The 60000-nt window shown below is 44.0% G+C and overlaps 5 protein-coding genes and 2 pseudogenes across 7 annotated transcripts in view; all 7 read right to left on the bottom strand.

Annotated features, from left to right (window-relative positions):
* Window positions 1–2663: 2663 nt before the first annotated feature.
* On the bottom strand, window positions 2664–6289 carry LOC137796372 (nuclear factor 7, ovary-like). 2 transcript variants are annotated; one of them, XM_068594272.1, is made up of 2 exons: window positions 6206–6289; window positions 2664–4390 (listed from the first exon to the last, which is right to left on the bottom strand). In XM_068594272.1, exon 2 carries the CDS (start codon window positions 4373–4375, stop codon window positions 2936–2938), a length of 1440 nt encoding a protein of 479 aa, XP_068450373.1. In that variant the 5' UTR covers window positions 4376–4390; window positions 6206–6289; the 3' UTR covers window positions 2664–2935. The 2 variants fall into 2 exon arrangements, with proteins under 2 accessions (XP_068450373.1, XP_068450374.1); XM_068594273.1 differs by lacking the exon at window positions 6206–6289 and adding an exon at window positions 6169–6188.
* A 774-nt stretch (window positions 6290–7063) lies between these two features.
* LOC137796120 (E3 ubiquitin-protein ligase TRIM39-like) lies at window positions 7064–10240 on the bottom strand (annotated as a pseudogene).
* Window positions 10241–10845: 605 nt separating this feature from the next.
* On the bottom strand, window positions 10846–14670 carry LOC137796320 (E3 ubiquitin-protein ligase TRIM39-like). Its single transcript, XM_068594192.1, has 2 exons — window positions 14587–14670; window positions 10846–12771 (listed from the first exon to the last, which is right to left on the bottom strand). Exon 2 carries the CDS (start codon window positions 12754–12756, stop codon window positions 11392–11394), a length of 1365 nt encoding a protein of 454 aa, XP_068450293.1. The 5' UTR covers window positions 12757–12771; window positions 14587–14670; the 3' UTR covers window positions 10846–11391.
* A 947-nt stretch (window positions 14671–15617) lies between these two features.
* LOC137796346 (nuclear factor 7, brain-like) lies at window positions 15618–17086 on the bottom strand. The gene has a single exon (XM_068594235.1). It carries the CDS (start codon window positions 17084–17086, stop codon window positions 15722–15724), a length of 1365 nt encoding a protein of 454 aa, XP_068450336.1. The 3' UTR covers window positions 15618–15721.
* A 3188-nt stretch (window positions 17087–20274) lies between these two features.
* On the bottom strand, window positions 20275–49439 carry mtss1 (MTSS I-BAR domain containing 1). Of its 2 annotated transcripts, XM_068594059.1 has the most exons (15): window positions 48547–49439; window positions 38072–38133; window positions 35771–35844; window positions 32486–32570; window positions 32164–32255; window positions 32020–32094; window positions 28747–28904; window positions 28521–28628; window positions 28010–28107; window positions 27641–27719; window positions 27274–27465; window positions 25094–25189; window positions 24577–24727; window positions 24412–24438; window positions 20275–23962 (listed from the first exon to the last, which is right to left on the bottom strand). In XM_068594059.1, exons 1-15 carry the CDS (start codon window positions 48616–48618, stop codon window positions 22830–22832), a joined length of 2502 nt encoding a protein of 833 aa, XP_068450160.1. In that variant the 5' UTR covers window positions 48619–49439; the 3' UTR covers window positions 20275–22829. The 2 variants fall into 2 exon arrangements, with proteins under 2 accessions (XP_068450160.1, XP_068450161.1); XM_068594060.1 differs by lacking the exon at window positions 27274–27465.
* A 6923-nt stretch (window positions 49440–56362) lies between these two features.
* On the bottom strand, window positions 56363–57857 carry LOC137796596 (high mobility group protein B2 pseudogene; annotated as a pseudogene).
* A 1265-nt stretch (window positions 57858–59122) lies between these two features.
* osgn1 (oxidative stress induced growth inhibitor 1) overlaps window positions 59123–60000 on the bottom strand; it is an 11296-nt gene continuing 10418 nt past the window's right edge. The window contains exon 8 of the mRNA XM_068595198.1: window positions 59123–60000. This exon is cut by the window's right edge and continues 2443 nt beyond it. The gene's annotated coding sequence lies outside the window, so the exon portion shown is untranslated.

Genomic DNA, 60000 nt, shown 5'->3' with positions numbered 1-60000 from the left:
ATGGAGGATGACCTTAGGCATGGAGGCTGACCCTTAGCATGGAGGATAACCCTTAGCATGGAGGATAACCCTTAGCATGGAGGATGACCTTAAGCATGGAGGCTGACCCTTAGCATGGAGGCTGACCCTTAGCATGGGGGCTAACCCTTCGGATAGAGGATAACCCTTAGCATGGAGGATGACCTTAAGCATGGAGGCTAACCCTTATCATGGAGGCGATATGCAGAAATTAAATAACAACAACGTGGAGGATCTATTTGATCGTGTGGTCGAGGCGAGAGCCGATAAACGGAGGCGAGTTTCAGGCTGCCGCACTGCCGCGCCGCCGTAAACAAAGGGCCTGAACGTACGTTTCAAAAGACGCCGTAACGAGAAGCTCCGCTTCATCCCGCCGCTTGTTTAGCTTCAGATTAGCACGCAGCACACAGTGTTTGATCTGCGTGTTATCAGCTCACCTTTCAGGTGACCCGCTGCTGCTGAGTTTGTTCCTGCTGCTGCTGCCGGTCAGGAGTCACCGTGACTCTCAGGCGCGCTAACGTTCGTTAGCTGACATGTTTGTTTGTTTTTTTGTCTTGTTTGAAGAAGTGTACCGAGCGCTCACGTTTTCTCGGTTTGAAGTCACCGACAGGCAAGAGGGTCACCTGCTGCTCGGTGTGAGCGCGTGTGTGTGTGTGTGCGTGTGTGTGTGTGTGTGTGTGTGTGTGTGCGTGTAACTTCAGGTCATCCGATACAAACGGTCATTTAAAAATGTCTAAAATCCAGCTGAAATCACACCAAAAAATGAATTTTCTCGGTCCAAATTCAAATAGAAGTACTTTTAAATGTACGATTTTATATTTAATAGTATTACTTCTTGAAGAATAAGGAAGCCGGTGGTGGCCAACACAATATACACACTATACACAAATTAAAGATGTTGTTGATCGATGTTTAAAAGTGATTTTGGCAGAAAGGGAGGGTTTTCTTGTGGTAACTAGACGCTCAAAATTGCTTTAAAATTGTTTCCTCTCACCAGTTTCTGTGCTCAGATCAATAAATAAAAGACTATTTGTATGTTTTTGTTAGCAGTCAATCACAGCAGCCACAGCAGAGGAACACAGGATAACATCAGCATCACTTTTTTTAAATCATTTTTTTAAACAACTTTCATGTTTAAAAGTCAAATGTTTTTGAAAAACCTCTCACACACCGATTCTTACAGAAGGTCAAGATGTGTGCAGGTCTGCAGCCAGAAATGATCTCAGCATTGAATCATCACGATGTTGCACACACACACACACACACACACACACACACACACACACACACACACACACACACACACACACACACACACACACACATAATCCTTAAAGTGACTCATCAGTCTGAGGTAAGCGGACCAGAATAGCACGGTGACTCTCGCTACCTGTGTTACTGTAAAGCACCTGCAGCAGCGACCAATCGGATAACAGCCTCGTGGTGACATCACATATGATGATATAGATAAAAAAACACACACACACGTTTTATATCATGAGATGAAACATACATGATTTTATTCATATAGAATATATACACCACTTTTAATGTTTTAGGATCACTTTAGGATCTCTGCTCCTGATGTGTGACGCAGAGATGAACCTCATTAAAATAATAAAAACAAGACCAAACCACTCGCAGTGAGAGTAAAAGCAGAAGCGACATCAGTTACTTAATCACCAGCATCAAAAAAACACACAACAAAATAAATAATAAAACAATTTAAGAAAATCCATTTCAGTTCTTCTATTTGATATTTGATTCATTGTCATAAAGAATATTTATTTCTCCACCAAAAAAGTCCGGACAGGCTTCCAACAGGCTGAGGGGGGAAAAGGTAGAGGAATGAGCAGCGAACAAACAGTACGATCCGACCAGGGGGCGAGAGCCAAACAGGGTTCGAACACAAGAGGGAAGTCACAGTAGGAAACACTCAGGGGCCACAGGGGCAGGAAGTAAAAGGAACACATCGGACACACAAGACAAGGACTTCAAAATAAAACGGGGAACAAGACAAACCCCCTGACCCGACTGGGGCTGGCAGCGACAGAGAGGCGGGAGGCGGGACCGGGGCCCGGCGGGAGCAATTCAGAAAGTTCCCCCATTTGCTTATTGAGAGAAAGGTTGTGCCCCGATTTAACATGGAGTCCAATGGAGCAGTTGGCTGGACTTCATGTTGCTTTCAGGCTTGCTGGCAAAAAAGTAAAAGTGTGTTGGATTCCACGACGCATCTGTACCACAAACACAATATTTCCTACGTTTTGTCCAACAATGGTGTATAAGGAGTTAACTATTTTGGGACTGAAGGCAAAATACAAGCCGGGGTGTCGACGGAGAACCGGCTGCAGCAATCGACCCGGCGGCCAAGAAGACACGAGGAACACCGCCGACTGGAGACGCGAAGTCGGCCAGGATGCCGGCGGGACGCCGATGTCGGCTGCGACAACTGGTAACCGGCGTGGACTACGTGGAACTCGAGGCCTCCGGATAAGAGACCTTGGAGGCAGGAACCATACCCACCATAAGCCCGGGGCGGCTCCCTGCCTGGGTCACGCTCGTGGTCCATGTAGGGGGTCAATGTTCTTCCTCTGGTGGCCACGGGGGCCACCAAAAGCCAGGCGGGACTCACACCATGGGTCACGTTCAGGGTCACGTTTTGGGTCCATACATTCGTCGTAATGGTTGTCCAGGCTTCACAACCACGAGAGTCACACAAAAGAGTGCAGGTTGGAAGAGCTGCTATCTCTCTGCTCAGAGCCTCATACAAGTATGAAATAAGAAAATCAAGGTCTCATTTAGGGGCCAAATCCAACAAGCTAAACATGCATGTTTAAATGTTCCACATATCTTTCTCTAAACTCAAGTATCCGTTCTCGTCCTCTTCCTCAACTTACTGCTCCTCTTCTAGCTCCCCTTACAACTCTTCATCCTCATCTTCATCCCAATATTCCATCTCTTCCTCCTCCTCTTCCTCCTCATCTTCTTCCTCATCTTCCTTCTCCTTCTTTGGTAAAATCTTAATTGGGAATTCATCACAATTGCTGAAGTATGGAAACATCTTCTCAGTGAAAGTGTGTGTGAAGGTGTGTATGTGTGTGTTAGTATCAGGATCAGAGAACGACAGCTTTCCTCTGTTCCAGTGCAGTTTAACTCTGATCCTCTTTGGGTTCTGCACTCTGAGAATGACAGTATTGCTTGATGGATAGAAGGCTGTATATTTCCCATTAGATAATCCTATACTACATATTCCAGACCCTTTCCTTTCAACAGACTTGTTTGCCACACCCAGACACCAGCACTCACTGTCTTTAACCTCCACGTCCCAGCTGTGAGTCCCTGAGTTAAACCCCTGGGAGCCCAGAACAGAGATGAGAGAATCTATCCTTTCTGGGTTTTCAGGAAGCTTCTGTCTCTTTCCACATCCAACTCTGTTCAGATCTTCAGACAGGATGAGTCTCAGACCAGCAGTGTTTGGGTCCAGAACCACAGGAGTGTAGGAGACCAGGTCTTTCATCTTGTTCCAGATGTTGTAGGTGAGGTTGCCCAGGTGTTTGGCCTCGTCTATCAGAGTTCCTGAGAGCAGCTGTGGATCCTCCAGCAGGGGGCGCTGCTGGACTCGTTCCACTGCAGCCTTGTAGTTGTTGAGGAATGAGACGTCTTCAGCTCTCAGCTCGTCCTCTGTGGCTCTGACTGTGTCTGAAAGAGCTGCTATCTCTCTGCTCAGAGCCTCCATCTCCTCCTTCATCATCTGACTCTTCTGCTCCTCTTCCTCCCTCAGTGCAGCCATCCTGGCCTCCTCTTCTGCCTCAAGAAACAGGTGAAGCTTCCTGAACTCATCCTGAATCTTCCTCTCTGTGCGTCGGGCCTGGACCTTCATGTGTTCTGCTGTTTGTTCAGACTTCACTTTGACTTGTTCAAAGACCTTTAACTTCTCCTTTAAGGGCTTCAGGGATCTCTGGAGCTCATCTTTGAGATCCTGAGCAGCTTCATCGATGGGTGTGATTCTGTGGTTCTTGTGTGTTTTTGAGTCTCTGCAGACGAGACACACTGGCTGCTGATGGTCCAGACAGAAGAGTCTGAGTTTCTCAGAGTGCAGACTGCAGAGAGTCTCTGGAGCTCTCTGGTCTCTCTCCAGTAAGAAGGACTCACACAGGTTCTTTAACGCCAAACTAACAGGCGGTTCACTCCTCGATGATCTTCTCCTACAAACTGGACACTCACGTGTTGGTTTCCCTTTCCACCAGCTCTTCAGACAGTCTCTACAGAAGCTGTGGCTGCAGGACAGGACAACAGGGTCCTTGAAGATGTCCTGGCAGACGGAGCAGGAGAGACCCTCCCCCGATCTGGAAGCCATTGTGTTCGTAGGACGCTGAAAACCAAGCAGACAGACAGCGGACTGTAAATTGGGCCAATAGGTAATTAGTTTATGTTTTAAAAAGCGTATCTTTTGCTATGTTTACGCTGAGCGTCCAAACTACTCAGGAGTTTTAAACCCCGTCAAAAAACGAAGGCGTTTGAAAAAGCTACCGACACCAAGTTAGCCCGATTAGCCTGAGTGTTCGATGATTGGAGTCAGGCTATCTCGGTTTCTCAGAGGTTGATCATCGCTCAGTCTTGTTAATTCGATCCCGACGTCGGTCATCAGGATAGTTGTGCGTACCCGTCTGCTTGAAAAGAGGAAAAAGTTGATGACCGAATCCATGATCTTCTAACGCTACAATGGCAAATAAACTCAAAGAAAGAGCTTCTTTTTTCTCCACTGATGTGTATCAGCCAGTGGCGAGCCGTGGTTTCAGACCTAGGCCTTCAATGAGAGCCGTAAAGTCCACATCACGGGCGGACTGGGAGGAAAAAATGTCCCTGGAGTTTCTGTCATAGATCGAAACCACTAAATACACCTCGTACAGGCCACCATGTGTGGACCCACTCTGCACATAAACCTCTGTGGGAAAGAGGTCATCAGGAAGTCCTGAGATTCTAGTTTCTAGGTTTGAGACGCTAGCTTCACTGACCAATCACAGCGCATGTTAATGGTCACGTGGACCCTGTGACCAATCACACGTCTAGGGTCTCCAGAAGGCCTTTTCATGTATCCTAACCAGGCTGCTCTTACATAGAGGAAGACAAGTTACATGTCATTGGATCAAAAATGCTGTTAAACAGGAAGAAGCCAAACAAGAGGCCTGAAGGAGCACAGAAGCAGATGAAGGAGCTGGGACATGAAAGAATAATCTAATAGGGAACAAATATTAGAATACATGTCGTGTATTTGTAAAAAACATTTCCATTATAGCTATAACTTTGTAATTATGTTTAGGCCTTCATAGAATGCTTAGAAGGCCCTGACAGTCCGCCACTGGTATCAGTAACATAGCAGACAGGAATGCATTCAACATAAAACCTTATTCTGCCGCTACGATTGTAAACTATGAAATGGATCTCACTGTCACTGGACTGACAAACATGTGACTGACAAACGGTGGCATTCATAACAAGGTAACCACGCCACATGTATCACCTGAGAGACGTAGACTGGGATCCTGTGCCAAGAGGCGTGGACACGCCCACTATAAACCAACCCGCAGATGACTCCGCCTACATGCAAACTATGCACCTGTTTATTGCTTGTGTTGATGAACAATAGAGCGAAGTCACTCCATTTTCTGAGAAATGAACTATACCAGCAGGCTGAGTTCAGGCCTTTTTTTGGTCCATGTGCAGACAGGAAACTGCTTCCAGTCTGTGGACCACTGAAGCTGAAAACACCTCAGCTGAGACCATACTTTTTCATCACAACTTATTTGTACTTAAATAAATGAATTGTATTATAACTATCTATCCAAGACGTCTTTATTGTCCTCAGTTTGGTAGCACTTTATAATAACTACGCACTATTAAACATTAGTAAAGCATGAGTCAACACGTAATGCATCATTTATAAAGCAGTGTTCCAACTCGAACGCTCATTAGTAACTCATTAGTATGCAATTAATAAACACATTCATACATGTTTTATTCTTGATTAATAAGCTTGACTATGATGCATTTCATGATTGGCTTTTCAAACTTTGTTGAAGTGTCAAAGCGCGACCTTCTATTTTGAAAGAGAACGATAAAACGAAAAAACTAAGCAGCCAATCGACTCACCTTGGAAGTTAACAGATATTTTTGGCGGTAAACTCACATTCAGCGTGTGAAGTCAGCAGTATCCCAGTTTGGCCTCCTGCACCTGTCGGCTCTCAGAGGACAACGAGAATGATGGTTTCTCTTTCTCTCGTTTCCTCAGAATCACACCTGGTGTTCCCGGTTCGTCTCAGGTGAGTCATACAATGGGGGCGGGGCCTAAGATCAGCCCTGTACCACGTGATCACAGCCTACCTGGATTGTAGTCCGCTCACATTGCCTCGGATCAATCTGTCTCTGAGTTAAAAGCCAACCAGCTGCCAATAAACGAGATGTCAATAAATCATAAACGCTTCAAGAGAAAACTTTTAGGATTTTATTCACACGACTGCAGCAAAGTCAGCCCAACCTCCACAGATTATACGATCTAAGAAACTTCTTCTGCTCAACATTTGTATTTTATACAACTCGTGTCAGACTTGTAATGTTTTATCGCTAAACATGCATATTTAAATGTTCCATATACACACAGATTTCCTTCAATTCATGATTGATTGGTTTACAGTTAACGTTTTTTAAAAGAAGATAAAAAAAAACAAATAATAACATTCATAACAGACTAAATCATCATTATGAACTCTAACCACAGCAGGAAAGTGAAATAAAATCCTTCTCATCTGTACAGTCGTCCCATGTTTGTCTCCTGTGTTTTCTTTCTGTTCACATCTTGACTATTCATTTAGGGTCACCTACGATCAAATGACTTCATATTAATAACGACGGAGAGTCTTCTGAAGAACTGGATGTCTTTAATCATAGAATATGAATATGTCGTCATCGTCCATCTCAAACGAAAGGTCCAGTATGTCTCCACTGCACGCCACTGTAATTATTTTAAAAAATCCTTCTCCTCCTTCTTCTACTTTGGTAAAATCTTAATTGGAATTTATCAATAATGCCAAAGTATGGAAACATCTTCTCAGTGAAAGTGTGTGTGAAGGTGTGTATGTGTGTGTTAGTATCAGGATCAGAGAACGACAGCTTTCCTCTGTTCCAGTCCAGATTCACTCTGATCCTCTGAGGCTTCTTCTGCACGACGAGGTCAGTGTCTGGAGCTGATGGTGACCATGATGAGTATTTATCTTCAAAGAACCTTATTCTCCATAATCCAGACTGTATGACTCTCTTCCTCTGGACAGACTCTGTTGACACACCCAGTGACCAGGCTGTACTGTCTCCTACCTCGACATCCCAGCTGTGAGTCCCAGAGTTAAATCCCTCAGAGCCCAGAACACAACAGTATTTATCAAACCTCTCTGGATTATCAGGAAGCTTCTGTCTCTCTCCTCCTCTCCCACTGGTCAGATCTTCAGACAGGATGAGGTTTGGATAAGCAGTGTTTGGGTCCAGAACCACAGGAGTGTAGGAGACCAGGTCCTTCATCTTGTTCCAGATGTTGAAGGTCAGGTTGCCCAGGTGTTTGGCCTCGTCTATCAGAGCTCCTGAGAGCAGCTGTGGATCCTCCAGCAGGGGGCGCTGCTGGACTCGTTCCACTGCAGCCTTGTAGTTGTTGAGGAATGAGACGTCTTCAGCTCTCAGCTCGTCCTCTGTGGCTCTGACTGTGTCTGAAAGAGCTGCTATCTCTCTGCTCAGAGCCTCCATCTCCTCCTTCATCATCTGACTCTTCTGCTCCTCTTCCTCCCTCAGTGCAGCCATCCTGGCCTCCTCTTCTTCCTCTAGAAACTGGTGAAGCTTCCTGAACTGATCCTGAATCTTCTTCTCTGTGCGTCGGGCCTGGACCTTCATGTGTTCTGCTGTTTGATCAAACTTCACTTTAACTTGTTCAAAGACCTTTAACTTCTCCTTTAAGGGCTTCAGAGATCTCTGGAGCTCCTCTTTGAGATCCTGAGCAGCTTCATCGATGGGTGTGATTCTGTGGTTCTTGTGTGTTTTTGAGTCTCTGCAGACGAGACACACTGGCTGCTGATGGTCCAGACAGAAGAGTCTGAGTTTCTCAGAGTGCAGACTGCAGAGAGTCTCTGGAGCTCTCTGGTCTCTCTCCAGTAAGAAGGACTCACACAGGTTCTTTAACGCCAAACTAACAGGCGGTTCACTCCTCGATGATCTTCTCCTACAAACTGGACACTCACGTGTTGGTTTCCCTTTCCACCAGCTCTTCAGACAGTCTCGACAGAAGCTGTGGCTGCAGGACAGGACAACAGGGTCCTTGAAGATGTCCTGGCAGACGGAGCAGGAGAGACCCTCCCCCGATCTGGAAGCCATTGTGTTCGTAGGACGCTGAAAACCAAGCAGACAGACAGCGGACTGTAAATTGGGCCAATAGGTAATTAGTTTATGTTTTAAAAAGCGTATCTTTTGCTATGTTTACGCTGAGCGTCCAAACTACTCAGGAGTTTTAAACCCCGTCAAAAAACGAAGGCGTTTGAAAAAGCTACCGACACCAAGTTAGCCCGATTAGCCTGAGTGTTCGATGATTGGAGTCAGGCTATCTCGGTTTCTCAGAGGTTGATCATCGCTCAGTCTTGTTAATTCGATCCCGACGTCGGTCATCAGGATAGTTGTGCGTACCCGTCTGCTTGAAAAGAGGAAAAAGTTGATGACCGAATCCATGATCTTCTAACGCTACAATGGCAAATAAACTCAAAGAAAGAGCTTCTTTTTTCTCCACTGATGTGTATCAGCCAGTGGCGAGCCGTGGTTTCAGACCTAGGCCTTCAATGAGAGCCGTAAAGTCCACATCACGGGCGGACAGGGAGGAAAAAATGTCCCTGGAGTTTCTGTCATAGATCGAAACCACTAAATACACCTCGTACAGGCCACCATGTGTGGACCCACTCTGCACATAAACCTCTGTGGGAAAGAGGTCATCAGGAAGTCCTGAGATTCTAGTTTTTAGGTTTGAGACGCTAGCTTCACTGACCAATCACAGCGCATGTTAATGGTCACGTGGACCCTGTGACCAATCACACGTCTAGGGTCTCCAGAAGGCCTTTTCATGTATCCTAACCAGGCTGCTCTTACATAGAGGAAGACAAGTTACATGTCATTGGATCAAAAATGCTGTTAAACAGGAAGAAGCCAAACAAGAGGCCTGAAGGAGCACAGAAGCAGATGAAGGAGCTGGGACATGAAAGAATAATCTAATAGGGAACAAATATTAGAATACATGTCGTGTATTTGTAAAAAACATTTCCATTATAGCTATAACTTTGTAATTATGTTTAGGCCTTCATAGAATGCTTAGAATGCCCTGACAGTCCGCCACTGGTATCAGTAACATAGCAGACAGGAATGCATTCAACATAAAACCTTATTCTGCCGCTACGATTGTAAACTATGAAATGGATCTCACTGTCACTGGACTGACGAACATGTGACTGACAAACGGTGGCATTCATAACAAGGTAACCACGCCACATGTATCACCTGAGAGACGTAGACTGGGATCCTGTGCCAAGAGGCGTGGACACGCCCACTATAAACCAACCCGCAGATGACTCCGCCTACATGCAAACTATGCACCTGTTTATTGCTTGTGTTGATGAACAATAGAGCAAAGTCACTCCATTTTCTGAGAAATGAACTATACCAGCAGGCTGAGTTCAGGCCTTTTTTTGGTCCATGTGCAGACAGGAAACTGCTTCCAGTCTGTGGACCACTGAAGCTGAAAACACCTCAGCTGAGACCATACTTTTTCATCACAACTTATTTGTACTTAAATAAATGAATTGTATTATAACTATCTATCCAAGACGTCTTTATTGTCCTCAGTTTGGTAGCACTTTATAATAACTACGCACTATTAAACATTAGTAAAGCATGAGTCAACACGTAATGCATCATTTATAAAGCAGTGTTCCAACTCGAACGCTCATTAGTAACTCATTAGTATGCAATTAATAAACACATTCATACATGTTTTATTCTTGATTAATAAGCTTGACTATGATGCATTTCATGATTGGCTTTTCAAACTTTGTTGAAGTGTCAAAGCGCGACCTTCTATTTTGAAAGAGAACGATAAAACGAAAAAACTAAGCAGCCAATCGACTCACCTTGGAAGTTAACAGATATTTTTGGCGGTAAACTCACATTCAGCGTGTGAAGTCAGCAGTATCCCAGTTTGGCCTCCTGCACCTGTCGGCTCTCAGAGGACAACGAGAATGATGGTTTCTCTTTCTCTCGTTTCCTCAGAATCACACTTGGTGTTCCCGGTTCGTCTCAGGTGAGTCATACGATGGGGGCGGGGCCTAAGATCAGCCCTGTACCACGTGATCACAGCCTACCTGGATTGTAGTCTGCTCACATTGCCTCGGATCAATCTGTCTCTGAGTTAAAAGCCAACCAGCTGCTGCTTCGGGACCAGAGTTCAGCGTGTCTCACCTGAGGGCGGGACTTCCTGTCAGGTGTCGGTAGACAGTCCAGTTTAACTGACTTGAAATTTGGATGCTGCTCAAGTGAAGTCATGCCGTTGAGCCGGTTCTGTTGGAGTTCACGTTGTTCTGTTCGCTCGTATGAACGACTCTAGACATGTTTTTATGAAATCAAAAAGATATCTCCTCCCCTGAGAGCCGCCTCTCCGACCTGCTGGGACAGGTATTTTTTCTTTTACGAGATGTCAATAAATCATAAACGCTTCAAGAGAAAACTTTTAGGATTTTATTCACACGACTGCAGCAAAGTCAGCCCAACCTCCACAGATTATACGATCTAAGAAACTTCTTCTGCTCAACATTTGTATTTTATACAACTCGTGTCAGACTTGTAATGTTTTATCGCTAAACATGCATATTTAAATGTTCCATATACACACAGATTTCCTTCAATTCATGATTGATTGGTTTACAGTTAACGTTTTTTAAAAGAAGATAAAAAAAAACAAATAATAACATTCATAACGGACTAAATCATCATTATGAACTCTAACCACAGCAGGAAAGTGAAATAAAATCCTTCTCATCTGTACAGTCGTCCCATGTTTGTCTCCTGTGTTTTCTTTCTGTTCACATCTTGACTATTCATTTAGGGTCACCTACGATCAAATGACTTCATATTAATAACGACGGAGCTTCTTCTGAAGAACTGGATGTCTTTAATCATAGAATATGAATATGTCGTCATCGTCCATCTCAAACGAAAGGTCCAGTATGTCTCCACTGCACGCCACTGTAATTATTTTAAAAAATCCTTCTCCTCCTTCTCCCTTTCGTCCTCCTCCTCCTTCTTCTACTTTGGTAAAATCTTAATTGGGAATTTATCAATAATGCCAAAGTATGGAAACATCTTCTCAGTGAAAGTGTGTGTGAAGGTGTGTATGTGTGTGTTAGTATCAGGATCAGAGAACGACAGCTTTCCTCTGTTCCAGTCCAGATTCACTCTGATCCTCTGAGGCTTCTTCTGCACGACGAGATCAGTGAATGGAGCTGATGGTGAACATGATGAGTATTTATCTTTAAAGAACCTTATTCTCCATAATCCAGACTGTATGACTCTCTTCCTCTGGACAGACTCTGTTGACACACCCAGTGACCAGTGTTTACTGTCTCCTACCTCGACATCCCAGCTGTGAGTCCCAGAGTTAAATCCCTCAGAGCCCAGAACACAACAGTATTTATCAAACCTCTCTGGATTATCAGGAAGCTTCTGTTTCTTTGCTCCTCTCCCACTGGTCAGATCTTCAGACAGGATGAGGTTTGGATGAGCAGTGTTTGGGTCCAGAACCACAGGAGTGTAGGAGACCAGGTCCTTCATCTTGTTCCAGATGTTGAAGGTCAGGTTGCCCAGGTGTTTGGCCTCGTCTATCAGAGCTCCTGAGAGCAGCTGTGGATCCTCCAGCAGGGGGCGCTGCTGGACTCGTTCCACTGCAGCCTTGTAGTTGTTGAGGAATGAGACGTCTTCAGCTCTCAGCTCGTCCTCTGTGGCTCTGACTGTGTGTGAAAGAGCTGCTATCTCTCTGTTCAGAGCCTCCACCTCCTTCTTCATCATCTGACTCTTCTGCTCCTCTTCCTCCCTCAGTGCAGCCATCCTAGCCTCCTCTTCCTCCTTTAGAAACAGGTGAAGCTTCCTGAACTGATCCTTAATCTTCTTCTCTGTGCGTCGGGCCTGGACCTTCATGTGTTCTGCTGTTTGATCAAACTTCACTTTAACTTGTTCAAAGACTTCTAACTTCTCCTTTAAGGGCTTCAGAGATCTCTGGAGCTCATCTTTGAGATCCTGAGCAGCTTCATCGATGGGTGTGATTCTGTGGTTCTTGTGTGTTTTTGAGTCTCTGCAGACGAGACACACTGGCTGCTGATGGTCCAGACAGAAGAGTCTGAGTTTCTCAGAGTGCAGACTGCAGAGAGTCTCTGGAGCTCTCTGGTCTCCCTCCAGTAAGAAGGACTCACACAGGTTCTTTAACGCCAAACTAACAGGCGGTTCACTCCTCGATGATCTTCTCCTACAAACTGGACACTCACGTGTTGGTTTCCCTTTCCACCAGCTCTTCAGACAGTCTCTACAGAAGCTGTGGCTGCAGGACAGGACAACAGGGTCCTTGAAGATGTCCTGGCAGACGGAGCAGGAGAGACCCTCCCCCGATCTGGAAGCCATTGTGTTCGTAGGACGCTGAAAACCAAGCAGACAGACAGCGGACTGTAAATTGGGCCAATAGGTAATTAGTTTACGTTTTAAAAAGCGTATCTTTTGCTATGTTTACGCTGAGCGTCCAAACTACTCAGGAGTTTTAAACCCCGTCAAAAAACGAAGGCGTTTGAAAAAGCTACCGACACCAAGTTAGCCCGATTAGCCTGAGTGTTTGATGATTGGAGTCAGGCTATCTCGGTTTCTCAGAGGTTGATCATCGCTCAGTCTTGTTAATTCGATCCCGACGTCGGTCATCAGGATAGTTGTGCGTACCCGTCTGCTTGAAAAGAGGAAAAAGTTGATGACCGAATCCATGATCTTCTAACGCTACAATGGCAAATAAACTCAAAGAAAGAGCTTCTTTTTTCTCCACTGATGTGTATCAGCCAGTGGCGAGCCGTGGTTTCAGACCTAGGCCTTCAATGAGAGCCGTAAAGTCCACATCACGGGCGGACTGGGAGGAAAAAATGTCCCTGGAGTTTCTGTCATAGATCGAAACCACTAAATACACCTCGTACAGGCCACCATGTGTGGACCCACTCTGCACATAAACCTCTGTGGGAAAGAGGTCATCAGGAAGTCCTGAGATTCTAGTTTCTAGGTTTGAGACGCTAGCTTCACTGACCAATCACAGCGCATGTTAATGGTCACGTGGACCCTGTGACCAATCACACGTCTAGTGTCTCCAGAAGGCCTTTTCATGTATCCTAACCAGGCTGCTCTTACATAGAGGAAGACAAGTTACATGTCATTGGATCAAAAATGCTGTTAAACAGGAAGAAGCCAAACAAGAGGCCTGAAGGAGCACAGAAGCAGATGAAGGAGCTGGGACATGAAAGAATAATCTAATAGGGAAAAAATATTAGAATACATGTCGTGTATTTGTAAAAAACATTTCCATTATAGCTATAACTTTGTAATTATGTTTAGGCCTTCATAGAATGCTTAGAAGGCCCTGACAGTCCGCCACTGGTATCAGTAACATAGCAGACAGGAATGCATTCAACATAAAACCTTATTCTGCCGCTACGATTGTAAACTATGAAATGGATCTCACTGTCACTGGACTGACGAACATGTGACTGACAAACGGCGGCATTCATAACAAGGTAACCACGCCACATGTATCACCTGAGAGACGTAGACTGGGATCCTGTGCCAAGAGGCGTGGACACGCCCACTATAAACCAACCCGCAGATGACTCCGCCTACATGCAAACTATGCACCCGTGTGCTGCTTGTGTTGATGAACAATAGAGCGAAGTCACTCCATTTTCTGAGAAATGAACTATACCAGCAGGCTGAGTTCAGGCCTTTTTTTGGTCCATGTGCAGACAGGAAACTGCTTCCAGTCTGTGGACCACTGAAGCTGAAAACACCTCAGCTGAGACCATACTTTTTCATCACAACTTATTTGTACTTAAATAAATGAATTGTATTATAACTATCTATCCAAGACGTCTTTATTGTCCTCAGTTTGGTAGCACTTTATAATAACTACGCACTATTAAACATTAGTAAAGCATGAGTCAACACGTAATGCATCATTTATAGAGCAGTGTTCCAACTCGAACGCTCATTAGTAACTCATTAGTATGCAATTAATAAACACATTCATACATGTTTTATTCTTGATTAATAAGCTTGACTATGATGCATTTCATGATTGGCTTTTCAAACTTTGTTGAAGTGTCAAAGCGCGACCTTCTATTTTGAAAGAGAACGATAAAACGAAAAAACTAAGCAGCCAATCGACTCACCTTGGAAGTTAACAGATATTTTTGGCGGTAAACTCACATTCAGCGTGTGAAGTCAGCAGTATCCCAGTTTGGCCTCCTGCACCTGTCGGCTCTCAGAGGACAACGAGAATGATGGTTTCTCTTTCTCTCGTTTCCTCAGAATCACACTTGGTGTTCCCGGTTCGTCTCAGGTGAGTCATACGATGGGGGCGGGGCCTAAGATCAGCCCTGTACCACGTGATCACAGCCTACCTGGATTGTAGTCTGCTCACATTGCCTCGGATCAATCTGTCTCTGAGTTAAAAGCCAACCAGCTGCTGCTTCGGGACCAGAGTTCAGCGTGTCTCACCTGAGGGCGGGACTTCCTGTCAGGTGTCGGTAGACAGTCCAGTTTAACTGACTTGAAATTTGGATGCTGCTCAAGTGAAGTCATGCCGTTGAGCCGGTTCTGTTGGAGTTCACGTTGTTCTGTTCGCTCGTATGAACGACTCTAGACATGTTTTTATGAAATCAAAAAGATATCTCCTCCCCTGAGAGCCGCCTCTCCGACCTGCTGGGACAGGTATTTTTTCTTTTACGAGATGTCAATAAATCATAAACGCTTCAAGAGAAAACTTTTAGGATTTTATTCACACGACTGCAGCAAAGTCAGCCCAACCTCCACAGATTATACGATCTAAGAAACTTCTTCTGCTCAACATTTGTATTTTATACAACTCGTGTCAGACTTGTAATGTTTTATCGCTAAACATGCATATTTAAATGTTCCATATACACACAGATTTCCTTCAATTCATGATTGATTGGTTTACAGTTAACGTTTTTTAAAAGAAGATAAAAAAACAACAAATAATAACATTCATAACGGACTAAATCATCATTATGAACTCTAACCACAGCAGGAAAGTGAAATAAAATCCTTCTCATCTGTACAGTCGTCCCATGTTTGTCTCCTGTGTTTTCTTTCTGTTCACATCTTGACTATTCATTTAGGGTCACCTACGATCAAATGACTTCATATTAATAACGACGGAGAGTCTTCTGAAGAACTGGATGTCTTTAATCATAGAATATGAATATGTCGTCATCGTCCATCTCAAACGAAAGGTCCAGTATGTCTCCACTGCACGCCACTGTAATTATTTTAAAAAATCCTTCTCCTCCTTCTCCCTTTCGTCCTCCTCCTCCTTCTTCTACTTTGGTAAAATCTTAATTGGGAATTTATCAATAATGCCAAAGTATGGAAACATCTTCTCAGTGAAAGTGTGTGTGAAGGTGTGTATGTGTGTGTTAGTATCAGGATCAGAGAACGACAGCTTTCCTCTGTTCCAGTCCAGATTCACTCTGATCCTCTGAGGCTTCTTCTGCACGACGAGGTCAGTGTCTGGAGCTGATGGTGACCATGATGAGTATTTATCTTCAAAGAACCTTATTCTCCATAATCCAGACTCTATGTCTCTCTTCCTCTGGACAGACTCTGTTGACACACCCAGTGACCAGGCTGTACTGTCTCCTACCTCGACATCCCAGCTGTGAGTCCCAGAGTTAAATCCCTCAGAGCCCAGAACACAACAGTATTTATCAAACCTCTCTGGATTATCAGGAAGCTTCTGTCGCTCTCCTCCTCTCCCACTGGTCAGATCTTCAGACAGGATGAGTTTTGGATGAGCAGTGTTTGGGTCCAGAACCACAGGAGTGTAGGAGACCAGGTCCTTCATCTTGTTCCAGATGTTGAAGTTCAGGTTGCCCAGGTGTTTGGCCTCGTCTATCAGAGCTCCTGAGAGCAGCTGTGGATCCTCCAGCAGGGGGCGCTGCTGGACTCGTTCCACTGCAGCCTTGTAGTTGTTGAGGAACGAGACGTCTTCAGCTCTCAGCTCGTCCTCTGTGGCTCTGACTGTGTCTGAAAGAGCTGCTATCTCTCTGCTCAGAGCCTCCACCTCCTCCTTCATCATCCGACTCTTCTGCTCCTCTTCCTCCCTCAGTGCAGCCATCCTGGCCTCCTCTTCCTCCTCTAGAAACTGATGAAGCTTCCTGAACTGATCCTGAATCTTCCTCTCTGTGCGTCTGGCCTGGACCTTCATGTGTTCTGCTGTTTGATCAGACTTCACTTTGACTTGTTCAAAGACCTTTAACTTCTCCTTTAAGGGCTTCAGAGATCTCTGGAGCTCCTCTTTGAGATCCTGAGCAGCTTCATCGATGGGTGTGATTCTGTGGTTCTTGTGTGTTTTTGAGTCTCTGCAGACGAGACACACTGGCTGCTGATGGTCCAGACAGAAGAGTCTGAGTTTCTCAGAGTGCAGACTGCAGAGAGTCTCTGGAGTTTTCTGGTCTCTCTCCAGTAAGAAGGACTCACACAGGTTCTTTAACACCAAACTAACAGGCGGTTCACTCCTCGATGATCTTCTCCTACAAACTGGACACTCACGTGTTGGTTTCCCTTTCCACCAGCTCTTCAGACAGTCTCTACAGAAGCTGTGGCTGCAGGACAGGACAACAGGGTCCTTGAAGATGTCCTGGCAGACGGAGCAGGAGAGATCCTCCCCCGATCTGGAAGCCATTGTGTTCGTAGGACGCTGAAAACACAGAACCGGATGGTGGTTTCAGTCGAACTAAAATAACAGTTAGGAGCTGTTTTCTTCTTCAGTCGTGGTGAACTCACGTTCAGTGTGAGAAGTGAGCAGCAAGTTGAGGTCGCAGTCCTCTCCGTCTGTGTGTCAAAATGAATGTCCAGTCCCGTATCAATCTGTCTCGTACTCACATTTTAACAAGCTGCTGCTTCAGTCCAGAGTTCAGTGTGCCTCACCTGAGCACTTCCTGTCAAGTGGATCTAAATTACACATTAATTAAGCTGAACTTTGGACGCTGCTGAAGTGAGCTGATGTTTACACAGAGTAGAAAAACTATATCATGCGACTCTAAGAGAGACTTCCTCGTTGAACTACACGCAATCATCCCAAACATGTCATTCATTCACATAAAAGCTGTCAAGATGCTGTAGACAACATCCTCATACTTCCCCTTTGGGTAGAATATTAATAATTTGTTTTTCATTACCAAAAGATTTCTAGTAATTTGAAGCACCTGTGTCACTGAGTCGCAGACTGATTATTAGAGGGAGGCTGTGGATTTAATGAAAAATACCTGTCAAACTACTGAATTTGACAGAAAACTTTGAGTCTGATTGTGAAAATTGGGGAATCAGGAGCAGCACAAGACTTTTGTGAACGTTTCTCTGTACTTCATTGTTTCTGGGGTTTACGAATGGGAGAATAAGAGCAATTCAGAAAGTGCCCCCATTTGCTTATTGAGAGAAGGTTGTGCCCCGATTTAACATGGAGTCCAATGGAGCAGTTGGCTGGACTTCATGTTGCTTTCAGGCTTGCTGGCAAAAAAGTAAAAGTGTGTTGGCTTCCACGACGCATCTGTACCACAAACACAATATTTCTTACGTTTTGTCCAACAAAGGTGTATAAGGAGTTAACTATTTTGGGACTGAAGGCAAAATACAAGTTTCTGTTGCTGCCGCTCACTCTCTTCACTCTTGCGCTGAACATTCTGTGCCATACACACCAAATTAAATTATAAACTCTGAAACAGTCAAAATGTTCCTAAACATCAACAATAATCACAGAAAAACTGCTAGCTATCAAAAAAATGCCCAATTGGCCAAATAAATGCCAGACTTTTGTTAACGTTGCTAACTTTCAACAATCATGGCGAGTCACTGAGGGGACAAAAATGAGTGTTTCTTTTGTTCTGTGAATGAGACAATTTTGCGCGGCAGAGTATTTAACTGACATGTCTTCTCATACTGTTGCGTATGAGTTGGAATGCACTGCTGTACTTGTATTTGGAGTATTTTAACATTGTTTTGATGGTAATTATTTTTTAAAGCTTTTTCCAGTTTACATTTTATGAACCCCACCACCCTCCCAAAGGAATGTGTACGAGAAGCAAATGTGTATGTTGGGCCCTCTGGTGGTACAGAGTGGAAGTGCAGCTGGTGCAACACGCGCACACGCACACACACACACACACACACAGCGTTGTTGTGCTGAGTCACTGTGATGTGGCCTTTGAATCGTTTGAACAGCTTCCATGCAGAGTTTATATCTCCTTCAGCATCTCTGGGTCAGTCTGACTCACCGCAGTGTGTGTGTCTGTGTGTGTGTGTGTCTGTGTTTAGGTGCCTTGGATGTGGACCGAACCACCTGTCGGTGAATCCCACAGTTCTGATTGCTGGAAAGTGTGTGTATTTGTGTGTGTGCAAGACAAGAAAGAGGAGGACGAGGCCGACTAAAAGAAGACGAAGAGATGAGTCGCTCCTGCTGCTGTTTGATATTAAATCTGTTCAACTTTGACCTAAATCTACTTTTACTACAATACATATCAAACATATCCTCACTGCTAATATTGATTGTATAAAAGACGATACAGGTCAACTTACTCGAGGTGAATCGATTATGAGATGATAAATCTAAATTAAGTATCCGCATCTCATTTTATTTGTATTTCTTGTGCATATTTTCTTTATTGCTTCTCTTTTCCTGGTGTAAATATGTATATATATATACATATATATACATATATATACATATATATACATATACATATATATATATATATATATATATATACATATATGTATATACATATATGTATATACAAATACATATATATGTAGTTCCTTATCAATATAGTATTTTACACTGTAGAACTACTTATTTTATAACATAGTACAGTACATTTTACTTCATTCTTTACATTTTTGAGATACTAAGCTATGACTTTTCATACAATGCAATTTGTTTCATTAAATGTTTCCGCATTCATGACATTTCTCATGAAACCTTTCGACATGTCTGTTTTTATGACTATTGCTATCGTGTACTTCACATCTTTTACTTGAAATTTAACAAACTATACTATTTACAAAACTATCACTTTTACAAAACTATCACTTTTATAAAACCATCACTTTTACAAAATACTATCCTTTGACTTTGTATGCCTCATCTGTAAAACAAGATGCCATGCTCTTAACATTTTTAAATCTTTCTACATACTATACTATGGATTTATTAAATGTTTCTATATATTTATGAAAATGAATATATATATATATATATATATATATATATTATATAATAATGTAATATATAATAAATGTTTCTATATATTTCTTTCTGATTTTTCGAGACACTGTAATACTTAAAAAAATGGACAGTTTTGTACAGTTTTTTTCATGAAATTCTTTTATATTCTAAGCTATGACTACAACATAATTATATATATTTACTTATATATAGTTCCTTCATGAAAGAAATTACACTGTGGAATTACTTATTTTATAATATAACAAGGCATATTAATTTTTAGTGAATAATAATGAAGACATTCTGTACATCTACTTTTTTCATACTAAGCTATGACTTTTCATACAATCCAATTGATTTTCATCAGACCTTTTGACGTATTACTCTAATATTATACTAATATTATACTGTACTTTGCCTTTTTGACTTTTATGATTTATTATCCTTTGGCTTTTTACGACATATCTGGATCAACTTCAGAATAACCCTAATAATAATAATAATAATAATAATAATAATAACTAACCCTTTTTTGAATTTATTTTGTTTACAGTCAAAGGAAAAGTTCCTCCCATCAATCACTAAATGTCAACTGTTCCAGCTGCGTCCTGACAATACAGGACAGAGAACAAAACACAGGACCACAAGAATCGAAGAATCAATTATAATAATCATCATCATCATCATCGATCCCACAGAACGCCAAAAGATGAAGAACAAAACATTTCTACATTCTGTTGGTTCGTTTAGTCCTTGGCGAGCGACCAATCACGTGTCAGATCCTCGAGCATCGGGAAGTTTGCCGTTTTCCCCCGTTAAAGTTTTTCTACAAAAATATGACGAGTGACGACAATCTGGTCACATCTGATCACACTGTCTGATCAATAAATCAACAAAAATACAATCAGGATATGTATACATTTTTTATATATATATATAGATTTAGATCTCTCCCAGGAATATAAGCACTAATATATACACACATACACACACAAAAACACACAAACTGCTGTGGGTCTGTGGAGTCCAATCAATGAATCAATAAATTGATCAATTGAATATCAGAAGGCAGCTTTTCTGTGTCATCAACACTTATCAGCTGCAGGAAATCTCTAAATACACAGAAACCTTTTCCTTAAAGAACAGGACTGCATTTCCCAGAATGCAGCTGGTCTCCTTCAGGCCGTAACCAGCAAAATGTTTTTTCCTACAAAATATATATTTTTGGTTCGTAATTCTGGTGTAAAAATAAATGAAAAATTAACTTAAGTTAAACTAAATGTTCTGGTTTTAGCTTTTCAAACAGAAACGTTCAGATATATTTGGAGGTAAATCTTTGGGATCTGTGATTTCTCTATTTTTTATATATTTTTTAAACTATATCTTGATAAATTGTCATATGAATTGCTAATAAACATAACCTTTGATTCTGGTAAACTCCGAGGAGGTCATGACCTCCTCGACAGAGGTCATGACCTCGGTGTGTAGCTCACGATCCGGCTTCCCAGCATGCTCGGCGGGCAACTTTAAAAGGCGGCGGCATCTTTTTTGAACCGAATCTCTGTCAGCCTGAACGACAACGTCTCCGTTTGCCGACGGACTTTTTGTTTATTGGACTCGAGAAAACAAAAAACACAGCGATGAGCTCGACACGCGATCAATCACTGGAGACAGCGGAGCGGCGCGCTGTGCCTTTAAGAAGAGTCACAGGTAAATAAAACATATAAACATTAATATTTGTACCAGCTTGGAGCCGGCAGTAGAACCCGCTACTGGAGCCGAGCGCCGCCGGATACAAATAGTTTCATTTAAAAGTGAAAGACGACGGAAACGCTGGACTCTGATTGGCTGCCGGTCGTTGACACGCAGAATTTAAAACACTCGAAAACTTTATTGAACGTGTCGGATCGACAGAGAGAAACATCGAGGTTCTTTTAAAGCGACGAGTCGGAGAGTTTACAAGCAGAAGATCGAGTTTAAACCGGAACAATAAATAATTACAGCTGAAACAATAAAGTTGACAGAAAATTGAATTTACAACTTCCAGCTGAAAACTTTTATCTTAATAAAAATGTAAAGAACAAATGATTTCCAGGTTAATTGATGAAGAAAACGATCGACGTCGGTCGTATTTATTAATAATATTATTACTATTACGACGTGTTTCTGTCCCGGCTCTTACTGGACTTTTTCTCTTCTCTCTCTTAAATAATAAAGTCATTTAAATTTGGTTTATTATTAAATAATCGCGACCCAGAAATGTAGCGAACGGAAAATTTTGAAGAGCTGAAAAATAAATTTGTTCGACGTAAATTAATAAAAAAGCACAAAAACGAGCACGAGGTCAGAACGCGTCGAAGCAAATATCGATCGCATCGCGTTGCGGTTCTGCCTCTCGTTGCCCGCTACGCTGCCGGCAACGGCGTCATCGGTAGTTGCCGATGTGCAAAGACAACAGAGTTGCCGACAGAGTTGCCCGGCTGCTTCTTTCGTTGTCGTTCCTCTTCGTGAACCAGCTAATTATTCACACGGTACGTTCCGGCGGCCGTAGCCCTGCCACAGCACCATTTGGCATCCCTAAAAAAAGGGGGAGGGGCCTCCAGCCTCCTCAGGTGCAACGTATTTACAAACTTACAGACTCGGTTTCATCCCGGAGACGAGCGGCTACAAACCAGATAAAGTTGACCAACAACTGACCCACAGACAGCCGATCAAAACACACACACACACACACACACACACACACACACACACACACCATGGTTCAACCAGGTGACACAGCGGAGCGACAGGACTCAATGAGTAAGCCCCGCCCTCCTGGGAGTCGAGGCAAAAAAAAAAGGCGAAAAATCAAAAACGCAACCGGAAAAAACAGAAAGAAAGAAAAAGAGGATCAGAGACGTGGAGAGCTTCCTGTCACAAAACGATCAGCTAAACACAAATCGACAGCTTCTATTGTAAGACTGGATCGCACAAAATAAACAAAAACACAATCGAAACGCAAACTTGAACCCCCCGCCCCCAAAAAGAAAAAGGCAGAAGACGGTCGCTCGCTAACAGGAAGTGACGACGAGATCTAGGAACAATCTTTCAAAACAAACTAAACGGGCTAAAAGTGAAGCAGATCTTTGTGAAATAAAATAAGACACGCGAGTCGAGTTCTACAGGGTTTTGCGTCCGGCGACAGGCGAAGTTTGCGCGGCGCTCATTTGTGATTGGCCGGAGCGGGCAGGAGAGGGGCGGAGCGATCGTTGGTGAGAGTCCTTTTGAGCTTCACCGCCTTGATCTGGTTCAGCATGTCGCCGCCGCCGCCGCCGCCTTCCTGGGTCTGGGGCTCCGGGCTCGGGTCCCGGCCGGAGGGCGGAGGGGCCCGGGACTCGTAGTGAGCGCCGAGGATCGGACCGGAGGGCTCCCCCTGGTGGCCAAAGGGCTCCCCCTGGTGGCCAAAGGGCTCCCCCTGGTGGCCAAAGGGCTCCCCCTGGTGGCCGGAGGCCCGCAGCTGCTGCTGCTGCTGCTGCTGCTGCTGGTACAGCTTCTGCTTCTGCTGCTGGTTCAACTGGTCCTGGTACTGGTCTTGTTGTTGGTGCAACAGCTGCTGCTGCTGGATCTGGAGTTGCTGGCTGTGCTGCTGCAACTGATTGCGTTGCAGCTGCTGCTGATGATTTAGTTGCTGGCTGATATGCTGCTGCTGCTGCTGCTGCTGGTACTGTCTGTGTTGCTGCTGCTTGGCCTCCGCCGGCATGGAGGGCGGCGCCGTGGGCACCGGCACCGGGATGGGCATGTGACCCGGGACCAGCTGGTAGTACGGCGAGGAGGAAGAGGAGGAGGAAGAGGAGGGCGGCAGCGCGCTGAGGCTCTGCGTGGAGGTGCAGAGTTGACTGTACCCCAGACCTCCTCCTCCTCCTGCTCCTCCTCCTCTGGCGGGTACGGCGGGCACGGCGAACGCGTGCTCGTCGCCGGCGAGCGCCTTGGGGGGAACCTGCGGCGTGCTGATGGGGATCGGGACGCCGCCGCTGATGGTGCCGCGGCGGTACGTCGGCTTGGACGACGGCTTGCGGCGGATGGTGGCCGTGTGCGACGCCAGCTGGTGCTGCTGGTGGTGCTGCTGCTGTTGGTGGAGGCTGCCGGACCGGCCCAGGAACTCGGGCTCCGCCAGCAGGCTGACGGTGGAGGCCGGACGCTTGGACTGGGCGAACTGGCGGTACTGGAAGCTGAGGTCAGAGTTCCTCGGGATGGTGGAGGACTTGTCGAAGTCAGACTGGCCGCCGCCGCCGCGGGAAAGGTGGTGCAGGGAGAAGGACTCAGCGTCTCCGTGGAGGGAGATGGAGTCATAGTCGACTGGAGAGAGAGAGAGAGAGAGAGAGAGAGAGAGAGAGAGAGAGAGAGAGAGAGAGAGAGAGAGAGAGAGAGAGAGAGAATATAAGACTGAGATGGACGGCTATTTCTGATCTTGACGATATTTCATGTACACACACACACACACACACACACACACACACACACACACACACACACACACAAGAGTTTGAAACATTGTTGCCTTGTTGATGAAAGCAGATCAATGTTTCTGCTGAATCTTTACATTCTAGTTCTTTTATCTTTGAAACGTGAATCTGAATAAAAGATAAAAGCTGAAGGAGGAAGTGACGACATGATGTCACTGAGAGATGAAGCAGACAGACAGACTACAGACATACAGACAGACATACAGACAGACAGACTACAGACAGACAGACAGACTACAGACAGACTACAGACAGACTACAGACAGACAGACAGAAACCTACCATAGAGGGGAGGTTCTCTCCTCACAGCTGGAAGAGAAGGAAGGAAGTTTTAGCCGAGAGAAACGAGCCGAGAGAACACGACACGGAGAACCAGAGAGGAGGAAGGTGTGTGTGTGTGTGTGTGTGTGTGTGTGTGTGTGTGCGTGTGTGTGTGCGTGTGCTCACTGTGTGTGTGGATGGTGTCCTCGGAGCAGGACGGCGTGGTGGTCTGCGTGCTGTAGCCGCTGGAGCAGTGCAGAGAGTCCCTGCTGCTCCTCGGGGCGTCCGAATGCAACGCACCCAACGTCAACGCCAGCTGATCACGGGCCGAGCAAGACTGAGTGAGAGAGAGAGAGAGAGAGAGAGAGAGAGAGAGAGAGAGAGAGAGAGAGAGAGAGAGAGAGAGAGAGAGAGTTTTAAAGTTTATTACAGTAAAGTTTAATTCATAATTGTACATATAACATGTGTTTGTTTATATAGAACAACAAGGAAACAAGGAGATAAAGAGGAGAGGACATGAGGAAAAGGAAAGAAGGAGATGAAGAGGAAAACCAGGCGGAGGAGAGGAGACAAGGGAAGGATATGAGTGGATAGAAAAGGAGAGGAGGGAAAGGAAGGGCTATTTGGACTCTGAGGTTTAGTGTGAGTGTGTGTGTGTGATATTGTGTGTGTGTGTGTGTGTGTGTGTGTGTGTGTGTGTTACCTTCCCAGACGCAGACATGGCTCTGCTTCTCTCCCCGTGGTTGTATCCGTGCAGCGGCGCGGCCAGCAGCCCGTTCTCTGCTCCGCCCGCCGCTTCCTGTCAGACAACCGGCCAATCAGAGACGAGCTCAAGTACACACAGTACACAGAGTACACACAGGTACACGGAGTACACAGAAATACAATACATGATTGTGTACTTTCATTTTGTTTAAACTTTCATGCCATGAAGCATCGTTACACTGAGTCTGGGGTTCAGCTTGTTAAACTTTTTCACTCCTTTGATGAACTTTAACTCTTTAACTCGTGTTTACGGATCCGTCCATCGTTCCTTTATGAAAACATGAACAAAGATGCGTCTCGGCCTCCTGTCTCGTCTCCGGATGAAACCCAGAGGAGATTTAACCCTTAAATGCTATGAATTATTATTAAAATAATAATATGGTTAAGCAGCGTGCTCCTCTGGGCCACTAGGGGGCGCCGACTCATCTAGAATATTGTTTTTTTTTGCATTTTTAGATTTCTAAACATCAACATTATCCTCAGAAAAACATCTGTAACCGTCCATCATGTGACACTTTGAACACACACAGTGTTTGACTCGTATAGACGAGCAGGAAGTGAACCTTTTAAATATGTAACCGTTGAGTTTTAATATTCACATAAACCACTAAACCCTTCAGAAGTGTCTCTTACAGTCGTATTTCACTAACACACACATGTATGTAACCGCAAGGGCTTGTGGGAGTTTAACAAAGTAATAAAAACATTCATAACCTGATAGAAGCTGCAACGTCACATTTTTTAACCGAATGACAGACTTTTTGATTGTTTTATTGTCATTTTTGTTGCATATTCTGATTCTTTAGGTCTTAATCTTCTCAAAAAAGTGTTTTATTAGTGTATTAGAAATCATTTGGGGTTCATACGACTACAAGAACTAAACAACTCGGAAAGACTCGAGTGCCAAAATTCATATATTTTCATTTTTGTTTTTTTGTTTCTTCTGATATTTGTGCGAAAGAGACAAAAACACAAGAAACCAAAAAGAGTCAGAGACACAAAAGCGACGGATTCACAAACACACAACGATGATGAAAACAGAACAACACACACGACAATCAGACTACTGGTGAAAACACACAACGTTCCTCTGGAGAAGATTCAGAATGAAGCTGTGAAATGAACTTCAACAGGATGGAACCGCAGACGAGAGAACCAAACACGAGACGAGGAGGGAACCAAACACGAGACGAGGAGGGAACCAAACACGAGACGAGGAGGGAACCAAACACGAGACGAGGAGGGAACCAAACACGAGACGACAAGGGAACCAAACACGAGACGACAAGGGAACCAAACACGAGACGACGAGGGAACCAAACACGAGACGAGGAGGGAACCAAACACGAGACGAGGAGGGAACCAAACACGAGACGACAAGGGAACCAAACACGAGACGACAAGGGAACCAAACACGAGACGACGAGGGAACCAAACACGAGACGACAAGGGAACCAAACACGAGACGAGGAGGGAACCAAACACGAGACGAGGAGGGAACCAAACACGAGACGACGAGGGAACCAAACACGAGACGACGAGGGAACCAAACACGAGACGAGGAGGGAACCAAACACGAGACGAGGAGGGAACCAAACACGAGACGACGAGGGAACCAAACACGAGACGACGAGGGAACCAAACACGAGACGAGGAGGGAACTAAACACGAGACGAGGAGGGAACCAAACACGAGACGAGGAGGGAACCAAACACGAGACGACGAGGGAACCAAACACGAGACGAGGAGGGAACCAAACACGAGACGAGGAGGGAACCAAACACGAGACGAGGAGGGAACCAAACACGAGACGACGAGGGAACCAAACACGAGACGAGGAGGGAACCAAACACGAGACGAGGAGGGAACCAAACACGAGACGAGGAGGGAACCAAACACGAGACGAGGAGGGAACCAAACACGAGACGAGGAGGGAACCAAACACGAGACGAGGAGGAAACCAAACACGAGACGAGGAGGGAACCAAACACGAGACGAGGAGGGAACCAAACACGAGACGAGGAGGGAGGGTTCAAACCGCCGGGACACAAACACAGCACGGCACTCGGTGGGATGTGATGGTTTTGGTTTTAGGGTGTTTGTTTGTTTGTTTCTCACGGTGCTCACGTCCCTGCGGCTAACGCGGCGGCTCGGCGTAGCGGTAGCGGCGGCGGCGTGGGGGCCGAGGCCGGCGGCGGCGGCATGAGCGTGGCGGCTGCCGTGGCGCCCGAGGCGAGAGGGGGAGTTCCCCTCGCTGAGGGAGCGCCCGCTTTCATCCCAGCCAATCAGCAGATAGGGGGAGGAGCCACGCTACACAGGAGAGGGAGGGGGGAGGGGGAGCGGACGGAGGGTCGTCGACACGGAGGAAAGCTTTTATTTTGTAGATCCTCACAGTGACAGAACAAGCTTTTATTTTGTAGATCCTCAGTGTCAGTACAAAGGAGGGGGCAGTGTGTGTGTGTGTGTGTGTGTGTGTGTGTGTTACCTGTATGTGAACTCCATCGACAGCGCAGCTGATGGAGTCCAGGGAGGGAACGTGTCTCACTGATCCAGACTGGTAGTTACTGAGGAAACAGAGTTTATAATGTGTATAAATATATGTATAATGTATATAAATACATGTATAATGTATATCAATATATTTATAATGTATATAAATATATTTTAAGGTTTAAAAAAACCTCAACACACTGAGACTAAATGTTACAAATGAAATGAAGAACCAGAAATCCATACAGACACACACAAAGATCACTACGTATTCTTAACTCTTCATTGTGTGTGTGTGTGTGTGTGTGTGTGTGTGTGTGTGTGTGTGTGTGTGTGTGTGTGTGTGTGTGTGTGTGTGTGTTACCTGCTGATGCTGCTCTTCCTGGACAGCGTGTTGCTGGGGGAAGCCGGAGGAGTCTGGTAGCTGTAGTTGAAGTCAGAACCTTTCAGGTCCAAAATCACCTGAGAAATAAAACACAAAGTAAACAAAAAAAAGAACAAAATAGTTTCTGTGACCGAGATTCTGCTAAAAAACAGCAACTAAAGATCTTTAAAGTTCACGCTAGAGGAAGAGGAAGTACTAGAGGAAGAGCTAGAGGAAGTGCTAGAGGAAGAGGAAGAGCTAGAGGAAGAGGAAGAGCTAGAGGAAGTGCTAGAGGAAGAAGAAGAGCTAGAGGAAGAGGAAGAGCTAGAGGGAGAGGAAGTGCAAGAGGAAGAGCTGGAGGAAGAGCTAGAGGAAGAAGAAGTGCTAGAGGGAGAGGAAGTGCTCGAGGAAGAGCTAGAGGAAGAGGAAGTGCTAGAGGGAGGGGAAGTGCTAGAGGAAGTGCTAGAGGAAGAGGAAGTGCTCAAGGAAGTGCTAGAGGAAGAGGAAGTACCTGCTCGCTGGCTGCTGGGAGTTTGTTGGGCTCAGCTGTCAGGTTGGTCAGATCTTCCAGGATGGTCTGCAGGTGGGTCACCTCACCGAGCATGTTGATCTCATGGTCCTACACACACACACACACACACACACACACACTTATGAATATTCTGGTTGAACTGGCTTTAATGGCTGCCACACACACACACACACACACACACAGACACACACACACACACACACACCAGTACGGGCTTCAGCATGCTGACGAAGCCGCAGTAGCGCGCTCTCTCCTCGATCAGCGCTCTGCACACGGCCCTCTTCTCCGTCTCCTCCAGGACGGCGTAGCGCACGTTGACGTCCTGCAGCGCGTTGTCCAGCTGGCAGCGCACCTCGTCCTTCCCTAACACACACACACACACACACACTTTAAGTGTTTACAAAGACCGTTACAGAACCACAATGCACAATTTCCAACCACACAGGACGACAGACGAACCCTCTGAAAATATAAAATAATCATAAAATAGAGCTCATGTGATGCAGCGAGGAGCGTAAAGTGTGTGTGTGTGTGTGTGCGTGTTCGTGGACAAAGTCTCGCACAAAGACTCAGGAAGAGTAACACAACACGAGCAGGTACTTAAAATAAAGTCCTCCGATAAAGTACACCAGAGTTTTAACAAAGCAGCACACTCGGGTTGTGATATCTGATCCCACCAGCAGGGGGCAGCGCAGCACCACACACACACAGAGAGAGAGAGAGAGAGAGAGAGAGAGAGAGAGAGAGAGAGAGAGAGAGAGAGAGAGAGAGAGAGAGAGAGAGAGAGAGAGAGAGAGAAAATCCTGTGGAAAACAGCGTTTTTTTTAAAATCCAAACACACACACTGCAGACTTTGTGTCATAAAGCTCAACCCAAACACAGCCTGTGTGTGTGTGTGTGTGTGTGTGTGTGTGTGTGTGTGAGCACACAGAGGATAATGTCCACGTTGCCAACAGAAGCTCAGTGTCGGCCTCGTGGAAACACACACGTGATGTCGGGCTGCTCCTGAGTCTCTGGCTCGCCGCCCAAAACAACTCAGAAGCCGCTGCAGGCGACTCGCCGAGGAAAATACTAAATATGTTTTAAAAAAAAGGTGAAACGCAGTTTGAACGCCGGCTGGGAAAACGATCCGACAACGGCTCGGGAACTTTTAATCATCTAACTTCTAAACGCCGTTTCCCTCTGAAGATCAGATGTGTCCGGAAAGATGTCAAAGTGACTTCTATACAACCAGAGGGGTCGCCCCCTGGTGGTCAGGAGAGAGAATGCAGCTTTAACACATGAAGCATAGACTTCTATACAACCAGAGGAGTCGCCCCCTGGTGGTCAGGAGAGAGAATGCAGCTTTAACACATGAAGTATCGACTTCTATACAACCAGAGGAGTCGCCCCTTGGTGGTCAGGAGGGAGAATGCAGCTTTAACACATGAAGCATAGACTTCTATACAACCAGAGGAGTCGCCCCTTGGTGGTCAGGAGGGAGAATGCAGCTTTAACACATGAAGCATAGACTTCTATACAACCAGAGGAGTCGCCCCTTGGTGGTCAGGAGGGAGAATGCAGCTTTAACACTTCTATACAACGGCCTGCGATACACAAAGTGTTTCTCACGGCGGTGACCATAACAGCGCTCATCCAGCAGTCTAGACTGAGCTGCGTCACACACTGATGACATCATCACGGCGGGCCAGGTGGTTTGGTTCCTCCTCCAAAAACACTCTACTCCTTTTTTTTATCCTCTTTTCAAACTTCTTTCTCGTCCTCCGTTGACGTCTTTCCGTCTCTTCCCCTCAAGTTCTTCATCTCTTCTGTTCTTCCGTCTCTCCTCCGTCTCATTGTTCTACATCCTCAACTCTTTTTCCTCCGCAGTCAGTTTCTCCTCTCTCTCTCTCTCTCTTCACCTCTTTCTCCTCCCCCTCCCTCTCTTTTTCCCCCGCACCCCCACTGGAGAGCCATGACATCATCCCTTTCATCCTCTTCATCGCCTCCATCGTCCTCCACGTTCCTTCATGTAACCACTTAAGAGATAATTACATCATCTTTCACCTCCTCCTCCTCCTCCTCCTCCTCTTTGGTTGTAGTTGGGAATTCCCTTCTTTTTTTATGTCTGTATCATTATACACATGTCCTTTTCTCTCTCTCTCTCTCTCTCTCTCTCTCCCTCCTCCTATCTTTCTAACCACAGTGGAGAGGACGACTCCAACCCCCTCCTCCATTCCTCTTCTTCCTCTTCTCTGTACAGCCACATGGTGGAGAAGGTCAGCGGCCATCTTTGATTTATTTCACTAACGTTGAATCCTGAATCCTGACCGCAGCGTGACGCGTTTTACTGGCAGGAACCCAACGAACGCTGCAAAGACGACGAGCGCGGAGCTGAGGAGTGAAGTGAAGGATGTGTGAAGCACGAGATTGTGTGTGTTTGTGTGTGTGTGTTTGTGTGAAGAAGAACAAAAGCTAGAAGAGGAAGAAGGAAGAAGACAACAAATAGCATCTCCATCTGAAGTGGTGACACACCACATACAGTAATGACAGAGCACACACACACACACACACACACACACACTCACACATGCACACACGCATACACACAATCAGAGCCCAGCGCTTCGTGTTTATTAAATCTGTTTTGGCAGTTTAGTTTGTGATTAATAAAATATTATATGAATGAAATTAAAAAAATAAATCCAGATGAGCGATTTGATCGGTGAGAGAAAATAAAGTGAATGAGACAGAAAGAAGAAAAAAACATGTTGAGAGACGTTGAAGCCACATCAGATGCTGTGTTTACCATGGGCGGGGCCACTGTGTGTGTGTGTGTGTGTGTGTGTGTGTGTGTGTGTGTTTCTGTTGGTGCATTTGCGTATAAGATTTGTTGAGAGGGACGACGAAGAAGACATTTGTATAAAAGGCTTCGAGTTTCATTTTGATTCTTGTCGGTCTCCTTGTCTCCTTGTCTGTCTCCTTGTCTCACTGTCTGTCTCCTTGTCTCACTGTCTGTCTCCTTGTCTCACTGTCTGTCTCCTTGTCTCACTGTCTGTCTCCTTGTCTGTCTGTCTCCTTGTCTGTCTGTCTCCTTCCTTGTCTGTCTCCTTGTCCCCCTGTCTGTCTCCTTGTCTCCCTGTCTCCTTGTCTGTCTCCTTGTCTCACTGTCTGTCTCCTTGTCTCCCTGTCTGTCTCCTTGTCTCCCTGTCCGTCTCCTTGTCTCCCTGTCTCCTTGTCTGTCTCCTTGTCTGTCTCCTTGTCTCCCTGTCTGTCTGCATTGCCTTAACGCCAGGTGAGGGGGCGTGTCCCAGGTGACCTCATACATATGATGCGTCAGCGTGCAGGCGTGTGATTGGCTGCTGGACTCCGGTGAACGTCAGTAAAGTAGAGTTTGTCTTAACGATATCGCCGCTCTAGAGATTCCTCTCTCAGATGAAACCGGACAGTTTAACAGTTCAACTCTTCCTCCTCTTCCTCCTCGTCTTCCTCTTCTTACCTTTCTTCATCTTCTTCTGCAGTTTGATGGTGTCGGACGATTTCTTCTTGATGTCGGCTCTGGCCTTCTTGTACTCTGAAGGGGAAACACAAGAGTCAGAGCTGAGCGTGCTGTGTGTGTGTGTGTGTGTGTGTGTGTGTGTACCTTTAGCGTGGTCCTTGTCCAGCTGACTCGCCACTTTCTTCCACTCCTCCATCTTCACCTCCAGCGGCGTGACGAGGCCTTCTGACAGCGCCCTGAGAGCAGAGAGCACGTCAAGGTGTGTGTGTGTCTGTGCGTGCGTGTGTATGTATGTGTGTGTGTTTGTGTGTATGTATGTGTGTGCGTGCGTATACAAGTATGTGCTTGTGTGTGCGTGTCTGTGAGCATGTGTGTGAATGTGTGTGTGTGAGCGTTTGTCTCTGTGTGTGTGAGCCTGCATGTGTGTGTCTGTGTGTGTGTCTGTGTGTGTGTGTGTGTGTCTCACGTGGTGAACAGCTTGAGTTTGGACTCGATGCTTCGGTGTCTCATACACATCCTGGTCAGCGCTGAGCCGATGTCCTTGGTGGCTCCTGGACAACAAATACAACAACACAACAATGACACAACAACACGAAAACACATGACTTCTAGTGAATAAATAAATTAAAAAGGAGGAATAATAACTGTTCAATTTTAATTTTAAAAGATAAAGTGTTCTGACAGAACTTCATGTGTTCAACAAACAAAGAAACTAAACTTAATTGTTTGTTGCCTCATGAAGTTTTCAGGATTAAGATCTTATGACGAGTGTTGAAACTGTGTGTGTGTGTGTTTGTGTGTGTGTGTGTGTGTGTGTGATTTGGTTAAAGAATTATGTCAGAAGGAGAACGCCTTCTTTCACAATCAGCCTCGTTAGTTTGATGTCACAACATTAAGTTTCTCACTCAGACACACACACACACACACACACACGCACGCACGCACGCACACACACACACACACACACACACACACACACACACACACACACACACACACACACACACACACACACACACACACACACACACACACACCATGCTTTCTTCCTTCCGTCTCTTCCTCCCTCCTTTCCATTCCTAAACATTCATCATCGTCCTCACAACGTAACAAAGGGCGGGTGCACACAGATGTGTGCGTGCACACAGACACACAAACACACACACAGGTATGAGGCGTGGGTGGAGGTGTGGTGAGGTGCGTTGGTTTTATTTGCCTTCCCCTCCCTGTTGCAGCTGTGAGCTCAGAGATCATTAAGGTGAACCACAGAACACTGACATCAAGTTAATGAGTGTGTGTGTGTCTGTGTGTGTGTCTGTGTGTGTGTCTGTGTCTCCTCCCCAGGTGCTTTAACACTTATCGCCGTGCGTCGGTGTTCAGACTCGTCTAACGGAGCTCGGAGTCGACTTTGGAGAAAAAAGCAACCCGACAAGATCAGACAGACTCGTGACGGGACAGTTTGTGTGTTGTTGTTTTTTTGTGTGTGTGTTTTTTTATTTGCACATTTTGTGTGCGTTCTGGTTCGATGAGTCACGACTCCGGCGGCTCGCTGGATCAGTCACATGTTCTGGACTTCACTCTGACACGGTCAGAATTATATTGATTCTGAGTTATAGATCGAGACCACGCCCCCAACTCCCAAGAGACCACGCCCCCAACTCCAAAGAGACCACGCCCCCAACGCACCCCCTCAGTCTATATATTGATCCCGTTATTGACGACCCCCTCCCTCCCTCTCCTCCCCTCCTCTTGAGAACACATGCACACAGCTGACCCGAAGGAGATCTCGTCTTGTGATCCGTCTGTGTGTGTGTGTGTGTGTGTGTGTGTGTGTGTGTGTGTGTGTGTGTGTGAGTGTGTGTGTGTGAGTGTGTGTGTTAAACTCGTGGTGCCAAAGACATCAACTGTTCCCCCAGTCGCCTGGGGGGGAGCCAGTCATGTGGAACCACCGGAGAACGAGACAAGAGGAACCCGGTTTGAGTGATGGATTCTAAATCGTCGCTTGCAGGTATTAGAGATCTGTGTGTGTGTGTGTGTGTGTGTGTGTGTGTGTGTGTGTTTTCTGGTGTGTGTGTGTGTGTGTGTGTGTGTTGCAGAAGTACATTCTGTCGGTTGGAGCGAGGAGACGAACGCATGTCATGACTTGTCCACGAGGACCGGAGGCCAGAAAAGTGATCAGAGGAACAAGAACAGATTTAATGAGTAAGAGGAGAGAAGCTGCATTCTCTCTCCTGACCACCAGGGGGCGACTCCTCTGGTTGTATAGAAGTCTACGCTTCATGTGTTAAAGCTGCATTCTCTCTACTGACCACCGGGGGGGCGACTCCTCTGGTTGTATAGAAGTCTATGCTTCATGTGTTAAAGCTGCATTGTCTCTCCTGACCACCGGGGGGCGACTCCTCTGGTTGTATAGAAGTCTATGCTTCATGTGTTAAAGCTGCATTCTCTCTCCTGACCACCAGGGGGCGACTCCTCTGGTTGTATAGAAGTCTATGCTTCATGTGTTAAAGCTGCATTGTCTCTCCTGACCACCGGGGGGCAACTCCTCTGGTTGTATAGAAGTCTATGCTTCATGTGTTAAAGCTGCATTGTCTCTCCTGACCACCGGGGGGCGACTCCTCTGGTTGTATAGAAGTCTATGCTTCATGTGTTAAAGCTGCATTGTCTCTCCTGACCACCGGGGGGCGACTCCTCTGGTTGTATAGAAGTCTACGCTTCATGTGTTAAAGCTGAACCTCGGTGTGTCAGACTCTCCAGATCCCCAGATTTCCGTGGAAATCAACCAGAAGGACTCACACACAAAAAGACAAACACACCAGACCAGTTTGGACACACACACACACACACGCACACACACACGCACACACACACGCACACACACACGCACACACACACACACACACACACACACACACTGCCTGCGGGTGTTATGAGGGGATGACAGGTAGATAACAATTAAGTGTTTTTGGCACGCTGACAACACAAAGAGTTTAACTGTGAGAGAGAGAGAGAGAGAGAGAGAGAGAGAGAGAGAGAGAGAGAGAGAGAGAGAGAGTATGTAGTGAGAGAGTGTGTGTGTGTATAAGAGAGTGAGACTGTGTCATAAAGCTCAACCCAAACACGACCTCCCTTCTCTCAGGGGCAAGTGTGTGTGTGTGTGTGTGTGTGTGTGTGTGTGTGTGTGTGTGTGTGTGTGTGTGTGTGTGTGTGTGCAGAGGATAACGTCCACGTCGCTAACAGAAGTTCAGTGTCGGCCTCAGTTGAAGCACACATGTGATGTCAGACTGTTCCTGAGTCTCTGGCTGTGTGTGAGTCTCCCTCCCTCTCTCTCCTTCCCTCCTTCCCTCTCTCCTTCCCTCCTTCCCTGTCTCTCTCCCTCCTCCCCTCCCCTACTCCTCCCCCCTCTCTCGCTCGTTGGTAACAACAGGGAGACTGACATGACGCAGCAGGTCTTCCATGCAGAGGAGCGGCTGTGACTCCCTCACGCCGCCAGACTTCCCTCTAAAACACCAAACCCCTCGTTACGTAACCGTGTCAGCGCTCCGTCCTCATGCTGCGGGTGTCAAACGCCGCATTGCATTCTGGGATTAAAAAACGATCAGTTCATTAAAAGAGAGACAAATGCAAACGCAGAAAACCTGCAGCAGAAACCTGCAGCCTCTGAGCGCAGATCACCAACTACAGGACGAGTGTGTGTGTGCGTGTGTGTGTGTGTATGTCTTTGTGTGAGAGTGTGTGTGTGAGTGTGTACCTCTGGTCCCGGTCGCCATGTCTGCCACCTTCTGAAAAGCATCCAGGAAGGCTCCGGTCACCACGATGGTCGTCCTGAAATTTAAAAAAAACAACACAAATATCAGACACACGAGTGTCAACAGGAAGCTCCTCATGACCTCTGACCTCGGATTAAATCAGATTACGTGCACAACAGACTAAATATTACACACACAGTAGATGACAATTATGATGAGACAGACTTTTGTTACGGGGACGTGGGGGTCCCATCACGTTCAGCATTAACAGGGTTTATCACCTCAGGCGCTTCCACTGAAGCCCTCACAGGGTGTGTGTGTTTAAGTGTGTGTGTTTAAGTGTGTGTGTGTGTGTGTGTGTGTGTGTGTGTGTGTGTGTGTGTGTGTGTGTGCGCGACACACAAAATGGGATCTTCTCCGGTTTGGGGTCCGAGACGACGCAGCGGACGACATGAAAGAAAAGCTCTGCTTCTGGGTTTGAATGTTTTATCTTTGGAGGCGGGATCAATGGAATGGAGCCACGTGATAGGCCAGCCGGCCGCCACTCAAAGGACAGTGTTAGGGAGTGATACTGGAGACCTTCTGACACACACAATCATCAATGGACCTATTGTCTGTATGTATGCGAGTGTGTGTGTGTGTCCCATTACCAGCAAGGTCTATGTGTGTATACCTGCACACACACACACACACACACACAGACACACACAGACACACTAAACTAAGATCAGATGACACTTCAGTCAATAGTTTGTGTCTGACCTCCGTGGAAAATCCTATTCCATATTAACACACACACACACACACTGTATATGTGCACAAACATGTTTGATCTACCATCCCATGACTCCCTCTTCTTCCTCCTCATCCTCACTCCCTCCTTTCTCCCTCCTTCCTTCCTCCTTGCTTGCTTGCTCCCTCCTTCCTTTCCTCCTTCCTTTCTTCTAAAAAAAGACATCAAATATTTAAACAATAGCTCCACTGTTTAATAATTCTCCTTTATATCAAATGAAACGCCTCATCAACATTTTATTCAGCTGGAGGCCGTGGAAAGAGGATTAAACATTTCTGTGTTTGTGTCTCGTGATTCAAGAGAAGCAGCGATACCGTTTTATGAATTTACAAATACCTTTTGGATTAAATTAAATGATTAAAAAATGAATTGTCATATCAACTGCAGACTGAAAATGATTGTGTAAAATGTGATTTTCTTTCAGGTCATTATTGTTTAATTATATTTTATTAAAAAATAATTATCCGATTCACTGAACGATCCAACGTATAATTTATTCATAGAAATGAAACAAAATGAAGGACGTTCAAGGTTCTGATCCCACTGAAACCCTCTGCATCCTTGACGGTGTTCAGAAACCGTTCAATGGTTTCAAAACTATTTGAGCGGAGGTTGATGGTTCAGTTTCCAGCTTTTATAATGAAAATGGCGTCCCACAAGGATCTATGTTGGGTCCTTAGGTCCTTCAATGACGGTGAACTTTTATGAGTCATCCACTGGAGAGCTTTCAAGTAGCATTAAACATTAGAGCAGTTTGATCAGCATGGATGTCCTTGTGTGTGTGTGTGTGTGTGTGTGTGTGTGTGTGTGTGTGTGTGTGTGTGTGTGTGTGTGTAACTGGCTGACTGACAGGGCTAATGGGCTGCAGCAGGCAAGAGATGCTTATCAAAGTAAACTAGCCTACTGGGAAACAGACATGAGACCTGTGTGTGTGTGTGTGTGTGTGTGTGTGTGTGTGTGTGTGTGTGTGTGTGTGTGTGTGTGTGTGTGCGCGTGTGTGAGCACAGAGGATAATGTTCACGTTGCCAACGGAAGCTCAGTGTCGGCATGTGCGCGCGCGTGTGTGCGTGCTTGTGTGTTTGTGTGTGTGATTGTGTGTAATTGTGTGTGTTTGCGTGCTTGTGTGTGCTTGTGTGTGCGTGAGAGACAAAGACAGTCCGGGTCAGAACACATGCAGCGTTCATGAAAGGTTCAGTTCATCACCACAATGAGCAGTTTGTTTTGTTCATGCAGTGTCAACAACGAGTCAACAACCTGACCGCCGGCCAAAACAAACACACCAGACACACAAAGCTGCTGTCTTTAAAAACAACGTTCCTTTTATATCCATTTTTATATCCATTACCTTTTCTTTACTGAACAGAACCTTGATGCAACTTCCTTCAACGTTAGCGCCGTTGTTTAGCCGAGTGAAGCTAACGCTAGCTAGCTCTTTAACAAAGTGTGTGTGTGTGTGTGTGTGTGTGTGTGTGTGTGTGTGTGTGTGTGTGTGTGTGTGTGTGTGCTTTACCTGAGCTGTGATTGAAGCTTGGCTCCTTTGGTTACAAAGTCCTCCCACGTTGGGTAGCTGGCCTGCAGCGAACACAAGAGAACATCACATCACACAAACGCCCCTCAGGAGTTCAACACAAAGCTTAACAACAACAAACAACAACAAACAACAACAACAGTAAAGACTTCACGGCCTCCATGAGGGACACGGAGCTGTTAGTAAACCACTCATTAGATTCATGGTGTCATATACAACGTCGCGTGTCGCTTTATTCTGAAATGAAACGAACACACAAGCTAACCGCTAACGAGCCGCTTTTCCTCTCGAGCTCTTTTTTTTTTTTTAAATGGTCGCCTTTTTCAAAGTCACTAATGAGACTCAGGACTCGTGTTTAAAGTCCAGCACGGCTTCTTGTGCTCACGTGGAACTGTTTCACGAACATTTGACGTGTAGAAAAAGAAGGAAATTAACTTATGAAATGAAAATAAAATGGTAAGAATGAGATGAATGCAACTGTTATAGTAACTTCAACATGGAGGATGATGATTTATGTTGATTCATGTCTGTTTTTCTGTCATTTATTTTTCAAATTTTACTGTCTAGTGATGTGAGGTCATGTGTAACGTGTAAAAAACTTGAAATAAAACGATTGAAAGAAAGAAAAGAGGAAGAAAAAGCTGCAAATCATCACAAGAGAAGCTGTACTGCTGACAAGTCAATGCATGCTAACGACTAATTAGTCGACTTATCTTTTTAAAGCCACACGCGCACACACACGCACACACACACACAAACACAGACACACACACACAGACACACACACACACACACACACACACACACTATTGGAGCTGGAATTGTTCAAATCGTTGATATGCAGTTGCTCAATCTCAGTATTTTGCCTAAAACTTGTGCAACATTTGAAATGGCCCAAAACAACCAGGTTTCATCAGAACTGCGATGCGTTCAGGAGCGCTACAGAAGCGACGTCAGCTATATACACATTTCCTATATTTTGCGGCGTCCTCCTACGTCCGATGGATTACGTAATCTCTCCGTCTGGCTCGCGCTGCAGACTCTGACCTTCAGCTACAGCTGAGACCAACAACAGCTGCTGCTGCATATTCAATAAAAAAATAATGTTTTTAAAAGCAGGGAAGCCCCGTTGGAACCGAGGGACCGAGTCCCACGTTCCCTCTCCCCAGAACCCGGTCACCCTGACCGTCCTCTGGTCCACCAGAGAGAAGAGGATAATACCGATTTAACACCCTTAACACCGCGCCATTAGCCTCTTAGCTCCACACCGCTAAAGCCGTTAGCCCCCCCTACTCTCCTCTCCTCCCACAGCTAGCAAGGCATGCTATACTTCACTAGCTAACGGGGATTTAGCGCCGCGGCGTGAAACCCGTCAGTCAGCTGACCGGCCGAAGGCCTGAACAACCAGCCGGGAACCCTGGGAAACGGAAAAAAAGGACAACGAATGGAAAGGGATTGAGCAGGATGCATGATGGGATTTTTTTTTTGAGGAGGGGGGCCTAAGCTCACAAGTGAAATTTAAGACAGAGCACATTAAGGGTAATCTGAATTTAGCGTTTGTGCGGGAAAAAAGTAGTTTGTGGTTTTGGAATTGCTCCATTTCAGGCGTTTTTTTCTGGACGTGATCATGGAGAGTGTTTTTGAAATTGAAAAGCATTCATCATATATTGTAATCTTTCCACAAACAGAGGGAGGGGTTGTCTAGTCTTTCCTCTGGTTTTTAATCCACCGCGTGTTCGACATCGTCTCCTGTATGAATCCTAATGGACTCAAATCTGAGCGGTGTGATTTCCCACTACGTTTAACCCTTTGAACGCCACACGGGTCGGCCTCGTGTTTCAAGGAATCAAAATCACTTTTATACCAGATTTTGAACCAGAAATGCCTTCTTGAGCGGTCCCGAGTTGTTCAAACTATATGTTTCAGGGCCTTCACAACATCCCGCATGCTAATAACACACATTTTTATAAAGATTAGGACCTAGAGAAAAGGAATCAAATGAAATGGTAAGGTTTGGTTCAAAAAAAGGAAAAATTACTTATTTTATGCCAAAACTTTGTCTGAAATGGTGCATGCTGGGACTTAAAATGTACGTTTACTTCCGCTCTTGCTGTATGGCGAGGTTTTAGAAACGTGAGCAGAGCTGGAAACGTGAAACGGAGGAAGAATAGTGTCCAAAAAAAGTGGAAATCATGAAGATGTTCATTGACCAACAAAAAATGACGCCATCGATCACGACAAAGAAGTAACACAAATGTGACTGAACCGCCGGCACCGCTGATGAAAGTAAGTCAATATTTGTATATTTTCCTTGTACTATGAGCCTGAAGCAACATTGAAGGGAAAAAGCCTTTTATACGCAGGAAAAACTTGAATTAAAAACACAATTTCAGGCGCAATTTACCGACATTTGAAGGAGACAAAGAGCACTTTGTTTTTCCAGCGGATCACGATGTTCACGTTTATATCAGCAAGAAGAAGAAGAAGAAGAAGAAGCAAAAGGCCAATGAGCCAACATTTAATGCTGACAATGTTGAAAAATGAATAAGCTCATCATGCGCAGGAGGAAACAGACCAAAGCGTCACAGAAGGAGCAGCAAGCGCAGCGAACTGGAACTTTAAGGAACCGTCGTTCTACAAATCAACAACTAACGACTAAACTAAACTTAACTAAACTAGACTGAACTAAACTAAACTAATCGTCTCTGGCCGCTCTTTAGCAGCGTCCTCGGTTCCCACCGACGCTTCTCGCCTCAACCTTAAATTCTGTCGAGGTTTTGTTGTGACTGCCAGGAATGTCGCAGTCTGCCGCAGACCAAATATTCCAGAGGAGGGCTTTTGCAGCGAGCCGGGCTGATGGAGGGGGGAGAAAAGGGGGAGGGAGGGGGGAGGAGGAGGAGGGAGGAAGAGGGGAAACACCGCCACAGACGGACGAGAGGATCTGAGTCCGCTGAAGAGACTGAAGCCGGAGAGCTTTGGGGAGCCAAATGAAGGACCAAATGAAGGACCTGGAGGCCCAGAGAGGGTCAACGAGTAGACTAGAGGGAGGAGGAAGAGGAGGAAGAGGAGGGGGAGGAGAAGAAAGACAAGAAGGTCCTCAACACAATGACTAGTTTCTGCATTGTTCTCATAACCTGATGAAAAGATGTTTTTCAAATTGAAAAATCTATCGATATAAAAAATGTGTCTGACAGAAGATTCACCGATAAATAATTGAATAAATATTGATGAGTCAAATTAAAAAAGTAAAACATCGGGAAGTCAGGCTCGCCGCTCGTTTCCAGAGACTCAAACCGGCGAGAAACTCTCGCTTTCAGGCGAGTGGAAAGCGTCCTGCACGCCACGTTGACCCCGTGAACTCTCTCTCTCTCCCTTCCCTCCCTCCTCCCATCTGCTCGTCCACCAGCCGGAGGCCAGGTGTAGGCAGTGCGTGTGTGTGTGTGTGTGTGTGTGTGTGTGTGTGTGTGTGTGCGCATCACCTGCCGTCAGCGGCTAATCCCACGACCGTAATCCTGACGAGCTCTACTGACCGACAGAAAGGGAAGAGAGGGGGAGGAGAGGGGAGGAAAGTGAGGATGCCGACGAGGATCCGAGAAAGACTGACGCCACTCAGAGGACCAACACACACCACGGACACTTAAAGTGTACAAAAAGAAGCAGGTGACAAAGTCGTCGGGTCATTGAACGACTTCTGAGCCGAATGGCGGCTTTTGACCCGTTGGACAGTTCATATTTGTTGTGTATTTGTATCTGTACGCCTTCTGCAAATACATAAACATGTTCATAACTACACAAACAGATGGCCGGTCCGGAGTTACAGGAAGAACACACGGTTCCTCTACTTCTATTTGTGATATTATTGAAATTAGGACAACAACAATAATAGTCAAAGACAATATTTATTACGCTGCTGACATGTGTGAGGCCTGGACCAATCAGAGCAGCCCGGTGACCTTGTGATCTGTTCAACCGGCATTCTATTGGCTAACAGATTCAGCTGCTAAGTGCATCTTACTAGAGACACTAAAAGAACCTAGAAGGACCTAAAGAAAACCTAAAAAAAATAACTTAAATAAACCTAAAGAACCTTAACAGAACCTAAAAATAGCCTAAAGAGAATATAAACAAAAAAACTGAAAAGAACCTAAAGAACCCTAACCTAAAGAGAACCTAAAAAACCTAAAAGAAAACTTAAATAAACCTAAAATGAATCTAAAGAACCTAAAATAAACCTAAAGAACCGAAAATAAACCTAAAGAACCTCAAAATGACCTAAAGAGAACCTGAAGAACCTCAAAATAACCTAAAGAGAACCTAAAAAACCTAATAAATAATAACTTAAATAAACCTAAAGGACCTCAAAAGGACCTAAAGAGAACTTAAAGAACCTAAAAATAACTAAAAAAATCTGAAAGGAACCTGAAGGTCAGACAGAGTTGGAGCTTGAACGCGGTAGATGTGACGTATATTTCCTCACGATCTCGGCATTGAAGGCGTATTTTCTTATTGTTTTATAAAACCGTCAAAAGGTTACCGGGTCTAAACTTCTGTAAGACAAATAAATTGATGAATTTTTTTTAAAAAAAGGCCCAGCAAAAATGAGTTGGGCCCACAACTTAATGTCATGCATGTCCCCTGATCCCCACACACACACACACACATTCCTGTATAGCCCCCAAAGTGAGGACTGGGTATATTACATTGGGACTGGTCCTCACTTTGAAAGCGGCGCAAACAAACACACACATTCCTGTATGACCCATGAGGTGAGGACCGAGTAAATTAACATTGGGATTGGTCCTCACTTTAATAGCAATGCAAACACAGATGAACACACACAGGCACACACACACACACACACACACACACACACACACACACACAGTGTGTTCATGTAAAAAGGGACGACGATTAACGCTCAAAGAAAAGGTTCAGCAATCGGGTCGCGGCCCATCAAAGGAAACCGGACACCGCCGGCAAATCGTAACCGGAGCCGCGTTCCCTCCTTTGCGTTGAAGTTCACCAAGTAGCTGCTGCTGCCCGTGTGCGTGTGCGTGTGCGCGTGAGATAAATCAAACACCAGATACTCCGATAACAGTTTTGCAGCAGTGGTTCGAGGAAGAGAAAAGCTTTCAGAGTCGCAGTTTTTTGGGGGTTTAACCGGTACGTTTTCGGACCGCCGTCCTCCACCGCTGCGGCCCGTTTGGTTTGCAGGAGGAGAAGTATGCCGGCGTGTGAGGTTTGATGTGTCGGGAATATCCGAGCCCCCTTGCTTGTAGTAAATCAGCGAGGGGGAAGGAGAAAGAATGCGCCGGCGCAAATTCCTCTGGAACCAGTTTGAGAGCGAAACCTGACGATCACACACACGACGGAGGATTGTCGGGACTTCTCATGCGTCACGGTTGCTTCTACACAACAGACACACTTCACCATGTGGATCGGCTCAAGCTGGTTATTTAGTGATTTGTATCTATATTTTATTTGTAATGCATTTATTTATGTGATTTATATTTATTTCTATGTATTTATTTATATTTTATTTATTTATATTGTATGTATTTATTTTATTTATTTATATTCATTTGCATTGATTTTATTTATTTATACATATTTAATTGTTTCTATTTCATTCATTTATATTTTTTTATTTATATTTTAATATTTAATATTTATTTTATTTATGTCATTTATTTTTTTATTTTTCCTTTTTTTATTTTATTTTATTTTTTTAAACGATGTTGCCCAAAAGAAAATATTAGAAGAATAAAAACACACAGGACGTGTTTTGGCCGCCTGCGTCTCTGTTCTGTTTGCAGGCTGTTCAAACAACAGAGCCATGTTTGAACTACACTGGTTGACTCAAAGACAGACAGACAGACGGGTAAATAGATAGACAGGTAAACAGGTGGACAGGTAGACAGGTGGGCGTGTCAACAGCAGCTTAATGGTTTGTTCAGTGAGGTCTCGCTCTGGTTCTTTATCAGTGGAACAATGATGTCGTTATTAAGTGGAAATGGACTTTCTCTTCCTCTTTATCGCCCTCGATCTCTTCCCTCTCTCTCTCACAGCCGATTGGCGTGTGCGTGACGGTGTAAACGGGAAGCAAATACATATATATATATATATATATATATATATATATATATATATATATATATATATATATATATATGTATTTACACACTGCAGTTGGTGATGGTTTCAGTTCAATGGGAGGAACCAGAGTCAGCAATATGAGTGATATTTAGTCCAACCGTGATTTTAAACCAGCCTGACTTTCTCTCTCTCTCTCTCTCTCTCTCTCTCTCTCTCTCTCTCTCTCTCTCTCTCTCTCTCTCTCTCTCTCTCTCTCTCTCTCTCTCTCTCTCTCTCTCTCTCTCTCTCTCTCTCTCTCTCTCTCTCTCTCTCTCTCTCTCTCTCGTCTTTTAGCCGTGTGGTTTCTGTCCGTGTGGAGAAGAGGAAGTACATGGCAGCTGATTGCCATGTGACTCTTTTCTATTTGCGTTTCTTTGCATGCCGTTCGTCTGCGGCTGCGTCTGCGTCTGTCTTCTGAGCCTCCTATGGAGCCCTCACTGCACTTTACCGCTATAATATTCAATATTATTATTAATAACCCTATTCCGCATTTGGAGCGTTTAACTCCATCGTCTGAGGAGCAGAGCCGGATCGTCGCCGGACATCAAAGCTGCGCTATGATTGGCCGCTGAGCGTTGGAGGGGGCGGGACTTAAAACAAGTCTTAGGTCCGCATGAGAAGATGCTGCAAATCCTCAAACCTGAGAGTTAAAAACGTCTTCTTTTTTAAACATTTAAAGCGTCAAATAAAACCAGCCAACATCAACTCCTTAAAGACGATAAAATGTGAATAAAAAGTGTGAAAAAAAAGACATATACAGAGTAGAAATACATCAAAGATGTATTTCACACTCAGATGTGTTTCACACTCAGCTTCATTCACACTAAGATGATAACACACCTCGTTTAACACTTTTATACATTATTATACTTCTATACAACCGTCTCCCCTTTGAATCCATCCCTCCTTCTTATGTCATGTTGCAGCTGTAATCTCTAATCTCCATAAAACCCTGTTTGGAGCCACTTGACCGGCCCCGGTTAGTTGAGCTGGTGACCTTTGACCTGCGACGGTTAAAAGCCGGTGAAGTGGTGAAGTGTTTTGTTAAACGCCGGTTTAAAGAAAACACGTTTCATAACTCGCATTATCACAAATGTCACGGACGTTTTGAAACGTACGGACACGAGGGAACATGAAATATGAAATATGTATCCGACACGCGGAGAGAACATCTTAGTTTGACCCAAATCTCATTTTCATCTCCTGCATCCCCCCTCCTTCCTCTTCCCTTATTTCCTTCCCTTCCTTCTTTTCCTGCTGTCAGCGAACACCCACGATGACACACACTCACATGTGTGTGTGTGTGTGTGAGAGATGGTGCTTGCATTTCTATAATGTGTTTGTTGGTTAGTTTACGACCACATTCCCCCCCTGTGTGTGTGTGTGTGTGTGTGTGTGTGTGTGTGTGTGTGTGTGTGTGTGTGTGTGCGTGTGTGTCCACACCCATATTCACCTGAGGCTAACTATTTTCCAGTCAGCAGTGAGACTTCCCTGAAACCATGTGCAAACACTAACACACACACACACACACACACACACACACACACGCGCACACACACACACACACACACACTAAGGACCGATTAAGCATATCATTGTTGCATCTAAGCTTTGATGACATCACATGAAATTATAGGTTGTATTTGCAGGGTGTGTTTTTGTATATGCGTAGAAATTGAACACGACTGTATCTCGATGTTGAAAGGTAATTGGTAACACACACACACACACACACACACACACACACACACACACAGGAGGTCAGCTAACTTAATAAATGTGACACTCGAACGTTCGTCGTCCAGAATCCACACAAAAAGCAGCAGCAACAGTTGGGAAAACGGTTGAATATCAAAAGAAGGAGAAGAAGAAGACGAGGGAGGAAAGGAGAGAAGGAACGGAGAAGAGGAAAGGAGAGAAGGAGCGTAGCGAGCGCGTCGGGGGCGAATAAAGGTCGATGCCTCGTAATGTCACTCCTGATATCGCCGAGACAGAAATCAATAAGCCGTCTGTCTCTCTGCACTGGAACAGAAATGTCCCATGATGCTTCACTTCAGCTGCCACACACACACGGTTTGTGTTGCCTGACCTAAATAACCTTCTTTTTAACCCTTTGTGTGTCTGTCACCTTACTGCATAGTGTCACGTCTACTGAAAGCACTTTAAAAACTATAGAAATAGAAAAATAGAAAAGTTATTATTTATCGCTGCAATTTCTTAAATTCAAAAAGGAGACAGAAACAAGGTTTCAGGGGTTTTTTTAACCCATGAAAACAAAGTTTGTGAGCATTGTTTTGTGGTACTTAAATACACGTTAAACATGACAATTATCTGTAGTCTTTGTTGCTTATTGATAAACACTAACAACTGATTAAAAACAACAACAAAAAAAATCTGTTTTTTAAAATCTCGTTCATCCTATATGAGGTCTATTTTTATACTCTACTTTTGTTTTTCTAAATAAATGAAAAGATCTTCACAGATGCCCCGAGGAGGAGCAACCTGCTGCTTAATTAGACATGACTGTGTGTGTGTGTGTGTGTGTCTGTCTGTGTGCGTGCGTAGCAGATGGAAGGAGTGCCCCCGTTGGTGTTGTGCCATGTTGGTAAAGTACCAGGATGTGATGCCACAAGCTCTGATTTACCAACACGCGATCCAACATGGCCGCCGCATCCTTCCCCTCCGTTATCTGACGAGCGGACGTGACTCACGCGCGTTCCCATGTCTCGCCGCGGGACGCCTGCAAGTTCCGTCACGTTACGAAGACGAGAACAAAAACAGGAGGAGGAAAGAAAAAAGGGAGAAACTGCCGAGCGTTGCCGGAGAAACTCTTCATCTCACGGAGATCTGACGTGAGGAAGAAGAGGCCGAGCGTGAACTCCATGACGCTCTGTAGTCTCACTGTAGTCCTGGTCCTCATAGTCTCACTGTAGTCCTGGTCCTCTATAGTCTCACTGTAGTCCTGGTCCTCTATAGTCTCAGTGTAGTCCTGGTCCTCTATAGTCTCAGTGTAGTCCTGGTCCTCTATAGTCTCAGTGTAGTCCTGGTCCTCTATAGTCTCAGTGTAGTCCTGGTCCTCTATAGTCTCAGTGTAGTCCTGGTCCTCTATAGTCTCAGTGTAGTCCTGGTCCTCTATAGTCTCAGTGTAGTCCTGGTCCTCTATAGTCTCAGTGTAGTCCTGGTCCTCTATAGTCTCAGTGTAGTCCTGGTCCTCTATAGTCTCAGTGTAGTCCTGGTTTGAGAGTAGAATTTGTTCCCCTGTTCGTCGACGAATCGATGGTTTTGGTCTTTCGGTCGATGGGTCGCTTTTTAAAAATGCTGAATGATGGAGGACGCGTCTCTGGTGAACATTTAACGTGCTTGTGTGGGATTATCTGAGGGGGGGAAGGAACTGAGCTTTACAGAGCTGTCGATAAAATCAACTTATCGCATAGTCGACAAAAAAAACAAAACACGGAACAATCACATGAGTGAGCATTTTTTTGGGGGGGTGTTTAAGGCCTGGACTGGAAAAGTAAGAGACTGCTAACGACGAACATCTGAGAGCAGAGAGACACAGACAGACAGACAGACAGACAGGCAGGCAGGCAGGCAGGCAGGCAGGCAGCAAAGGGCAGCCTGCTTACTGAACATCAAAGAGCACACAGCTGGTAAAATCCACCCCCATCCAGCTCCGTTACCCTCTCCGATGGCCCGCTTCCAGCTGCAACCTCTGCTCATTCATTACCCAATCAGCATCACCAGCACACATTCTAAATGCAGACAATAATAACCTGCGTTTGTTTTATATCTCAGGCTCGCTCATTCATTTCTGGGACTCTTTAGTCTAAAATTGCACACAGTTTCTGGCATTGTGAGAGCACTGTGCGGGTGTGACAGCCATAATGATGATGATGATGATGATGATAAAAAAGGAAGACTTGCAAACATTGCTATTGTGTTTTGTGGGGGGTGTAAATGTGAAGTGGGGGGAGAGATGGAGATCATCAGGATGGATGGAGGAGCCGTGAAGCTGCTCATTTTCATCCTGTAAACATTGTTTTGAATTTGAGCAAACTGCTGGGTGTTGCCTTTATGGGGCGTGGGTTAAATGTGTCTTTTTACAGGAAGGTTCAAAGGAGACACAAAAAAAAGAATAAGAATAGAGAAAAAGGTGAAGAAATATGAAGAGAGAAGTGACACATGTTTGGCACATAAAATAACTATACACATGTGTACGAAGAGTGTAAGACACTTGTAAATATGACACGCAAAGGGGGTGAATTAAATGTTACGGATGTTAAAAATTAAAGTGAGTTGATGAAATGTGATTGTTGTGTTACCTTCATGTCGTTCATGATGAGCTGGAAGAGCCCTCCCAGGGCGCTGCATTCCTTCTCTATACCCGCATCCATTTTTTTCCACGAGTTCGGAAAAAAAAAAAAAATCCTCAACTTCCCAAAACTTTTTTTTTTTTACCTCCACAAAAAAAAAACTTCGAGGCAAAGTTTTGAAATACTCCACGAAAAAAAAATATGAAGACTGAAAATGAAGACTTTCTGTTATTTAAATTGAGGGAGGTGGAGGTGTGTTACGACACCCCGAGGGCTAAGTCCACCTTTCAAAAAAAAAAAAAAAAAAACCGGGACCGGAACCAACTCCCGGGAGTTAAATCCAGCGCGAGAGGCTTGACGTCAGGCTCCAGTCAGCCGATGCTACCAGCCGGCCACAAACACCACATCGTGCCGGAGTCCACGCAAGCAGACCGCCTGGAACAAGAAGGAGAAGAAGAAGACAGACAAAGATGTCTGACAGTTTGGTTTGTACCTTTCTTTCTCTCTTCTCTCTCTCTCTCTCGCCCCGCTTCTCCTCAAAGTTTCCAGCTCTGGAGGCTCAAAATCCCGGGGAAACCTGAAGGGGACGAACCGCCGCGAGCTAACTGGGCCAGCAACCTGCGTGACTCCGTGTGCGCGCGTGACTCCAAAACACGGGCTCGCGCGCGATCAATCACTTGGCCCGGATATATAGTTAACAAGAAAATCGATACCCGCTCCCGGGTTTCAAATCCCTTCCCTTCCCCCCGCGGTAGTCGTCGTTTCCCGGTGTGTGTCCGAGAGATTCACCTCGTTGTTTTTCTTCTTCTTCTCCTTCTTCTTCTGCTTCCTTTTCTTTTTCTTCTTCTTCTGCTTCTTTTTCCGTCGACAGCAGCAGCCGTTGGCCTCCAGTTGCTCCAACGGGAGTCCTCACCGCGGAGTGAATGAGAGCGGAGACCCAGCGGCCACTGAGCCGCAGTGACGCGCGAGCACATCCGGCCCGGGGTTTCACAATAAAAGCTTTTGTTTATTTTGTTCCATATGTCCTTATAATATGATACTATCTCATAAATAGAACTTACTAGAACTTAATGGTGACTTATGAGCATAATTATGATTTACTAGCTCATAATTAATAACTTACTAGCTCATCATTATTAGTTATAGCTGATAATTATTACTTATAACTCATACTTATGACTTATAGATTTAAAAAAAATACTTACTTGCTCATAAGTATGACGCACAATCATAACATACTACTTACTGACTTACTATCTTATAATTATGACTATGATATCTGTCATAATAATCAATCAGTCATAATTATGGGATAGAAAGTCATAATTATGACGCACAATCATATTTAAGTTAAAGTTAGAATAAATATTATACATTTTAATGGATTAGAATGATTGGTTTAAATTTTTTAATGATCATGAAGGGCAAAACATAATTATATATAGCTATAAATATAGATCTACGATGATGTTCTTATTTCTACAACAGAAATAATTTAACTAATGTTGCGTTTCTAAGTTTAAGTTCTAAGTTTTGCGTTTCTATTGTCTGATTGCCGTCAAATGCAACAACTAAAACCCACTTTTCAGTATTTTTTAGTCACATGTTTATGGTTATTAATAATATATACTTGGCAAACTAAATAACAACAAAATTAAAAACTAAACGTGTTTTGTTTCGTGGGTCTCTAACAGTTTGATAAATGTAAATGTAAGAACACCGTATACGTTTTAATTATAATCAGGACTTTTATTCTGGAAGGCCTAACAGTTTCCGGTTGGCGCTGATTTCTCTTCGCTTGCCGCCGCCGCGCGCCTCTGATGAAGGAGGCTTGTTGTGGAACGTGGACTGTCCGAGGGGGCGGAGTTATATATATATATATATATATATATATATATATATATATATATATATATATATATATATATATATATATATATATATATATATATATATATATATATATATATATATATATATATATATATATATATATATATATATATATATATATATAGTGTCTCAGCTCATCAGGTCACGTGCTCGTTCTGTAGCAACCGGCCGATAAACACGAGTCACGGTGTTTAGGACCGACGCCACGGCAACAAGCTGAGTCACCAGTCTGATCGCCATGGCAACAGGCAAGTCACAGTAGTGTGTGTGTCTGCATGTAAGTGCGCAAGTGTGTGTGTCTGCGTGTGTGTCTGCCTGTGTGTGTGTGTGTGTGTGTCTGTGTGTGTGTCTGCCCATATGTGTGTCTGTGTGTGCGCATGTGTGTGTGTCTGTGTGTGTGTGTGCATGTGTGTGTCTGCACGCGTGTGTCTGCCTTTGTGTGTTTGTCTGCGTGTGTTTGTAATGAAACAAAATAAAACATTTGTTTGTTTTCTTTTCATAATTTATTTCTTCACTTTGTTTAAAAGCTGCAGATCAAAGAGTTTCATGTAAAGAAAACAAGTAAAATCATTAAAATCATATTAATGAGAGAAGAAAATACATTCACTTAATGGACTGTGATTTTAAAATACTTGTACTTTTGAGTATTTCCAGTTGACCTAATACTTTAATATTTTATTCTCCTTCATGTGACAGCCGTAGTTACTCTGCATAATAATGACACAAAACATGATTATTCAGTATCATATGTCATAAATGGGCCTCTAACATTTATTTCACAGTAATTATTTTGGATCTTAAATGCAGGACTACTTGTAACAGAGTACTTCTACACTGTAGTACTCGTGAGGAGTCACCAGCGTGAGTCATGTGTACTCACACTGGACCCAGTGACAGTACATTTACTCAGCCGCGTACTTCAGTACTACTCTGACGTACATTGTACTCTACTTTATACTTCTACTACGTGACATTTCAGAGGGAAATATTGCTCTTTTTACTGCACTGACATTTATTCGTCCCCTTTTTTACATGAAAACATGACGTGATGCAGTACTTTTCCACTAATGTACCCAGTAGTACACAAATACAATGACGTGTTGGTGTAGAATACACAATGCTACAGCATCCTGTGACACTACAACACTAACAACACTCATACTGGGACCAGCGAGTCCAGACTGTTTTCTGTATTTTAAATCCAACACTGACACCTGGTGGCCGGAGGCAGCAACTGACAATAAAAACGGCCTCTGGGTTTAATATTTTTTACTTTCAACTGGTGCAATATAAATACATTTAAATACTTTTTATTCCGTCTGCATATATAATATTGCTATTGTGGATTATATTTCTTCTTTACTGTTTATATATAATTATGTTTTTTTGTATATGTGTCTCTTGTGTGCACTGCTGCTGTAAGCCTGAATTTTCCCCACAACGAGACTAATAAAGGAGTACCTTAGTTTATCTTATCCAAAATAAATCCCTTTAATAACAAATCTTGCAGAATATTTCTGCTTTAGCTCGAATACTTAATTAATCTGTAGTGAAATAAGTTAAGTATTAAAACATTATAAAGAAACTCTTTGATTCGGCTGCAAAATATTTACTCAAATGAAGATGTTTAAGGCCTCCAGTGTCTAAAGTATTTCTTTGTATCATCCAGACATGTGAAAAACTAACCTTTAACTGCTAGTAAAGGTTGAGTGTGAAGGATGTCGCCGTCTGGTGGTCGGGCTGCGTATTGCAACCAACTGAACTCCCCCGAGACGCCAGTGCTTCCTTTAGAGTTGAAATAGCGTGAAGGTCATTTACACAACGCTGCGCAATCTGTGTCGGGTTTAATATAGAATATTTACAATTCAGTTTCTGAACTTACGCTCATATTTTATTAAATATTTTTGTATGGATGCTTATTTCAAATATATATGAATACAGATCAATTAAAAGAATCTATGGTAATTCTACATCTGAGTCAGAGGCTGTTTTAAGTATTTTGAAATGAAAGCAGTCGGTTTTGATATCTTTCCTCTTTCGATCATATTGATCAAACATGCATCTGACTTGGCTACAAAAATCAGGACTTTCACACAAATTAGTATAATTTATAGTCAAATGTAAGCACTTTTTAAGGTATCCAAAGCAAAAACGTCTACGGCCTGTAGCAGAACTTATCAGCTCGCGCTGAACAAAAGCCTGCAAGGCAAAGAGCAGGTAGCAGCAAACCTTTATGAACGCACGACGTGTGAAGCTCCATCTCTTTGAGACACGACGACGTAACTACGTCAACGCTGCGCTCTTCCTCACGCTGCGCTCTTCCTCACGCTGTCTGACGTCAGAGCAGCTTTTCCAGAGGTCAACGTTTCTGCTAAAGACGACGGAGCGCAGTCAGCACTTTCAAGATCTTTGGGTCTCTGGGTCTTTTCTTTGTTAGGATATCCCTTGATTTCTATTACAAAATGGTCAAATGAACCTGAAGAGAATCCTATTAATAAATAAAAGGCTGTTGTGTTAGTGAGTGGTATTAGAACACATCTCTTAAACACATTTGTTTTATTTGTTCATTTTACTATTAACTAAAGTAACATCTATGATGTTACTAGTCCATTTGGACCCATGTATATTTACTTTAGGAAAAAGGCTAAAAAAAAAAATTTTTTTAACAATATAACTTTAATACAAGCACAGAATGAAAAGCAGAACAAGTCATAACACAACATATAGATTTACAAGAACAAACCAACCAACCAAGCACATGTTATGTTTATAACTAACAACACAGAGGAAAGTTAAGAGGAAAGTTAAGAGGAAGGTTAAGAGGAAGGTTACTCCTGCGAAGGAGGTTTTCTTGGGGATGATCATGGAGCGCTTGGAGCAGGAGAGGACTTCCCACAGCTCCAGTACGGGTTGACGGGGGTCAGCTGGTCAGAGGGCCGGCGGGGGGTCGGCCGGGCGAGGTGAGGAGGAGGCAGACGGGACAAACAAACCTGCAGGAGAAGACATTCAGGTCCTCAGCCAGTCGGTGACAGTCCTCAGTGGGAGGGGGGGGGGGGGGTCGTTGGTTGAAATCTTGTTTTTTCCAGTTTATCAGTAAAGCTCTTCTTAGATACCTTCATCTCCCTCATCAGTGTGTTTCTAGCAGAATCCTGTCTAAGGTTTAAGTTAAGGAGTAGACTGGACTAAAGGTTTAAGTTAAGGGGAAGACTGGACTAAAGGTTTAAGTTAAGGAGAATACTGGACTAAAGGTTTAAGTTAAGGAGTAGACTGGACTAAAGGTTTAAGTTAAGGGGAAGACTGGACTAAAGGTTTAAGTTAAGGGGAAGACTGGACTAAAGGTTTAAGTTAAGGAGAATACTGGACTAAAGGTTTAAGTTAAGGAGAAAGCTGGACTAAAGGTTTGAGTTAAGGAGAATACTGGACTAAAGGTTTGAGTTAAGGAGAATACTGGACTAAAGGTTTAAGTTAAGGAGTAGACTGGACTAAAGGTTTAAGTTAAGGTGTCGACTGGACTAAAGGTTTAAGTTAAGGAGAAGACTGGACTAAAGGTTTAAGTTAAGGAGTAGACTGGACTAAAGGTTTAAGTTAACTGTAGACTGGACTAAAGGTTTAAGTTAAGGTGTCAACTGGACAAAAGGTTTAAGTTAAGGTGTCGACTGGACTAAAGGTTTAAGTTAAGGAGAAGACTGGACTAAAGGTTTAAGTTAAGGTGTCGACTGGACTAAAGGTTTAAGTTAAGGTGTCGACTGGACTAAAGGTTTAAGTTAAGGAGAAGACTGGACTAAAGGTTTAAGTTAAGGTGTCGACTGGACTAAAGGTTTAAGTTAAGGTGTCGACTGGACTAAAGGTTTAAGTTAAGGAGTAAAGCAACTTTTAAAAGTAATTTTGATGAACTTTATAGTAGAAAGAATAAAAACTGCGCTTTAGAAATTGGCCTAAAATTGGATAAAACAGAAGGATGTGTGGAGGGATCTATTCATACCAATAACATATTATTCATAATCAATAACATACTGGACCCGATTAACCTCTTTAAGACATTTAGTGGGAATAGAATCAAAGCTGCCCGCAGTGGATTTCATGTGAGAGATGATTTCAGATTAAAAAGGACAGCGGTGGAGGTTTAAAATGACTAAAATAGCCGTGAATGTTTCTGCAGAACGCAGAAAAATGCAGAACGCAACATATTCAAGTGTTCAGAAGCCCAATTTATGTCATAAATTTAATCAATTCAGGTTGATTTGACAAACGCTAGTTGAGTTGCTAACGACCCCAATAACATATTTGCACAACTGGCCTCAACATACCCGCGAGCATTACCTTGTTTTTCTTGAAATATATTTACAAAAGGAGGTAAACGCTGACAGGACGCACATTTCACTGAGTGTATAAAGTGAAAATATCGCAAGTATGATAACAGTATTGCACAATCAGTGTTTAAAGTGCACTATGTGTTGCTGCAAAGATATGACATGAAGTCCCAGCAGCAGCCGCTCACAGTTCAGTGATGGGTGTGTGTGTGTGTGTGTGTGTGTGTGTGTGTGTGTGTGTGTGTGTGTGTGTGTGACCAGGTGTTATCCTCGCTGTTGTGCGTTCCAAACAATTTTAAAGATTTTCACTGGTCGTGCTAGCTGCACCCGCTTCCTCCTCGGGTCGATAACCATCTCCTTGGTGTCGTCTGCGTTCAAGGAGAGATTATAATCCCGACACTGGGCCACGAGCTCCTCCCACCTTCTCTACCGTCTTAGCCCCGCCAATGACCGTCGTATCACCTGCAAACATCGTGATGCCGGTGTTTTCCCTGAGAGGCGGCGCAGCCGTGTTGTGAGGAGGGTAAACAGCAGCAGGGGACTCAGTACACAGCCCTGGGGGATCCCTATGCTCACAGTTCTTGAATCAGTCTGTGTGGTTTGACTGTCTTTGTTTTTGTATATTATATAGAATAATATTGTGTTGTATTCTCATGATTGACTGAATAAAACACACAAAGCCACAGAGAATGAGCTTCCAACTCTTTTTGTAACAAAAAGTATTTAAAAAAACAAACATGTATGGAAAGTTGTGATGTAGGAGGAAGTTTTCTTTAAGCTAAATTAACCTCATTCGATTTATTAAGTTACTTTAATAAAGGCGATATACTTCCCTCATGTGAGATGACCAGACTTCTGTATATTTGTCTGTTTGTGGCCCTCAGGGGCCGATACAGGAGAACCTTCCTGCCGACTGCTTTCTAATAAACCTCCTGTTACCACTTCCACTGTATGTATACTTGCATCTTCCTTATTGTTACATTTACTTAAATTAATATTTCTGCTCTATTTTATTGTAAGTATGAAATTGTATTTCCAATATTTAATATTTCTTTACTACTAGCCAGCTCTACTATTTTATTGTATTCATTAAGTAGTATTTCCTCTACTTAATATTTTTGTTTACTAGTAACCTGCTCTGTTATTGTATATTTTAGGTAGTATTTTTCCCTGAATTAATATTTTTGTTTTCTAGTAACCTGCTTTGCTATTTTCTTATATATTAAGTAGTATTTACCCAATTAATGTTTGTTTACTAATAAGCTGCTCTTGTTTTCATTGTTTGTATTAAGTAGTATTTGTAGCCTACTTACTATTTTTGTCTACTAACCGGCTCTATTTTATTCTGAATATGTAGTATTTCCCATACCTAATTACTTTTTTAACTAGAAACCGGCTCTGCTATTATATTGTAAATATTAAGCAGCATTTCCCCTAATTAATGTTTGTTTATTAGTAAGCTGCTTTATAATATTGTAAATATTAAGAAGTATTTGCCTACTTATTATGTTTATGTACTAGTAAGCTGCTTGCCCTGAGGGGATAAATAAAGTATCTATACTTCAAATATTCTACTTAATAACAGTATCAAGCTAAAACTTACACATCCAGAAGAAAACAGATTTTTTTGTTTTAATATACAAAATTTTATTACAAAAAAAAAACAAATTTTCTACATGACAATTTTTTTTTGTGTGTGTGAAAGTTCCACTTTAAAAATGGCTTCAAACCAAACTACAGATAACGTGGTAGTAAAATGTAAAATGACAGTGAAGAGACGGCACCAGACAGAAAACATGAGCAGGGCTGCCAGAAACAATACACGGGGTTTTTCTTCCATCTTTTTTTTTTTTTACTTTATGGATTTGCTGCCGTCCAACACTCGTACACAAACTTTTTTGAGTCCATTGCATTTGTTTTTCACAGGAAGTTCATCTCTAAAGCTGCCCGTTAAAAGATAGCAATGAGTTTCTTGGATGTAACAAACGAGTTCAGCAGAAGAAAAAAAAACGTTTTAAAAAAAGAAAACAATTAAAAAAAAGGTTGTTGAGGGGACTAAGTTACAAAATAAAAAGCTAAAATAGAAAAAAACAACCTGAATGTGAAAAGGGTAATACAGGTCTGGAGCTCTGCAGAGAGAGAGAGAGAGAGAAAGAGAGAGAGAGAGAGAGAGAGAGAGGCGGACCGACGGGGACAGCAGGCTACGCGGTTTGATCTGAACAATGCAACGGGGGCAAAAATTCACATCGTTTTTTTTTAAAAACATATACACAACGGTTGTTTTTTAAATTTTTTTTTTAGTCATCGTAGTCGTCGTCATCTTCCTCGTCGTCATCCTCTTCCTCGTCGTCGTCGTCATCATCGTCATCCATGGGTTCTGCTTTCTTGGGAGCGGGCCTGCCGCCGCCGCCGCCGCTCTTCTTGCCCGCGTCGCTCTTCCCCATGCCGCTTCTGGCTTTGTACGCCGCGACGTCCTTCTCGTACTTTTCTTTAAGAATGGCCGCCCGGGCCTCGTACGGCATCTTGTCTTTCGACGTCTGCGTGGACCAGAACTCGCCCAGCTTCTTGGCGATGCCGCCGATGGAGATCCCGGGGTTCTCCTCCTTGATTCTGGGCCGGTGGTCAGAGCAGAACACAAAGAAAGCGGAAGGTGGCCTTTTGGGTGCGTTGGGGTCCTTCTTCTTCTTGCCTTTGCCGGGAGCCCCTTTTGGCGGGATGTAGGTCTGCATCTCTCGGTCGTACCGGACCTTGTCGTTCTTCGCCTTATCCTCGAACTTCACCTTATCTTTCGCCGAGATGGTCTTCCAGCTCTCGGAGCATTTTTTTGAAAACTCCGCGAAGCCGACGCTGGTCCCCGGGTGCTTCATTTTGTGCTCCTCGCGGCAATTCGCAACGAAGTACGCGTACGAGGAGGTCCTTCCTCTCGGCTTGTTCTTGTCCTTGTTCATGGTCTCAGCTCTGTTCGCGGCTAGACGAGTTGTAAACGACTGAACGAGGGTGAAAAAAAGCCCGATTGTTTTGTCACTGTCTGCGAAGGCGAACTAACTTAACTCCCCGGAAGTCACGTCTTACCCAACCGCAAGGTTCTTTTTACGATCTCACGAGCGGTGCGCCGACTCACTGGTCCGGGCGGAACAAAGCGTCCCATCGGCGTCAGTTCCGCCTCCATTCATGACGTAACCCAAATAAAATTTAAAAAAAACAAAAAAAAACGGAATTCAGACCGTTTTTTCCCCGATGAAATAATTAAACAGTCGTTAAAAGAAATAATAACCTAGGTAAAAAATTTTTTAAAGTAATTTCTAAAATGGTTCATTCTTACATTTGAAATATAAACGGCAGTTTCCGGTATGCTAGTCACGTGGGTATATTTTTCTTCTTCTTCTTTGAGATTTTACGGCACACTGTTGCACTACCGCCGCCTTCAGGATCTTTTCAGTCATTGAGAAGAATCTCCATGACGTGCTGTCTGTTTTCCAGAAAATTGGTCCTCAAAAGGTTTCATGTGTTCAGAAAAACAGCCAGTTGGTCAAAGTTTAACAGCACGAAGTAACCAGATAAGATAAAATAAGATTAGTCCCACAGCAGTGCACACAAGAGACACAGTCAAATGAACAGATAATAAAGTAAAAAAATACACAGTAAAATTAAATAAAGTAAATATTTGTCTCGATTTCGCCAGTAAGGTTTTGTAGGTCGTTGTGACGTCACCCGTTGGTTTGTAGAATGCAGTTTTGAAGCCTGTCGTTCTGCCATCTTGGTTTTTACGCAACCAGTAAACAGAAGTGCTCCTATTAGGAAGGCGGAGGACACACGTCATGATGGTGTTGTATCTGTAGCAGCAGTGACCTGTCAATCACCTTGTGGCCCCGCCCCTAAAGCGTCCCTTGCTTTATGGTCTGTTTGACTGTAAATGATAATAATGTACTAAATGAACATCATGCTGTATAGAAGAAGACTTGAAACTAGAGATTGAGACATAAACTCATGTTTACAATGTTTACTGAGGGAATACATCAAGAGAGAAGTAGAGAGTAGAGTCGCCCCCTGGTGGTCAGGAGAGAGAATGCAGCTTCAACACGTGAAGCATAGACTTCTATACAACCAGAGGAGTCGCCCCGTGGTGGTCAGGAGAGATATTGCAGCTCTAACACTAAACAATGCAACGTTTTAGTTTTTAGTTAAATCTGATCTTGAAACCTAAACTTGTGGTTGTTTGAATTATGAAATTGTTGGAATATTCAAAAACAGTTTGACATTTCACTGGTTCCCCCCGAATCCCAGGAAAAGTGTATAAAAACACAGCGAGTCGTGACGGCAATGTTAACTTTTCCCAATTTAATAACATAAACCAGAAACAGAAGGAAGCACGACAAAATTGCTGAAAAAAAACACCTTTTTAATAGAAACCCAGAGACAAATGGAAATGGAAAACGTAGATTTGAGTGTCAATACAGATGAGAAACTTATCAAACATTGTCTAAAAATCACTGAAACTAAACAAGTAACACGTGTTCAGAGAAACATGAACAATACCTGCAGTGAACATGAACGACGCGTTAAGGCACTAGAATAGATCAGTTTACGTGTGGAATCCACCATAAACGCATTTAACCCTTAAATAAATACACATGTGACGTTACACGTGTGAAGGATCCGGATGAAAAGGCCAGAAAACCATTCATTAAATAATCGATTGACAAAAGATTCATAATCACCTGTTGTGGATAATCGATAGTTTATCTAAGTATCATCGTCTGATTATCTTCAGTCTTTTCTTGAACAATTAATAGATTTAGGAAAGTAATAAATAACTAGTTGCATCACTTGTTCTCACATCCAGAACGTCTCATTTTAAATTCATAATTTGGTATTTAAAAGTGAGACATTTTAAATGCGAGTATATTTTTTAGCAAATGTCAAGAAACTAGCAAGAGAATAGCTTGATACGAACATTAGCATTTGCTCCCAAGACAGCTCGTCCCTCCAGGCCACGCCCCCCAAAATAGCCACGCCCCCAAAATTATCATCAAGAACCATAAACAAATGTGGGTATTGTTAGCACGCACTGCTAACAAGCTAGCTACAAGCTAACATGCTGTTGAAGCGAGCAGCTTGTAGAAGCAACTTATTCTTTATTTATTTTTTTTATTTTAATGTATTATTTGCCGGGATGAAAAAGCAAAATTTCATCAAATATAAAACTTTAAATATTTTGAAAGCAGCAAAAATCTGCACAAAGCTGGCAACACAATAAAGG

Source organism: Clinocottus analis, unplaced genomic scaffold (genome assembly GCF_023055335.1).
Source record: "Clinocottus analis isolate CAN_PGR_092001 unplaced genomic scaffold, fCliAna1.0.p SCAF_3, whole genome shotgun sequence".
NCBI classification, from domain to species: Eukaryota; Metazoa; Chordata; class Actinopteri; order Perciformes; family Cottidae; genus Clinocottus; species Clinocottus analis.
This window is presented reverse-complemented; position numbering and strand designations above follow the sequence as displayed.

Excerpts from the sequence above, each read along its gene's own strand:
- LOC137796320 (XM_068594192.1), bottom strand. The coding sequence starts at position 12,756 with ATGGCTTCCAGATCGGGGGAGGGTCTCTCCTGCTCCGTCTGCCAGGAC.
- mtss1 (XM_068594059.1), bottom strand. The coding sequence starts at position 48,618 with ATGGATGCGGGTATAGAGAAGGAATGCAGCGCCCTGGGAGGGCTCTTC. Across the intron at positions 32,571-35,770 it reads CATGGCGACCGGGACCAGAG|GAGCCACCAAGGACATCGGC; the intron begins GTACACACTCAC and ends TTTGTTGTCCAG. Across the intron at positions 28,108-28,520 it reads TCCCAGCAGCCAGCGAGCAG|GTGATTTTGGACCTGAAAGG; the intron begins GTACTTCCTCTT and ends TTTATTTCTCAG.
- LOC137796346 (XM_068594235.1), bottom strand. The coding sequence starts at position 17,086 with ATGGCTTCCAGATCGGGGGAGGATCTCTCCTGCTCCGTCTGCCAGGAC.
- LOC137796372 (XM_068594272.1), bottom strand. The coding sequence starts at position 4,375 with ATGGCTTCCAGATCGGGGGAGGGTCTCTCCTGCTCCGTCTGCCAGGAC.